This window comes from Carassius gibelio, chromosome A16 (genome assembly GCF_023724105.1).
Source record: "Carassius gibelio isolate Cgi1373 ecotype wild population from Czech Republic chromosome A16, carGib1.2-hapl.c, whole genome shotgun sequence".
Taxonomy (NCBI): Eukaryota; Metazoa; Chordata; class Actinopteri; order Cypriniformes; family Cyprinidae; genus Carassius; species Carassius gibelio.
The window spans coordinates 5,595,421-5,659,403 of NC_068386.1; the positions used below are offsets into that span (position 1 = coordinate 5,595,421).

The 63,983-nt window shown below is 37.1% G+C and overlaps 4 protein-coding genes across 8 annotated transcripts; 2 read left to right on the forward strand and 2 right to left on the reverse strand.

Annotated features, from left to right (window-relative positions):
- The first annotated feature begins 10,291 nt into the window (after positions 1-10,291).
- On the forward strand, positions 10,292-18,743 carry LOC128030413 (T-box transcription factor TBX20-like). Of its 3 annotated transcripts, XR_008187889.1 has the most exons (9): positions 10,292-10,773; positions 11,857-12,091; positions 12,334-12,498; positions 12,923-13,031; positions 13,391-13,549; positions 13,839-13,914; positions 15,742-15,858; positions 16,540-17,710; positions 17,854-18,743. XR_008187889.1 is itself a non-coding variant. In XM_052618026.1 (8 exons), exons 1-8 carry the CDS (start codon positions 10,647-10,649, stop codon positions 16,878-16,880), a joined length of 1,329 nt encoding a protein of 442 aa, XP_052473986.1. In that variant the 5' UTR covers positions 10,292-10,646; the 3' UTR covers positions 16,881-18,743. The 3 variants fall into 3 exon arrangements, 2 of the variants coding, with proteins under 2 accessions (XP_052473986.1, XP_052473987.1); XM_052618026.1 differs by having other exon boundaries at positions 16,540-18,743; XM_052618027.1 differs by having other exon boundaries at positions 10,299-10,773; positions 13,839-13,915; positions 15,746-15,858; positions 16,540-18,743.
- A 2,204-nt stretch (positions 18,744-20,947) lies between these two features.
- Positions 20,948-28,433, reverse strand: LOC128030416 (homocysteine-responsive endoplasmic reticulum-resident ubiquitin-like domain member 2 protein). The gene is made up of 9 exons (XM_052618031.1): positions 28,226-28,433; positions 27,325-27,667; positions 26,357-26,434; positions 24,254-24,340; positions 23,963-24,102; positions 23,739-23,864; positions 22,497-22,820; positions 22,293-22,395; positions 20,948-21,550 (listed from the first exon to the last, which is right to left on the reverse strand). Exons 2-9 carry the CDS (start codon positions 27,469-27,471, stop codon positions 21,374-21,376), a joined length of 1,182 nt encoding a protein of 393 aa, XP_052473991.1. The 5' UTR covers positions 27,472-27,667; positions 28,226-28,433; the 3' UTR covers positions 20,948-21,373.
- Positions 28,434-30,139: 1,706 nt separating this feature from the next.
- pkdc (protein kinase-like domain containing) lies at positions 30,140-31,739 on the reverse strand. Of its 2 annotated transcripts, none has more exons than XM_052618038.1 (2): positions 31,629-31,739; positions 30,140-31,280 (listed from the first exon to the last, which is right to left on the reverse strand). In XM_052618038.1, exon 2 carries the CDS (start codon positions 31,277-31,279, stop codon positions 30,305-30,307), a length of 975 nt encoding a protein of 324 aa, XP_052473998.1. In that variant the 5' UTR covers position 31,280; positions 31,629-31,739; the 3' UTR covers positions 30,140-30,304. The 2 variants fall into 2 exon arrangements, with proteins under 2 accessions (XP_052473998.1, XP_052473999.1); XM_052618039.1 differs by lacking the exon at positions 31,629-31,739 and adding an exon at positions 31,369-31,618.
- A 3,113-nt stretch (positions 31,740-34,852) lies between these two features.
- On the forward strand, positions 34,853-50,309 carry LOC128030396 (SWI/SNF complex subunit SMARCC1-like). Of its 2 annotated transcripts, none has more exons than XM_052617982.1 (28): positions 34,853-35,090; positions 36,039-36,158; positions 36,673-36,758; positions 36,888-36,969; positions 37,107-37,199; positions 37,292-37,361; positions 37,496-37,565; positions 38,221-38,296; positions 38,456-38,581; positions 38,873-38,988; positions 39,379-39,506; positions 39,703-39,762; positions 39,854-39,891; positions 40,079-40,197; positions 40,922-40,993; positions 41,122-41,235; positions 41,348-41,501; positions 41,601-41,711; positions 41,811-41,870; positions 42,546-42,804; positions 43,741-43,902; positions 45,132-45,184; positions 45,447-45,588; positions 46,198-46,355; positions 46,505-46,639; positions 47,499-47,757; positions 48,505-48,648; positions 48,778-50,309. In XM_052617982.1, the coding sequence occupies exons 1-28, from the start codon at positions 34,905-34,907 to the stop codon at positions 48,873-48,875; spliced, it is 3,291 nt and encodes a 1,096-aa protein (XP_052473942.1). In that variant the 5' UTR covers positions 34,853-34,904; the 3' UTR covers positions 48,876-50,309. The 2 variants fall into 2 exon arrangements, with proteins under 2 accessions (XP_052473942.1, XP_052473943.1); XM_052617983.1 differs by having other exon boundaries at positions 34,866-35,090; positions 38,897-38,988.
- Positions 50,310-63,983: the final 13,674 nt, after the last annotated feature.

Genomic DNA, 63,983 nt, shown 5'->3' on the forward strand with positions numbered 1-63,983 from the left:
CACACACACATACACACACACACACACACACGGCAGCCTTTTATGTTGCAGCACCTGGGGGTTCAGTGCCTTGCTCAAGGGAACCTCAGTCAAGGTATTGTAGGCCCAAGACTCGAACCCACAACCTTAGGGTTAGGAGTCAAACTTTTCTAACCACTAGGTCACAACTTCATTTCAAGTAAAGTATGACAACATTTTAAGATAAACTAGTTCACGTTTACTTTATTTATATAGCCATTTATATAGTACTAGGGAACTATCCTTTAACAATACATTGCAGTTCACTGTGTCTAATGGTTCTTTGTTATGTCCCATCCTTATCACGTGAGGTCCTAATCTAATCCTATTCTCTGGACATCATGCTATTCGAAGAAATAAGATATGTGCAAAAGTTATAAAAATACAACTCACATACTCATTACCGTAACTAACCTACCTATTCTACTCTTACTCTACTCACATTTTGCCAGAGAGCAACAGGACAAGCAAAGGAGACATCTAGCAGTTTGTAATGGTGTGAATGTCCCCGTCTGTGTTTACTTCATGCCCTTCATAGAGTGCTAATGCAACCGGAGCATTTGACAGCTAAATGAGCCACACTCGGGACACCAGGGAAGCTGTGACACTCTCAGTCCCGTGTGCCTGACAAACAGCGGTGGTAATGGACGCTTCCCAGGGGGGCGGGGGGCACGTTAAGGATGGGGGTGGAGATTTTGCGATGACCCCCTGCCACAATAGATCAAGGCCATCGACGCAGTAACCAATTTTAGAGAGATTTTCTGCTCCAGCGGAGGCACGTGGAAGCCCTCCTGTACCCCAGCCTCACCTCCCCTCCTTCCCTGTCTTCACATCCCCCTTGCCACCCTCTCTCCCACCACTTGTCCTATCCTCTAACTTTTTGGGTCTGTCCATCCTCACTATAACTCAATCATTGGCTAATCAGCAAGATTTCCTCTCCTGAGAGAGTGCCCAGCGGGGGCGTTTCAGGGAGAAATGGCCTCAACCCTGCACTTCCCCACATCCCTCCAACATTCACTCCAATTGAGTGAATATTTAAACTAAAGAGAACATTTCATCATGCTAACACAGGCTTGACCTCAGATGTCAGTCATGGGTGATGAAGACCAAGGGCATTCACACTTTCACTCTTGGACTCACTCATACACTTGACAGATTACAAATGAACTGAGCTTACGCTAACTGACACTGTATCAAAATATCAAAAATATCAAATATCAAATTCTAAAATCAAAATGCTTTGTCATTACCAAGGAAATGAGGTGACACTACCTGAAATTGTAAAAATTAGAAAAAGAAGAAAAAAGATTTGTGTCATTTTGACAGACTACAAAAGAACTAAGGTTACACTAAATAAAATTGCAGCAAAAAAAAAAAAAACATTAAAAATATTTAATTTTACGTTTTAAAAACAAATTTGATATTTTATCTTTTATTTTGACTGACTACAAAAGAAATAAGGTTACACTAACTGACACTGTACTTGTCTTATTCAGAAGAAAAAGAATTCAAATTCAAAATTTGTAAATAAAAGTAAAATGCTTTGTGTCATTTTATCAGACTACAAAGGAATTGAAGTTACACTAAATTAAATTGTACAAAAATGTAAAAACCAAACAAAATGTCACATTAAAAAAATCATTTTGCCAGACAGAAAAAATTCACACATTTCAGAAACACCTTTAAAAATGAAATTTTGAAGCGAAAATGTGAGAATTCAGAGCAAGAGAAATCTCTGAATTCTGATAACAACTCTTTTTGGTTTTTGTCCTATCAAACAAGTAATTTTCCTTTAATAACGATCCATTCTAATAAATAAAAAACTTCTGTCATTAACTCACCCTCATGCTTTTGCAAATGTGCATTTCTTTTGTGAAAAAGTGTAATGAACCATGTCCTTTCTGTTTCATACAATAAAGTCGGGTGGGTTTGATCTAAAAGAATTAAACATTTTTGAGTAAACTATTCTTCTAAAGGGAGGATCCACCCAAATATGAACATTTTGTCATCATTTACTCACATTAATGTCGTTCCAAATCACCATGACATTTTTTTTCTTTTCTTTCTATGTTTGAGACAGTCAAAGACAAAAGTCACAGACCTTAACATCAAAAGTGAGCACATTTGACGGGGAGAATTCTGCGAGCTCTGAATCCATGCAGGCTGGAGACAGTTCCTAAAGTCAGAAATACTAACAGCAGTTCTTTGCACATGCAGACCTTGGCCTGATCTAGCTGGGTGGAATAATAGCACCATGGTCCTGTTTACATGCACCTCACATATACGCTTCCTTCCTTTCCATCTCCAGAATGAGTTATCATAACATATGTTGAAGAACATTATTGGTCAAACTAATTCAGCTTCTAATCCATTCTGTATTCTACTGAATGTCCCTCATGATGCTGAACTAAGCATGTTTCTTCCATAACCTTATGTTATTTAAATATATACCATTCAATTGATTATTCTCTCCTTTTGTTCCAAAAGCATACAACTGACTAATTTCTGTGGAATGCAAATCTTATTTTGATCTTTGGCTGTATAACATGTAGTGACTATGGACTGTCAAGCTCCAAAAGAACAAAGAAAGCAAAATATAAGTAGTCCATAGGAACCATTTTCTATATTTCAAAACTTATGAAGCTATACAATAGCTTAGTGTAAGAAAAATCTAATTAAAGTTTTCTCTGAAAAATGTCCCCGTCATTTTTCCTTTCATATCACATTTGCATATTTAAACTTGCTGTGTTAAACATGTTTATATGACATTAAAGGTTTTTATTGTTAGCTAAAACTAAAAAACTATTGTTAATTGAAATCAAATCAAATCAAATGATTAGATGAAAAAAGTATTATTATTAAAAACATAAATGTCTGGGCAACTAACTGAAATAAAATTAAGGTGAATCACTAAAAACTGAGCTAAAATAAAACTGAAATATAAATGCAACCTTAGTGATATTTAAATCATAGGGTCTTTATCAGTAGGGTTAGTCTTTATCAGTATCTCTGATGCTGAAACTGTCATCCATGCATTTGTCACCTCACGTCTTGATTACTGCAATGCACTTTTCATCGGCCTATCAGCTAGCTCCATTTCCAAATTACAATACATTCAAAACTCTGCTGCCAGACTACTCACCCACACCAAGCGTTCTGCACATATTTCCCCAATTCTGCATGATCTTCACTGGCTTCCTGTGGCTTACCGTATTAAATTCAAAATTCTCCTTCTCGCTTTTAAGTCTCTGCATGGCCTTGCTCCCCCCTACCTCTGTAACCTGCTTCTCCCTTACACCCCAACTCGCTCTTTACGATCCGCTGATTCCAGCCTTCTCGTTGTCCCTCGGCATCGCCTTGCTTCAATGGGGGGCAGATCATTCAGTGTTGTTGCGCCCAAAATGTGGAACTCTCTCCCCCCATCACTCCGTTTTGTTAACACTATCTCTGAATTCAAATCCATGCTCAAAACACACCTATTTTCTGAATGTTATAGGTCTTAGTGTGTTTTTTATTTTTTACTTTATTTTTTTTTCCTCTCTCTCTGCTGGTTGCTGCCCCATCTACACAATTCTCACTTACTGTACTTGCACTCTCATTTGCCTATTGTTGTTCTGTCTGCTCTCTTTGTCAATTGCCTTTATTGTTGTTTGTTTATTGTAACGTGTCCTTGAGCTCTGGAAAGGCGCTATATAAATAAAACTTATTATTATTATTATAAAATGATACTAATAATAATAAAAATGACTAAATTACAGCCAAATCTCAAATTAACATTGTAACTGAATTTATATGAATATTTATATGATTTATATGAAACAAAAGCTAATTCAAAATATTAATTAAATCTAATAGTACATAAATAATACTAAGTAATATTAACACTGGTGACATGTAAGAACCAGTGGTGTTTGGCATTATTAAGATGATATATCAAAAAAATTCATGTTGCATACTGAAATGAAATGAGAAAAAAAAAGAAATTCCAACCGTTTGAATGAGTAAATGTTCGTTTTTACAAGATTCTTGGTTTGTGCTAGTGAAAATCAGTGCAAGTTAGAAGCAGAGCTCAAAGTAAAGAAAGGACACCAAGTGGACGGCCACAGTTTAGAAAGTCAAGTAAGATTACCACTTCAGTGCTGTCTGGAAATGTGATCACCTCTGGAGAGGCACAAGGAGGATGGGACAGGAGCGGCCGAGTAGAAACACAATTAAAGAGATGTTAGTGGGCTTTGGTCCCTGCAGCTCGCAGTGTTGCATGTACACTGGAGACCTGCGACTCTTGGTGGCTTTTAACACTGCACGCTCACCGCTAAAGCCCCAACAACATCGGTGTGATGCTGCAAAAAGGATTTCAGCATCACAGACATCCTCTCTCCCAACCATTCTCGGTCACACCCTTTCCCCCGTGGGATGGGCCACTCATATTCTTCCTTCACACGAGTGTTAAACCACATTAGAACCGTTTTTAACCACCAGGCTTCTCTATTATTCATGGCTGTGGCAAAGTCAAACATTCCCATTTAAAGATTTTACACTTGTTTGACCAGGAGAATGTCCGATAGTCATGTACGGACAGGAGAGTGGAGGGGAGAGGAAGGACAGACGCAGTCTCCTTGTTCTGCAGTTTGCTATTGCCAATGCGAGAGGGAGGAAAAGAGATAAATAGAGCTGAAAGACAGAGACAGTGAGAGAGATCCAATCACATGTCTGATGGGGACCTTAGAAGTGTGTGGGGGGCACATGCTGTGACCATGAGAGATGGGCTGCCCATGCCAACGCTTTTATCACACATTCACTCTGTCCCTCATCAAACAAACACCCTATGGAAGGACACTGACGTGAGCAGATATAGGACGGTCCTCTCAGGAAAGATTGCTATAATAATATTAACTACAATAATTTAACGTTAGATTTCAGTTTGGTGGATTGCTTCAGACACAAAAAAATAAATAAAAACTACTGAATATTTTAAACAGAACAATAAGAAGCTGTCTAGATAATTTTAATAAATACATCCAGCAAAATTATGGATTAGTAAAATTGTATCATTCAAAAGTGTCTTATGTTCAACAAGGCTGTGTTTATTTTTAACCAAAAATACAGTAAAAACAGTAATATTGCAAAATATTTTTTTGCATTTTCTATTTTAATATATTTTAAAATTCAATTTCAGCATCATTATTCAGGTCTTCTGTGTCACATGATCCTTCAGAAATCAATCTAATATCAAAGTCAAAAAGTCAAAGTCTGCTTTATTGTCATTTCTGCCACATCTACAGCACATACAGAGAATAGAAATTGCTTTACTCTCAGACCCTTGGTGCATACAGATAACACTAACCACTAACGGTAGAATGTAAAATACAAATGAATACAGATTAAAATATAAAATACAAATATACAAATAAGGAAGTGCAAAAGGATGGATAAAGGAGAGCTTCGAGAGCAGTCTTATTTAAACTGTTAGAATAAGTATTTGTGCAGTGCAACGCTGTAATGAGGTATTGAGCAGTTTAAACAGACTGATACGCTTTTTTCCCATTATATCTGAACTGTTTGTTTTTTTTCATCTGCCATCAGTGCCAAGTGCTACTTTATCTATCCTTTTTATGAGGATTTCACGCTCAAGAAACATTTCTTACTATTATCAGTGTTAAAAACAGTTTTGCTGCTTAATATTTTTTTGGAAACCTTTTCATTTTCCAGAATTATTTAAAGAATAGAAAGTTCAAAAGCACTTCTTTGAAATAGAAATAAAAAGTGTACATTTCTTTACTGTAAAGTTTGAAAAGTAATGTGTACTATTTGAATATACTTTGATCTTTTTTTCATTTGAATATATTTTATATATTTTCATTTTAATAATCAGGCAATTAACTTGCCAGTCACCATCCATTGTCTGAGAACCACTGTTTTATGGTAATACAAATATGATCACTACAATGGATGAATGCAACAATTAAACAATTGTTCAAAACTGAGAAAAAGCTGTCTTTCTTTATCCCTAATAAATAATTTAACTCAAAGAATCAACAATAACCACAGCAGAAGGTATGGACGGTGTGTTATTTGAAACCACATCCATCAGTACTAGCGGCAGTACTTGTGACATCACAGTGTTAACTAAACCATGAGCATCACTCTGACAAGTTCTCACTTACTCACTCACACAAGACTAATGACTTTCACTCTTACTTGGGACTGTCTTCCCCTCTGATGGTCCCTGTAAAAATGACTGCCACAAGCGAGAAGAACAGAAGGGTTTGAGGTGATGAGAAGGCAAGAGGTCAGACTCAGACTTCCTGGGTTGATTTAACCCTGCTTGAGCAAAGACACCTCATTCGTTTTTCAGTCCTTAATGAGCCTAATCTGAGATACGTCTAATACCCTCTAGGCATTACACCTCCTCCTTCTCGTCTGAACACTTCTCCTCTACAGTTCGTATTGCCTCCACATAATCCCAAGCTTGCCCCAACAGGCTCCAGTCATGGCCCAGGTCAGGGCAAAAAAAGTCTGAGAAGGGGCCGTTTAGACAGCGGGGTAGAGGAGTGCAGTGAGCCGGTGCTGCATTTGAACTCAACCTCCATGTGCCCCAGGACGGACGTGGCAATTAGCACCAGGGTGCAGCATCAAAAAGAACAGCGCAGCGTGAAGCTGGTCTAATTAGTCATATGAACGGAGGCACTGGCTCAGCCACTGCATGCCTGTCAGCCTGGCCAGCTCGGAAAAGGCTTGCCTTTGCCTGAAAGCCAAGGGGGAATATGGGGGCACTTCTCACGGGTGAAAACTGGAAAAGCTTCTCTGCTTTCTTTGAACCAGTCTGATGCAACAGAATTTTAAGGTCATTACTAACCATGGCAACTTAGTACAGCTGACCGCAACTTAGTACAGCTGACCGAAACCGACCTTTTCCTGTTGAGCCGTCTGAATGGAGGATGATTGTTGTATTTCACGCCTCTGGATTAATCCTGAATATAATTAATCCACTTAACATATAGGCCCAACAGGAATTTTAATACTGACAATATGATTCACACTTCATGGTGATAAAAAAGACATTTAATGTGAATATGCATAAATGGAAACAAAATGTTGACATTTATTTTGTTGCTGCCTATTTCTTTATGGGTGTAAAGCAATACAATATTTTTTAAACACCAACAAAATGAAATCTAAAATAGTCTGACAGCACAAAAAGTCAAGTGGATTTAAAAACTGTCCACAAAAATGATTTCAATAGTCATTTATGTGGTATATATTTAGCGTATATATACATATATGCATTCTTGACTAAATAATATTGAATTATTTAAATAATAATACTTCAGTATTTTAACAATAAACAATATGCATTTCTTCTGATGATCATGACCTGTTAATGTTGAGGTGGAGAAGCTATGATCAATTATTTTCTCTATTTTCACTCAAACAACATCTACACTGAAGAGCACTGATATAGGCCTTAATAAAATATTGAAATCAATTATTTAAGACTTTGTAATAATTTATAATGTTGGGAACATATAACTCACTATACTGATCCTCAAAACCTCACAAGCTTGTGGGCAATATGATTTGGCCTACAGGGCATAAATGCATGGAATTAATGCTACTTTAGATGGATTAGTTCCTTAACAATGAACAATAAAAAAATCATAACAACAGTGTTTACCTATAAATAATTAAGGACAGCACATTAGTTATATCCCAAAGTCTTAATTATGCTCACCAACGTTATATTATCTCCCGTCTGATGTACAGAAATTATTAAAACAGTGGCCAGTTGAATGTCAAACTTTTTTTGAGACGTAATATAGCAAGCAATCCCCGAGATGCCTCCGTCAGTCCTGTGTTTTAAACACAGTTCCTGTTTAGATTCCTATTTTCCAAGTATGAAATCCACGCTTGACCAGTGTTGCCAGATGTCGCAATAAAAAAAAGCTAGTTGGATCATCATCATAAAAAGCTTAAAGTTGCATAAAGCATAAACAATGCTAAATTACATCACTATTAAATCACTATTGTAATTCTATTCTTTAAAAAATCTAACTACCTTTCTAATCTTTTTGTATTCTATTTTCTTTTCATTTATTATGCAATTGTATATGTATGTGTGTGTATGTGTAAAGACCTCTAACTAGCTTGCTCTATTATTTTATTTTTTATTTTTTATTCTATCTGTTTTCTTTTTATTTATTATATTATTTAAAATCCCATGCTACGTGTACTGTGTTAACCTAACTGAGACTTGTTATAGCACTTATATATCATTGCTCTTTTTGTTGTTTTTGATTGCTTCCACTGTCTTCATCTGTAAATCGCTTTGGATAAAAGCGTCTGCTAAATGAATAAATGTAAATGTAAATTGTTAAATTAATACCAATGTTTTAGTCCAATAATCATATCTTCTAAACTAAAAAACAACAACAAAAAATAAATAATAATAAAGAAAATGTTGCACACATAGACTACTGTAGATATTAATCATAAGTTAGCCTAATAAATAAACAGAATAAAGAGGGAACTACAACCATTAATAATGACATTATTGCTCTTAAACAGCAGGTGATATTCGGCAAATGATTTTCTGGTTGGTCACATCTTTGCCAAGCACTAGTAAAACCGTGACTCTATGTAGCCTAAATCCAAAGTTGCTTATAAAAAGCGGACATGGCAACACTGCACCTGACGAGCATGTTTCGGCTTTAGCTTTAAAATTCGCCATGGTCCGGCTGGCACATCGGCCCTGAAAGTGTGAATAATATTCAGTAAGGAGTTACGCTAAGTGGGAAAGCTTTTAGCACATTATCCGCTGGCAATTGCACAGTAATCTAATTTTTTTTTCCAGCCAAGGTCCCTTATAATATATCTGCAGCACTGGATTTGCATTTGAGTGTCGCCTTAATGGGTTTAAACGCTGTAGATCTGGGGCTCTTGCGTCTCTCCAGAGAGAGTGACATTTAGGTGATTCCTCAAGCGGAAAAAACACAAGAGTCAGAGCTTTTAATATATATAGGCCTAAATATTTATATATACTGACTCTCACTCGGCGCGAGCACGCGCAGGAAGTGATGACTATATGACTAAATGTAAATGTAATGTTAATGCCACAGCCGACCAGCTGAACCCAGGCTAGGCTTAACGCGACAGACCAGTGCTTTTTGTGTGAAACGTGTTAGTTAAAATCTGCAGTAATGATTTCACCAAGCTTGATCGACATAAGTAAGTGTTAGACTTGACAAAGGGCCTGTGTCTCAGTTTTGGCATCAAGCGAGAGCGGTGGCCTGAGGTGGCGTCTAGACAGGATTTGTTCTAACAAAAGTTCAAAGAATAACGCAGAAGAAACAAACAACAACAACAACAATAAAAACATAACTGTTACAAATCAGATAAGTAATGTTGCTGAATCTACGAACATAAAAACATTGATAATAGGTTAGTAATAATTGTAATTTATTTAATTATAGAATACAACTATAGGCTTATTTAGATAAGGCCTATTTATGTTATTTAGTATTTTTTCTTTACTTTTGATTGGACTTTTCCGTTCTAATTTATGGTTAGCCTACTAATTAGTCAAATTAATAAATAGGCCTATATCAATTTCCTGATTAGTTTTTTCACTGGTTTGTAAAGACAGGACTGTGTCGTTACAAACAAAATCAAGAAACTGATAGGCCTAAATGTTGTTTTTCTCTTTCCAACATTTATATTTATAGCAGCATAACTGGCGAGTTTACAATTCTTACAATATAATTTTACTTTAACTTAAAACAGGCTAAATAGCTATATTAATGATTTAAAAACGTCTGGATGGACCTGTGTTTTTGTCGGAGATAAATGTTCTGAGTAATGGATTATGTCATAGCTATACTCAAAAATGTGGGAACTTAGGACAAATAAAACAAATACCATTAGTTTAATTATAGCTTGGTGATAAAACATTTGTCATGTTAAGGAAGTATAGGCTGGGCTTCTATAACATTCCCTTACAAGATGTGTACATTTAAGTTTTCATGCATGATGGAAGTTTATACAGGTGTAGACAGATGTGACGTGTTTGAAACTGATGAAGTTTATTTTTCCTTTTGGCGTAATCACTATTGGTGAACTCATGAATATTAATAATGTCGTTGTGATGTTCCTTGAGGTGGCCAGTCACAAAGCTTAAATATTGGTAAGCCACGCCTCTCCCAAAAATCTATTCGTTCTTTCAGCAATTCAGGAAGGTCGACGTCACGAGAATAAATTAATATTCATCAGCCAAGCCGTCATCGTAGTAGGATTTATAAATAAGCTGACCATACAGTGGAGGGTGTTGAATAACCAATGATCTAGAAGCCACACAACGATTGGTCATGGCTGTGCACGACGGAGGGGCTAGTGATATGAAGGGGACTGCAAGTGTCCAACACTTACTTTGAAAACCTTGCATGTGCAAGAGAGCTAGAGGGTGACTGGAGCGAGACACACAATGTCCCAACCGATTTGGAAGTAACACACGGAACAGCCTGTAGCCTGCAATCTTCTTAGTCCTTACTCAATTATCATCTTGCAATTTAAAGTCGTTTCGGGGCTTAATCTGGATATTTGTGCTGTTGAGAATAGTTTTGAGCACTCGCATCATGGAGTACACCACTTCCCCAAAGCCTCAGCTCTCTTCAAGGGCGAATGCCTTCTCCATAGCCGCACTCATGTCAAGTGGGAAACCGAAAGACAAGGAGTCGGAGGAAAATACCATCAAGCCGCTGGGTGAGAGCAGATCAACGAGATTTGATAGCAGCAGTGTTTTCTTGTTTTGCAGCAGTGACGTGAGTTTGCGCGCGAGGCGTATCAGTGTCAAACTCCAGCAGTTTTATGTAAAGGAAAATATAACCTAGTAAAATAGCCGAGTATTTAATTAAACCTTGTTTATTGGCAGTGGGTTATACAATTGCGTGAGCTTGTGCGGTCGTAAAAAGTAAATATTTTAACATTTGAACACGTTAGATAAAATGTTACCCTGAATGCACTTTAAGTCGCTTTGAATAAAAGATAAAAGCGTCTTCTAAATGCATACATTTAATTGTATTAAATTTCATTTAAAAAATGGGGTAATTGTGACTTGACAGTGTAAGGAGTAATTCTATTAAACTTTTTTATAAAAAGTATATAAAGGAAAACATTAAATATAAAAGTCAGATTTTGTATTTGGCCAATTTGTGTTGGTTTTTGAAGATTATTTATTTATTTGTTTGTTTGTTTATTTTTTGCACACTTTCCTGGCAAATCAAAATGAACATTTAATTTTCTAGGAAAACAAACGACAAACCATCTCGTACGGCTAACAGTTTATTTATATTTGCAGTATAAAAATAAAAGAGAAGTCTAATTTGCCTGTCAGTAACTGTAAGATTTAAAAACATTAATATTTGTGGGTTTAATGGCCACTGCATTGGAATATTTTTAGTATTTCTGTGCCGTTTGTAATATTACGTTTCAGGATAAAATGATAACAGTAAAAAAATATACATATCTAATAAATATTTAAGCACATAAAACCATTCATTTTAGGCTATTATTAATATAGGCTACTTTTAAATAATTGCACTTTATCAGTTATGTTTCTACATGCAGTGATATTATTTCTACATTTCATATAGGCTTTTATATTCTATTAGCCTATATTTATAACTAAAGCAAATCATGTAAACGGTATAATGTGTGATTTTTTTTTTTTTTTTAAGAACCAAACCAATATCTGCATGTTAGTCCCTGACTTGAAAACCTTTTGTAACACCAACTGCAATCAATTGGCGCACATATATATTTAATTACTTCTTTTTTTAATTCTAGAACAATTCGTAGAGAAGTCATCGTGCCATCCAAACATCAGGGACCTGTCTTCGTTGGAAGCCCACGGAGACTTCAGCGGCAGCGGCGCTCCGTTATGTACGGAGCCGCTCATCCCCACGAGCCCCGGCGTCCCCAGCGAGGAGATGGCCAAGATCTCCTGCAGCCTCGAGACCAAAGAACTGTGGGACAAGTTCCACGAACTCGGCACGGAAATGATTATCACAAAATCTGGAAGGTAAAAAAACAGCAGAAATTATTTTTATTTATCAGTATTTTCAAACCAGTAGACGAATTTGTTTAGTAGCCTAGGCCTAGGCCATCTTTATAGACGCATTTAACATATTCTTTTAAAGGACATGCCTATGTTGTCAGTATAGCCAACATCTAAAATAGGCTATTTCAGCTAATTTGTCTATTTGAACCAACATCTAAAAATTATGTGTAGTCTCTGAAAGCCACTTGATGTTGTTTCAACAGACGAATGTTTCCGACAATACGTGTGTCATTTTCCGGAGTGGATCCGGACGCCAAATATATCGTACTAATGGACATCGTTCCGGTGGACAATAAGAGATATCGATATGCCTATCATAGATCCTCGTGGCTTGTGGCGGGAAAGGCAGATCCACCTTTACCAGCTAGGTAAGAATCTTGACATTTCCTCTATGCGTTGTTTTGCTATGATTGCTTAAGTTGCCAAATCATCAACAAATCGTGAACAGCCGGTGAAACTAAAAAGAGAATATATCATTACAAAACATAGCCTATTATTTTAGATGGCCCTACATACAAGTTGGTGTGGTAATTCACTTTGATTTTGTACGCTACGTGTAGCCTAATTCAATTAGATTTGAATTTAGCACCTTCTGTTATTTTATGTTTTTACTTAATATATATATATATATATTTAGCCTATAGTCATTTGTTAGATTCAAATCCAAACATAAATATTGTGAAATGTATGCTAATTATAGCTTAAGGATAAAATTAATGAAAATCGAATCACATAAAGCACATTCAAACGGATCTACAGCATATACTAATGTATTCCCTTATAATTTTACAGGTTGTACGTGCATCCAGATTCGCCGTTTACAGGAGAACAGCTGTTGAAACAAATGGTTTCTTTCGAAAAAGTGAAGCTTACAAACAACGAATTGGACCAGCACGGTCACGTAAGAAGAAACGAAATCTGTAACGATTTGTATTTGTAAACGCAAGTGGCTTTACAGAAAATATATTTGCCTGTGAAGATCAATTGTTTCATTTTTGTTTTTAAATAATTTGACGATGATAATTCAAATATGACATTTGGATATAGCCTACAGGAGGCATAATAGGTTTTGTTGTTGTTTTGTTTTACTAAATAGTAATGCCTGCAGTAATGTGTATATATATATATACATGATATAGAATAGTATAATTATATAATAATAATAATAATAATAATATATAATAAATAATTGCTACATTTATATTTTTATAGTTTTCCTGCATCACATAAATTCAAATTTTCTCACACTTTATTTAACAGATCATCCTGAACTCCATGCACAAGTACCAACCCCGAGTTCATATCATCAAGAAGAAAGATCACACCGCGTCACTTCTTAATCTGAAGTCTGAGGAGTTTCGTACATTCGTCTTCACTGAGACAGTTTTCACTGCAGTCACTGCTTACCAGAACCAGCTGGTGAGTACAAATCAACCAGTTTGCGAATCCCCTTGCAAGGCACCTAGAAAAGCCTGTAGTAGCCTATATTTGTGCAAGAAAACTTATGTTTTGAGTATTTATTTCCCCCATTGGCTATTTTTATGAATCGGTTCCTCTGTAAATAGTAGTAGCTACTATTTTGAATTTTTAAAAAGTAATATTTTGGCAACTGTTTAAAATTGATTCAATTTTAGCAGAACAATTTACTGGAAGTGGGAGAGGAACAGAGCTGCTGGATTAATTTAGTTGTGTCCTATTTTCACTTCAGATAACCAAACTGAAGATTGACAGCAACCCTTTTGCTAAAGGCTTCAGAGACTCCTCCAGACTCACGGATATTGAGAGGTATGAGGAATTCTGCTGCTAGTGGCGTGTTGATTTCTGACCCGTGCTCGTGCAGTGTGGGAGGAGTGAAGCGTGTGTGTGGTGGAAACGTTCAGCCAAACTCATTAACAAGTGCACAAGTGGCTTTTCATTAGTCTCATTAGACCTAGACGTGTGTGGGCGGGTTGGTACAATAAAAGCTGGAAAAAAAAACGTTAGCCTAATTTAAGAGTGTGGTTCATGCGGTCAATTAAGAAATACATTGAAGTATAATAACAATAATAATAATATAGCAAAAAGGTAGAAAAAATGTATATTATCATAATATTATATAATATTAAATTACTAGGCTTCATCAAATTTATTTATTTATTTTTTGTTAAGATCAGCTAGAAATAGCTTCTAAGGGTAGGCCTAACATTTTCAGCTTATCGCTTTTTATAGTAGGCCTTTATTTATTTATTTGCTTTTCATATATTTATGAATTTTGCCCACCTTTGAATGTGTTATATGACCTCTGAATGCCCTATATATTTAATTAAGTCAATAGTAACTTACAAGATGACCACAAGAAAACACACTTGAAATTGATCGAATCGCTTGATAAAGTTAGAAATGCTGAAAAAAAAAAAAAAAGATTTTGGAAACGTGCTCTCAAAATACACAACAAAACGAATATAAAATTTAAATCATATCGAAATCGTTGCAGGTTCCCCCTTGGTGTCATATATTTATTTATTTTTATTGCTTTATATTTTTTAATAATGCACTTTTTGCTCGCTGTTAAATGTGTGTTATGAGATCTCTAAACTAAATACCATATATTTTTATTTAGTCAATGTTGACATATATAAATACAAGAAAAATGGTCTCTTTTCTGACCCAAGAATCACGAGCAAAACCACTGATGGCCTGAAAAAAAATCTGATAAAGCTAGAATTGCTGGAAATGACCGGTTTTGGCGACGTGCTCTCAAATTAGCATTCCAGTTAAACATTTGCCAGCGAGTTCCATTTCGAACCCCAACGAAAGAACAAACTAAAGTCAATGACTGCCAAAAATACCACACAAAAATGCATCCTGTTCCATCTCTCTCTCCGTCTCTCTATTTCTTTTTCTCTTTGGAAGGGCTGTGAATTAGATCTGATCAATTGATCTTCAGGGAGCTGCAGAAATCGCATTAGTCTGGAGTCGGGCACTGCACTAAAACACAGCGTAATTCAATTGAGCCCCGTGACTGATTGAAAACAGCCACCCAAGTTGTAGGGCTGTAGGCCCCTCTCCTCGGAGCGCGTCGCAGATAAAAACACACATATTTGTATTGCGCTGCTGACAGATATTGCACTTTCCTAACCTAATTGGGAGGCTAATGTGGACGCATGGCTCTTGTGATGCAGACCATCTCAGCCTGTCTGAGGAGTCTAATCTAACAGGAGCTAATGCATTTACAGCAAGGCTAGCAGACACACTTCTCTCTACGCACTTGTTGTGTGTTAACATATTTGTATGCCCTTGTTGTTTAAGCAAGCATGACCTGTCTGATTCATTGAACTCACAAAGCTGCAGAGAGACACTCTACATGTGTAATTCATACCCACAGTCTGGTTTTGAACCCCACTGGCTTTAAATTTATGGACAAAAAATTGTTAAAACATTCTTTTGTGTTCATTTTTGGAGATTTGGAATCTCTTTAAATGAGAAAATATTTTGTGACGCCTTGAAAAAAAAAATGGTTTAGTTGATTAAAATGCACTAGATGTAGGATATTTAACCAGATCAAAAGATTTTTTTTTTTAGCAGTTGTGGATTTAGAGATATATTTTGGGCTGTTGTCTTTTGGTTTTGCTGTAGGGAAAGTGTTGAGAGTTTGATCCACAAGCATTCTTACGCCCGGTCGCCCATTCGGACTTACACTGGTGATGAGGAAACCTTGGGTGAAGATGGGCTCTCTGCACACAGTAGAGGTAAGAAAACCCTCCTGTAACAGTAAACTGTACGCTAGAAATATTCTGTTCAATTTGCTTAAAAATAGCAACTGTGAATGCTAGAAATTCACAGTAAAGTATTTCAGGATGCCTGTAGTTTTTACAACAAGTGATATAATCTTAATATACCAATTTATGTTTTGTAATTAAATATTTACTGATAAACCACCATGATACTGGTAATAAGTGGTAGTATTAAAAAACTAAAAAAAGTACTATAAAATGTAATCATATGTCATGTGTCACACAGTTTTCCAGTACAGTTTTTCACTAATGGCAATTCATAGTTTTATTTCTATTTACAATAAAAAGTAAATTTCACATAATGTAATGTAAACCACTTATACTCTTAAAAATATCTATAGTTCCATTAAGAGTCTTGGAAAACTTCCGTTACACACAAGGTGCTTTGAAGTAAGAAAATTATTTTAGATTTTTTTTAAATGTTCTTCATTCTAATTCTAAGACTTGTTCACTGAAAAGTTCTATCGGGAACCAAAAATGATTCTTCTGTGGCATCGCTGCAAAAACTTCCTTTTTCATTTACAAGTTTTTATTGTAAAGTCTTTTTGCTGTAAAAATCACAAAAAAAATGTTTAACATTATGGTAAATATGCTAATTGTATGGTACAAATAATTAATTCAGTTCTTCCCCTGTAGGTTCAGCATTCACCGCATCAGACAACCTCTCCCTCAGCTCCTGGGTCACTACAACGTCTGGCTTCTCGGGTTTTCAGCACCCTCAGTCTCTGTCTGCCATCGGAACCAGCACAGCGTCCTTGGCCAGTCCTCTTCCTCACCCCATCCAGGGCTCTCTACCCCCTTACAGTCGACTGGGCATGCCTCTCACCCCATCCGCCCTGGCCAGCTCCATGCAGGGCAGCGGGCCGACCTTCCCCTCCTTCCACATGCCACGCTACCACCACTATTTCCAGCAGGGGCCCTACGCCGCCATCCAGGGACTTCGCCATTCTTCCACAGTCATGACCCCGTTCGTATGATTCCTGTCACCTCAGCCTGATAAGAATTCCCCATTACTGGCATGCAAAGACATACGCCACCCATACACATGCAAACAACATGCTTTCACGAAAGGAAGAACCACATGTAAATAATACATACACAGAATTGACTAACGACCCGGACGTGCTGCTTCTCGCAGTTGTGCTGGAGAAAAGGTGAACGAAATGCCCAACGGACACGGATTCTTGTAAAAGAGAACTTTAAGCATGAGTTTTTAGCATTGATAAGAGACTCAGAGATCCGTCTTCATCTGCTATTCATCTGTGATAATGCTACCTTGAAAGGGATAATACACCAAAAAATTTAAAATTCTTTCATTATTTAATCACCCTTGTGTTTTTCCAAACCTGTATGACTTTCTTTCTGCTAATGAGCATAAAAGGTGTTTCGGTGCCAGATTTCTTCAGAATGTATTATTTTGTGTTTTGGAAGTCAATGGGAGGCAGCATTTTACCAAATATCTTCTTTTGTGTTCTACAAAAGGATATAAAGTCATGCAGGTTTTGAATGACGTGCGGGTGAGTAAATGATGACAGAATTTTCATTTACATTATTGGGTGAACTATCTCTTTAATGATGCGTCTCATTGCCTTTATCGCCACCCAGCGCCAAATGAGTGAGAAAGTAACACTGGACTACTGCTTTTCTCATTCCCCGTGATCTATCAGTTCTTAATGATGCGATACAGTATCTGTGGAGCTGCCAACCACTCAGCCCTCGTGTTCCAACTGTCGACACTAGAGGGCGCTGTGCTATATGAAAACCGCAGGACTGGATGGAAACATGTGGACCCAAAAATGCTGGACAGGTTGATTTTATCTTTCTGCTCTGATAAGTTTCTTTTCTTTAAAAACTGTTTAAGGCATTAAAATGTATTTTATATTTAAAAAGACTGTTCTCCAGGATATTGATATTCTGTAATAATTTACTCACCCTCAATACATTTTTTAGTTTAAAAGACAACAGTGTGATGAGGGTGAACTGCAACCGATATGAACCAGCGGACAATGTGAGGCCATTTCTACAAGTAACAACCAAGAAAACCAGAGGAAAATGGACAGGTTTTGGAACTGGCTAATATTTCTTTCCAGTACCAGAAACTGATCTTAAGCCACTCGAGGCTGCTTGTCATCAGCCAGCTTGCAGGAAGTCTACACCTGTAAATAATGGGCTACCTTTTAAATAATAGTCTCGTCTTCCCCGGGGGAATGAGGGAAATTGGGTGATTTGTGGCTGAAGTGTTCCTATTTGTACAGTCACATCGACGACAATTCATCAGCATCCTGTAACCAGATCACAGAGAAACAGCACTAGCTGTAATAGGCAGATGAAGAGGAACTGGAGTGTGTGTGTTTCTGTGTGTGTGTGTAAGTGTGAGGAAGTTGATGCTGCCGTTTTTATTTATCCTTCAAATTTGAACAGAACAGACAAGCATAAATACACAAACAGAGCCACACAATACAGATATTCAGTCAATCTTTCTGCATTTCAGGGTTCAGGGTGTTTTATTTAGATTGAATGTGTTGTTGTCTAAAGTAAAGCTGGTAAAAAAAAATGCCCACCATTTCAACCTTTGATTTGTTATGAACAGACAGAGTTGCAATATATTAGCAAATGTTTTCTCTTTATTCCTGTTTTTGTTTGTTTGTATGTATGTATGTGCGTATTTCTAAACCAGCTGTATCCTATCTATAAGGAGATGTCTGACCATTTTTGTTTTGATGCCTTTTTTAAGTGCAATATATTTATTTCAGCTATAAAAAGATATGGCTAATGTAATATTTGATGCAATGATAGATGTTATTTGTAAACAAAAAGAAATATATATCACCCCAAAATAATGCTGTGAGTGTGTGATTTTTGCATTGTTGTTTCATGCTGCCCTCACAATCATTGTATTAAATAGCTATAATATATACACACCCTTAAAAATAAAGGCTCTTAATTGGCATTGATGGTTCATATGAAGAACCTTTAATATCCACGGAGTCTTCAAATTCCACAAAAGTGTTCCTCACACTAAGAAATCTTGACCAAAATGTTCTTCGGGGAACCAAAACTGGTTCTTCTATTGCATTAATGTGAACACCCCCTTTTTTTGAACCTTTATTTTAAAGAGTGTAGCATATTGAAATTAATATACATTTTAAGCTTATTTACAGTATGAAATTTGCTCTGAACTGATATCCAGTCAATTAAAAGTTTTAATTTATTTTTTTAAGAACACAGTTTGTACCAACCAAAACTCAATTTTCTGTCACTTCAGAATCTTTATTGTTATATGTATATATATATATATATATATATATATATATATATACATATAACAGTGCATTGATTGATTAGTTCACATAAATGGATTTGCTAGCTAAATCCCCAACAATTATCCGCCTGTTTCTGAGTAACCTTACACAGAGGTGACACCAATTATTATTTATTATTCTGCATGCATTATCTGTAAGGCATGATGCTGCAGGGCAGGAAATGTCTGAAGTATCTGTAGCATAATTCTAAATATAAAGATGGCCTCTCTATCACACAGCCATCTCTTTCATGGACAAACCAACAAATCGATAGCAGGTCGTTAGTCACCGTTTCACCAGGAAGAAAAGGCACTTCTACCCTCTGATAAAAATCAGTTACATCCTTTGAAAATAAATAAGCAAATAAATAACATCCAGTGAGAGGGTGATTGGATTAAAACGATAGGAGAAGGGCGATCTGAGGCCATGAGCTATGGAGAAATAAATTGAAAGGAACAGGTCACCAGGAAGTCCATTTTAAGGAATAAGAGTGTCATTTACACAGCAAGGACTGCCAGCTAAGTCTAATGTAATTTTGTTCAGCTTTTTTTCTTTCCCGCTATGATTTTCTAATTTATCCCAAAGACAAAAGGAGCACAATTATGGGCAGGAATGGAAAACTGTCTGCTGCCTTTGCCAGTGAATTAAGGTTAAGCCACATCCCTGTCAATAGAGTCCATGTTCTTTATTTCCTCTGTTAAACAACGGTTGACCATATAGATGCACTTACTTTTGAAAAATATTTACATAATTAGATGCTAGATTCAATTTTGGAGTCAAACAAAACACTTTTTTTTCTTGAATGCTTGGAGAGACTTTTTTCACTCTCTTATTTCTTATTAAGGTTAGAATAGGCTGGAGTCATGATGAAATCATGGTCTGACAGACACAGATCTGTTCTCCTGATAAGAGTTGTCCTACCTTGGAAAGACAGACTTTAACCTGATTTGTCCAGTTACTTAGTGGAGTCCGGGTGAAATGAGCCCAATAAATGTCTCTGTCATGCATAATTAATTGTGTTGTTACAATGAACTGTACAAAATCCATCTTCATTTGATCAGAGGTTTTCTGAAGGCACTGAAGTGCATGATGGTCTGCTTTTTTGTGTCCATCTCACCAGTGTCTGTATATGACTGGATGGAGGGCTGAAGATAGAATACAGATGACAACTTTTATTTCAGAATGTAGAAGGGACTTTGTGGTTTTAAGGTGGCATATACATATGTGTGCAAGCTCTTCCCAATGCCATCAAGTATGTCTCATGAAGAATTCTTCCTCAAGAAACAATAGTTACACAAAATGGTTTAATTATAAAACAGATAGCCTTTATTTCTTGAATATCTATCTATAATCATCTGTCCACTGAAAATATTGGCGGAAGTACTTGGTGCATCACCACTTTATCTATTTTAAATGTTGTCATATAAAAACAATATAACATAAAAGATCATAGTATTTAGATATTATAGCATATAGAATGCATCACATTCTGAATAACCAAATTTTTTTTTTCGTTTTCATTAATGTTTCAAGACTAAACAGTGCATACATGTATATTTTTCCTGAGTAACTCCTATATATATATAGGTGTAAATCTTAAGAAAAGTTATATTTAAGAGAGTAAGAAAAGTTATTAACAGAAGCATCTTTTAAATCTGTACATGTAATTTTTTTTAATCAGTGGCGCCCACTAGTGGTGCATCAGTTGACCAGCTGAAGAAAATCAAAACCACGAACTGTGATAAGAAAACAAAACCTGATTTTATTCAAAAACACACCTTATTTTAATGAGATGCATATATTCATATCTGTAAATATTTACTATTTATTTACACACAAGAAAGAGAAAAATAGTTATGCACTAAAGTAACTGCATGATTCACTAAGTCTTATGCTCTTATGTTTATCAACCAGTCTTGAGAAATAAAGTATTTCATAACAACATGGACAGCACATCTATGAAACCTCACCCTGACTTGTTAACAAAGACGGGAAGAAAAGCATTGGCATAGGGAGACAACTGAATACCATTGAAGCAGCATTACAGACTTTCCAGGACATGACAGACCATGTTTTTACTTGTTTTTGTATTTTATTATTATTATTTTTTATGTCTACTGTCAATTTCTTCTCCCCACTGTCCACAGACAATGTGGAGAGATCTAAGTTCAGTTGGCAGCGAGTGGAGGACCCTCAGGGATGAGGGAGGTGAAGAAAGTGCTGATGAACGACCAAGAGGCTGAGAGGAAGCCCGGCTGATGAGGGTCTGCGTTCATGGGTTCTTCAGGACCTTCCTCCCCGCTGTCCCCCTCATCTTCCTCCATTCCCTCATCCATCATGCGCTCCTATGGAGGAAAAAAATAAAAATGATGGGTAGGTTTAATAAAAATACATATAAAACCATTACTTCAGTTCATGAGAAAGATGTATATCATTTTCAAGAAATTTTTTTAGGACGATGTGTGACCATTCTAAGATTACTGGTATCAGGCAATAATTGTGAAGTATGTCAGTACTCCCCTGACAGTCTTAACAATATATAATTTTTATATATTTTACAATATATATTTTGCAATATACACTATTGTTCAAAAGTTTGGGTTAAGAGTTTTTTAATGATAGTAAAGTCATTTAGAATGAATAAATAAGTGAATAAATAAATATATATCTGTGTATAATATGAAATGTTATTTAGATTTTTTTTTTTTTTTTGAGTAATGGCTGCTGAAAATTCAACTTTGCATCACAGGAATACAATACGTTTAAAAAAAATATACAGTATATATACAGTATATATATATATATATATATATATATATATATATATATATATATATGATGGGTAGGTTTATATATATATATAAAATTTCAATATGCTCCATCTTTAAAAAGTTTAGACAAACCAATTCCATTATCATCTAAATTTTTCACATTTGAAAATAGACAAGTCATTAAAAATAGAAAAAAATTATAATATACATAAATATTTGAGACATCCAACGTCTACAAACTTTTCTGTTCTGTCAGTATTTCTTGATTTCTAGATATCTGCAACAATATTGGCAAAAGTCAACTACTATAACTAACCATCTCTTGCATATCCAGATTTTGCTCAGCCTCATCCTGAGGGCCTTCTCCAGCTCCTGGATTCTGTAGTTCTGCTCTAAAGGGAAACCAGCCCGCCTGGTGCCTGGAGGACACAAACAGAGACAGTGAGTGCAAATAGAATGTTCAGCTTCCTACAAGTCAACTTCTGCTTATCAAGAAGCTTCTATTTCGAACATGACCTACAGATAAACCAGCAGCATGGCACCGATCACCACAACGAAGCGGCCAAAGGAGGAATAGAAATAGACGATGCTGAGCAGAATGGCAGCACGTGACACTGTGTACATCCAGTCCAGCCAGTCTCGGTTGAGCTCATCGTCGTTCAACATGGCTCCTCCCTGAGCATTCATCTGGATGTTGGGGTTGGCAGGGTGGTCCTCAGGAACAGGGTTGGGCCCCATAGGGGCTGCAGGTTCATTAGGCCGAGCCGGCTGAGTGGCGGGGCCAGCACTGGGAGCGGGAAATGGGGCCGCGCTGGACGCCCGGGAGGCTGCCATGGCTGCATGACTGAAAGATTGTGAATGATAAAATGATGAACAAAATACAGTGCACATCAATGAACTATGTGATTTAAATGAATTGGAAAGTAAAAATGGTTTGTTTTGATTTAATGTTGTCTTTATAGAAAAAAAAAACCTGTATAGAAAAAAAGATATGCATTTGCTCTACTAGTAAAACTTTTTTTTAATGCTTTTTGAAAGAAATCTCTTATGCTCACCAAGGCTGCTTTTATTTGATCAGAACTGTAAAACTGTGAACAGTATATTAAAATAAAAAGTAGTTTTTTTTTATTGTAATAATATTTCAATGTAATTCACAAATGTGATGGCAACACTGAATTTTCAGCAGCCATTACTCTAGTCTTCAGTGTCACCTGATCCTACCGAAATTATTCTAATATGTTGGTTTGGTGCTTTTTATCAATTAGTATTGGTGATAAAATATTAATAATGTTTTGATTATATTTTTTTAAGGTGGAAAATAGTTTTTGCTTATTTTATCAACAAAATATTTTTGTTGAAACGGCATACACTATATGATGACATATACAATAATAAATGTCTTTAACATTTGATCAATTTAATGCTTGCTATAATTGCTAAATAAAAGTATTAATTACTGCTGAAAGTTCAGTTTTGCCATCACATAAATTAATTTCAAAAACATTTCAAAATAGAAAAAATGTTCACAATATTACTGTTTCTACTGCATATAGGATCAAATAAATGCAGCCTTAGTAAGCCTAAAAAATATATAAAATAAAAGTCTTCTTTTTATTAATAATTATTAAAAATGTTTGACCTGTCGTGTATGATTACAATGATTTGCACAACTATTTTCTGAAATCTCAGCATGAGAGGGCTCAGATAGATTATCCAGGGTCCTAACCTCATATTTAATAACAACTGGGCTGTAGTAACTTACTATTGCATGTAATAATGGCGTGCATACATCTGCTGCCACCAAAACATTTGCATCGGCATGTACATAGGATGGGCGGGGAAGCCAGCAGCAGGACCACCTTGCATGGGAAGAGGCATTCCTTCAGGCCTAATGAAATATCCAAAATGAAACTTAAAGGCCTCAAAGCTCAACTGAACATATTTTGCTTTGAGTGGGTTATTTGAGAGTGCCATTTGTGTCTTTACCTCTGCATTACACCAGTAGGGGCAGGATTGACGCCATGTGTTTGTGTTGGGTTCCCTCGGTACCGTAGACCATCAGAGTTGGCTGAAATTTCCTGACTAGGGGTCGAGGATGAGGAGGATGGACCAGCACTGTCTGATGTCTATGAAGAAAAAAAGAGAAAGAACAATAGACAATGTTAAAACTTTAAAAATATCTTCTTTAGTGTTCAATAGAAGAAACTAAAAGGATACCGACATGATAATATATTATGTATCATAATAATCTATTTCTTTTTTAATCTATGTACTCACTAAAGAACTGGAATTATTGCCAGAAGTGGGGGATGATGGGGGGCTTTGTGACGCACACACCAGGTGGACCATGTGGTATTCATCTTGCTGTTTGGGTTAAAGAAATTCAGTGATTAGACTCAGTACAAAAAAACCTGATCTCTGGTCAAATACTTGAGAAAAAAAAAAGAAAGTGTTGTTTATTGTATTCTTTTAAAGTGGACACTATACAAGTTTTGCATCCAGTCTGTCTCATTTGTAGAGTTGAATCCAGTCCGAGTCATTTGTATGGCTACAGTCAGCATGTTACATTACCTACCAGAGACAGTAGTACTGGACTATATGATTACAGACCTGTGGCTTTAATATATGTGGCCATGAAGTCATTTGAAAGACTGATGCTGGCCCACCTGAAGGACATCACTGGACCCTTACTAGACCCCCTGCAGTTTGCTTACTGAGCCAACAGTTCTGTGGATGATGCAGTTAACATTCATTATTTCCTTCAACATCTGGACAGATCAGGGGCTTATGTGAAGAACCTATTTGTAGACTTCAGCTCGGCCTTCAACACTATCATACCAAACCTCCTCCAGTCCAAATTAACTCAGCTCTCTGTGACCACCTCCCTTTTCAGTAGATCACCAGCTTTCTGACAGACAGGCAGCAGGTAGTAAGGCTAGGAAAATTCCCATCCAGCACCTGCACCATCAGTACTGGTGCCCCTCAGGGGTGTGTTCTCTCCCCACTGCTCTTTCTCCTGTTCACAGCTGCACTGCAAAGGACCCCTCTGTTAAGCTCCTGAAGTTTGCAGACAACACCATACTTAACAGCCTCATCCAGCACGGAAGCGAGTCTGCTTACAGACAGGAGGTTAAAGAGCTGGCTGTCTGGTGCAGCTACAACAACCTGGAGCTGAACACGCTCAAAACAGTGGAGGTAATAGTGGACTTCAGGAGGAACCCCCTGTGTGACCAAAGTGTGAATCCTTAACAGGGATACAAACTAAATGATTCCTAACACCATGTCTACACTGGATGCAAGCAGCGCCACAAAATACTATAGAACTACTGATCTATAATATAGATTAGTTATACAGATAAGTCAATATAACTCATTATAATCAGTGATGCGGTCTACACTGAATGTGGCGCGGCGGGACACCACAAATCCCTGAAAGAAAACTGCTGCATTGTTCTATTTATGATGTGCTGACAAAAATTTCACAGCATTTTCAACAGTTGCATTGACACGTCCAGTGTAGAAGTCTTTAGCTGATACGGTGCGGCGCCACATGTCAACTGTCGCGTCCGATGTAGACGCGGTGTAATGACTGGAGAGATAACAGATAGGACAATGGTAAATGATTTGTAGATCCTCAGTACCACTGACAAACATATAATCTTGTAAAATATGTGGCAAGTACCGTTGCTTCATAGTGTAGACATAGTATGTGCGATCACGAAAGTGAGAGTTAATGTCATTCTGTTTGTGTTTTGGCAGCTTCTGTTACCAAAAATTTTTTTAACCAAAATCCCCATGTGTAAACATACCTGGCAATAAAGCTCTTTCTGATTTTGATTGTTGTTGTTGGTTGATGTACAAATGAATTTAACGAATGTCTTTGGTTACTATGTCATCTCTCAGTGCTTTAAAAACATCATGTCACAGTTTAGCTTTAAAGGAAGTGGAAGTAGCAACAGCTATTTTCTTCTGCATTGTGAAATACATCCCAGTGAAACAAATTATAACAATGAGCCTTGAATTTTTTAATTACTCAAAAAAATTTTTTTTAAAATGAAACATATGCATGGATGAACAGTTCACAATAAGACGCATTTAGTTATAAAATAAAAGAATGTAAAAAGATAAAATAAAAACCCATGATCATTGATCATTTGGGTCTGGATGGCCTGATACCAGTACCTAATAACAAAAAATAAAAGATTATGATGATGAGATACACGTTTTAGAATCTATAAAGTAAAGCAGTATTTTAAACATCTCAATCAGAAACACTCAAAACTGTTTGAAGCGGCATCAAACTTCTCTTTAAAACATTTGACTTGTTTTTGTATACTGCATCAGATTTGATAATAATAAAAAAAAATACAAGAGGAGTACCTTTCTTAGCACGTCCCTCAAATGCAAGTGATCCTGAAGAAGCCGTCCAGAATAGACAAGTCTCTGATCCTTGGATAACTGAAAGAAGGAACATAACATGGACTTTTTATAACTAAGCTTGTCTAAATGCAAGAAAGGTAGGGTTTGATTAAAAATGTGTTCACTGAAATCACATAAAATAAGTGTCAGCATGTAAAAAAAAATTTTTATAATGAACTTGAATCTGAACTGCACAGCTGTGCATGGGGCTCTCGGGCAAAATACCAGCAATGCCAATCTTTCCTGTAGAGCCGGCGGCATCTAGCTGCCATTTCCTGAAACCAACAAGCAATTTCATAGGATTCTTCTAAAAACATTTATAATCATCATAAAAATAGGTTTCAAAAGACCGAACCTTAGCTAAAATGGTAATTCTGTGATTTAAAAATAGAATTCTCTTTAACCTAATGATAATGATAAAAAAAATTTTACTGAAGAAAGCAATATAATGGATGGAGTATTTGTATTACAGCCAGAATTAATGGTTTGAAGTTAAAATCATTTTAATGATTTGCTTATTACAAACATGCAGCTCTTAACTTTTCACAAGACATGGACTGGAGTTTTGTGGATTATTGTTTTTTTTTTTATCAGCTGTTTGACAGCACCCATTCACTGCAGAGGATCCATTGATGAGCAAGTGATATAACGCAAAAATTCTCCAAATCTGTTCCAATGGAGAGGAAACGTATTTACATCTTGGATGGCCTGATGGGGAGTAAATTTTCAGCAATTCTCATTTTTGAAAGAACTATTCCTTTAAAATACTGCACTAATGATTAGTGAGACACTAAGACTTGGTCATAATACTAAACAAAAAGACAATGCTCCTAATATGATTGTTCACATAAATATAGTTGTTGGATAATTGGCAACAGACTGACTGAATTTATAATAGAATAACAATCTTGACAATAATATAAGCTTACCGGCTTGCTAGGATACACTTTGGATATGTGTGTTTTCAACTTTTCTACGGTCCAGTTCAAAAAACAACTGATGGTCTGGTCATCATACTTCTGGTTGGGTGCCTTGATGACAAGAGTAACGGGACTGTCAACTCTACCCTGGTCCATGGTTCATAATAAAGCAGCGCTTGAACTCTGAAACAGGAAAATCTCACTGCACCGGTTGTCCTGTTCAAGGACAGGGATATTTTGGTTCCTCAGACTTGATTCATGGTTGATAAACGGTTTAAGTATCCTTCATGTTGCTCTCCACAGTCAAATTTCAGCGCAAGGAATGAGCAACAGGTGGATGCATTCAATCAGCCTATAAAGAAAAACAGAGGTAGAGGAAATATGTTACTTGTAAATGAAAAAGTGACACTTGACACTGTATAAAATACCAGTTTTGTATGCCAACAGGCCTGTTAAATCACCACTGGCAATGGTAGATAGAAATTAAATGATTAATTTCTCAGCATTTCACTCTTAACACCCAACACAAGCATGGCAGCTTTGTAAAGGGCCACATTTTCATTTTGTGTGTCAGATTTTTGTGTGACGATGGCAGAAGTTTTTTAACAAAAGTAAATTATTATAACACATAACAATACAATACAAATGTATTATTTATGAAATAATACGAGAATAAATGCAATGCATCATATTCGTGACAGTTATCAGACATAGAGATACGAGACTAGTAACCGTTACTAGGTAACATTAACTAAACAAAACGCTACAACACATATTGTGGCCTCGTATTAACTGTTTGTCTGCTTGATCAGAAAACGAATATTAATTGCTAAAAAAAAGGTTTCTCTGTTAAATTATTAAATACACAGAAAACAAACAAGCATCAGACGACAATGACCAGCTAGCTTACCCGAGCTAGCCGGTGAGCTACAGGGTCAACATTAATCCCACAGACAGCAAGAATGCCCAATATGAGTTGACATTAAAATAAATAGAGTATTTTGCAAGCATCAGGAGAGAAAAACAAAAATATAGGCAGCCGTGAAAAAAAAAATCTTCCCCAAAGATTGTTTTCGTGCAAAATGGAGTCACTCCGGGCGTGACTCCGGAAATGTCGTCAGCACGGCAGAACAGAAAAGACAGTTCCGAACATTTGGGCTTCATGACTTTCCATGAGCCTTAAAAGAAAACAACACGGTTCTAAAAGCTATTCCAACAGATGCAATGCAGCCGGTCGAGTTCCATATTTTATATGGACAATATGATACAAAGGAGTCGGTTTTGTTACTGGATGGCATTGGCATTTATGATGCAAAATGCAATAATAAACATATTTGCATGATATTTTTTTAGAAGTGAGGCCGTATTTTTCCTCGAGGCAGATCCCATTGGGTTGCCTTAACTGACAATAGGCTATAGACTGGAGAAGAGTAGGGCTGTTACCACATAAATATTTTCTTCCTAACAAGACCAAAGAGGTCTACTTTAAAATACTGCACATAATAAACCGTTAATTTGACTGTCCGAATATGTTAAAATTCCAAATATTTTCACATTTTGTGGTCATGAAGATGAAACATTCATATTTATTTTACCTGTGAATTATAAATAATATACCAATTCACAGGTAAAATAATAGAAAAGGTTTATGGGAGGATCACTTCCTTCTCTGTCACACTTTTTGATTGAAGTACTCACTGCTAACATTTTATCTAGCAATAACAAAATTGTAATGTTTTTCTGAAGATAGGCTACATTAAAATTAATTTCTTGTGACTCTGAATAAGTTAAGCCTGCTTTCTTTGTTTTTATTTTATTTCCATCTCGTTGTCATTAAATAGACTTTTTATTTCATGTGTGTGTGTGTGTGTGTACGATTACTCCCTTCTTTTATTTCATTTTTTTAATGCTTTGTGTTTTTCTAAAAGGGATTGCATATTTTCATGTTTCTGGAAAAACAAAAAACAGTTCAGTACATTTGGAGATGTTTCCACATACATAGAGGAAGCACGTATTCACTGACCTGAGATCAGCTTTGCGATTTCTTTTTCTTTTCCAATGCAGCTATGGGGTATTGTAGGCCGTTCCTAGCTCAGCATGAAGGCAAGGCCTCTTCTCAAAGGACAAACACCGGTTCATGTACAGATTAGGCTTTTCCAATTATTTTGTTAGTGTACCACACAACTCTTCAAACTTAAACTTATTTTTACTTTTGTCACTATGTTACATTAAATGCAGCTAAACCATGTAACTGAATAAATGTATTTAGTGGATTATAAAGATAAAACAGATAGACAAACTTTTTTTTTTTTTTAGATATAAACAGATTATTTCCCCATAACTTTATATGCACCTTGTTCAAAAGAGTTTTTCAATCAGTCAAAACAAGTAATTCAAACAACCTCACATCGGGGAGCAATTTTGATATAGAGCACTTACGGTAAAAAACAAATACAGTTAAAAAAAATCATAATTTGTTTAAACAAATAATAAAATGTTTAAAGAAACAATGAAAGTTTCTAATGAAGACTTTATAATTTAAAGTTTATATGAGAAAAGAGTGTATGGGTATGTATGCTTTAGCATTAAACATTAAATGTTGTTTAAAGAAAAATATGTATCCATTAGACAATTCTAAAACAATCTAGACAAACTGAAACATTAAACATTAAATAGAGGTGTTCACATTACATACAGAATAAATCCAGTTCTCTAAACAAGCTTAATGATACCTTTATAATTTTATCTAATTATACAATTTTATTATGAAAGATGAATGTGTGGGTATGCTTTAACATTAAAAATGAATACGGAATACAAAAAATAAATAGAAATACATTTTAATCTTACAATTAAGTGCTCATATTACAAACAGAATAAATCCAGTTCTGAAATAATCAGCATTTTGTGGTACAGCCTCAAGAATAATTTGCAGTCCAGAGTCTTTTGTTATTATAAAAGTCAAGTCACATCTTTCTTCCTCTGTGTTTCAGTTCAATTGAGATTGCTTCAATTTGTTTAAAACCTCCTGAGTAAGTCTTTTGCTATACTTATTAATCTTGTGATGACCAGGCATCCATCCAAGGAGGAAGCGATGAAAGTCTGTCCAAGCGAAAGCGAACATGCTTCGCCATTCTTTCTCCAGCTCTGGAAAGTTGGCCTTCCCGTCCAAAGATTTCCGTAGCTCTGAAAAATAGTGATCCAGAAGGCCAGGCACTCTCTTTTCACACTCTTTCTCATCCATACAGCTGCCCAAAAAGTAGATAACATCCTTCATCCCACACCCTCCACCAACATACTGAAAATCAACAGCTGCGACCTGTAAACCATCCTTGGAGAAGCAGAAATTAGCTAGTTTTGCATCACCATGTAGAATTGTCTTAAAGCGGCAGTTGTTGAGGATGCTGTCTATCTCTGCAGCAGCTGCTTTGAGTTTTTGATCTGACATGGCTTCTAGCTCTTCAGGCCTCGTTTCTAAATGCCAATACGTGCCTATAGGCCAAAGCCCTTCTGGGGCAACATTGAGGAAAAGTGCATGAAAGTTGGCAATCCAGCTGAGGCAGGCCTTTATTTCAGCATCATTAACATAGGTTTTTCTCACCGGGAATCCTACAACATCAAGGTCCTCTAAAACAATCAACTGCTCATCACCAAATGACTGGACAGCAAGACAAGCAGGAACTCTGCATTGTTCGTTGGTAGTGTAGTTCTGGTACCAGTGACTTTCAACTTGATAGGATCGCACCTTGCGCTGGTGAGATATGTTTGTGTTCCAGCCCCCTGGATGTTTCTGGTTTTGGGGAAACACCACATGTTTGACGACCACAGAGGGACGGTCACATCCCTCCAAGTGGACTCGTACTATTTCACCATAACCGCTCCACAAAGTCTGAATCTTCGCACCAATCTGCAGAGACTTTGCTCCGCATGCTTTCAAAACCAAGTCTGTGTGTTCCTGTTTCATTCTGGAGAATAAAATTAGCAGAAAATTTGGTTTGAATTAAAAAGCATCATCACTTAGCATCAAGTTACCACTAAAGAAGTACGTAGTACCGGTAACGGAATAAAAGCCAGATATAAACGGATTCACTTTAGATTTTGGGCTGAGATTGGCAACTGAGATAATTTAGGAAAAATCTGCATAAAACGATATCTTGGTTGCAGTTCGACCATTGAATGAATAAACCAAAAGGTCGAAGTAAAACAAAAATTAATGCAAATCCTTAAATGTGTTGTCGTATCTCAAAGAGAAAAGGAGGAATCGCATGATTAGCTAGCTACTAACTTAAAGATATTACTGTGAATACATTTACCTTATGAATCCTGAAGCGAAACGTGTTAAAGAAAGGACGATGAGATTAAGGATTCACCTTCCGGCATACAGAACAATGCATTCTGGGAAATGTAGTCTTTGGATGAATAAAACGAACCTCTGTAAACAATTGTATTCTCATTATTATTTCTCAGAAAATCTAATTGAATACCACGAGGAAATTTACTTTTTTCTCCAGAGTGTATTGTGGGTAGTTATTAAAGGGAGAAGAAAAATTATGTTTATTAAGTCTTTTGAGTGACTGATGAGTGTTCCACATAGTTTTATGACCTATAATGACCTGGAATGCTGGGAATCCTTTAAAATATGAGTAAGAGAACATAATCGTTTAGAGAAATTCAGAGTTTTAATGAAGCTAAATAAGTTAACATAATAATATAATGGCTTCTTAGAGTCAATATGATTAACTCTAGATCAACAGAATTCTGGCTGCTGGCCCTTTGTCATATCTTAACAAACAAACACTTTTTTTCTCTAATCTCTATGGAGAGTGGAGACCACAGTTCCTGAAGCTCGCTGCATTAACAGGTAGATGGATTACAATCCACATTACAGTCAGTGGATGATTCGCTGAATTAGTAATTTGGTAGAAGTGCTAACTGCTAACTACTAACTGCTAAAGGCAGATCATCACATTGTTCTTTAAGAGAACCTTTTAAAATGTAGTTTTCTTACAGTGGATGGCTGTTGCCATTGTTCAGCAGAGAGTTACCAATGTGTACCTCGGCTCCATCAAGCCTTTCAGGACAGCAGTCTTTTCGGTTGGTGATAGTTATGGAGGTCACTATGTACTTATCTAGTAAATCTAACCTCCACCATGGGTCATCTTGCATCCTGGTATTAGTACAGGACTCATGTTCAAAATTTGAGTCACGATTTCCATCAGTAGCATTAATGGCATAGCCATGTGCTGACCAAGGATTCTCGACCAGATCTGATTGTGTAGCCTTGCCATATAAAGCAAGATTTCTGGCTGACATTGATGAAACATTATAATCAAAAGTTATTTATGGGCTTTGTACATGTATTTGTCTATATGCATTATTTTCTGTATAGATACATATTAAGTGTATATTACTGAAAACTATTGAATTTTTCCATCATTATTGGCAGGGACAAAACAGTTCAAGACAAAGTCCTTATAGGATAATATGCAGCAAACTTTAATATGTTTACGGTTTAAATATAAAAATGCAAGTCTATGTGTATACAAGACAAAGCAATTAATGAAATATACCAAAATATGTGTCTATATATTGTGAAGCATGTCTGTATTTTCAAAACAAACCGTCTGTTAAAACTTTACCTTTAGCTGTAGTCATGTCTGTAAAATAAGGCATTATAAAAATGCAATGTTGGAAAAATACATGCATGTCCATTGTTGAGTTACTACAACTGAGAAGTAAAGAAATTTTGATCATAAATGAAGTCATGAAATAATTTATAATCCCATCTTATAATGGAATCATTATAAGAGTTTTAAGATTTAACAGAATGTAATTGAAATAACTCAAATGTCAAATAAGTCAAATGTCTAGCAATGAGAAAATACACATAAAATCGTTTTTTGACAAGTAAACTACCTGTATAACATTAACAGTAATGAACTAGTGACACTGATTTTGAGATTTCCAAAAAAAAAAAAAAAAAGGTTTAATTGACTCACCTGTATTTTAGAAGCTCCACAATTAAGTTCCCCTTCAAGAAAAAGATAAAGTTCACTCTATGGGCAAAGAGTGCTCAGCATCACACAACATCAGGAGGCCAGTTGTATTTAAATGAAATTTAAAGATGTCAATGTTTTATCTATAAATCACCTGATATAAATGTGCTTAATCATAACTGTTTTTTGAGGTATGTTTAATATTTTATACATTTATGCAACAACACTAAAGAAACAGACTGATTCTTCACCCATTTATATATTTAAGATATAAATATGCAGTGCAAATGGATAAAGGACAATATGAACAGATAATTGATAAGAATTAACAGGATGAAATTGCACAGAGGGCATTTGAAGAATTCTGATAATGATCAAAATAATGTTGTGGTGAAGTAAATACTACATAAAAAAGAAATGTAATTTCTACATTAATTAAGTTGAGGCAAGAATGAAAAAATATAAAGTAAATTCCATGTTAGTTATTTACTGATTGTTACCATCATTGTGTGTGGTGTAAGTATCCAGTTCTCTGTGTTCATTTGGCTTGTAATTTTATTGAGTGGGCATATTATCTTAAAAGGTTAACAGGATGTCCACATGCTTACTTAATAGCATGGTGGTTCTCCAATGTTACCTTGTTAAAGTACATTTTATAAACTTACAGATTTTATTTAATTCAATGCTTACCTTTTACTTCAAATATATGAGTGCAAAATTTGCAAAAGAAAGAAAAATTAAGTAAATCTTACATATTGTTTTTTTTTCAGTGCAGTAAATGATTTCACTTGAGTAATTATAAAAGTTCACAAATTGAAGAAAAGTTTGTGTTTTTCAAGGCACTTTGTGATTTTTCTTTTTGCATACAAACAAAAAACTAAATTTGACAAAATTTGATTTCTAGATGATTTGATATTTTATATTAGTGATTTAATCATCTTAAAATATAAAGTAATCAAGGTGGAAATGAATGACTAATAAACCAATTAAAGCTTCTCTGCTGCCATCTACTGGTTACATGGGTGATTTGATGTCTTTTTTTTTTTTGTGTGTGTGTTTGTTTACCACAAAGTACGTTTTGGTCATCCCATTAAAAATGCAGTTGAAATTGGATATTTTTTTGAGCTTTAAAGGGCTGTAAACAGTTGTGTCAAATACTTGAAAAGTAATTGAAAAGTGATTGAACTTCTCTCAAAAGTTTGTACATACACTGAAATGAATAATGTTTAATTTGGTTAAATGGAATAGCAAAGTCTGATGGAATAGCAAACAAGCTTGAATAGACATGTTTAGTGATTATAAGTTGTTGTTTTTTTATCACATCTGGTAATTAATAACATCCAGTTAACAGTGTTTGGGGTGTAGTTTCTTCATAGCTGTAGACATTTTTAAAGGTATTTAAGTTAATTAACATATTTTGGGTTGCTGTAGTAATTTTCAGTAAATATACAAAAATAGTAATTGTACAGTGTGAGACAAATTAAATCTCGCGAGAGTTCCTCAACCAACAACTCTTGCGCCGACCGTTGCGCAGGCGCAGTGTTGTTTTAAAACATTTTCCACGGGCTAGCTTCTATCGCTAATAAAGAAACAATGGCGACAGCGGCGACTGCAGCGGGCGGAACGGGCTCCGGAGGACCATCGGCCGGGCAGGCGGGCGCCGGTTCCTCGATCGGACGTAAAAAAGACGGAGGGCCTTCTTCCAAATTTTGGGAGAGCTCTGAAACGGTGTCGCAGTTGGAGACAGTTCGGCTGTGGATTGGGAAACATTATAAGAAGGTCTGCGGCTCGTGAGGCGCCCGTTGAATGGGGGCGCGCGCGCGCATCACACAATAGCTACAAGAAGCGGCACGCTTGCTTGCTTATTGTTTATTTGCTGTTATGATCGATTATTCGAAAGGGTCGAATCAGAGCAGTGGTGCAGATGTTGTTTAGCTCCCAGTCTGGCATTTTAGCCAGCGAGTTTTGCTTTTGTGTTGTTTTAAGCAGGAGTGTTGTGGGCTAAGTTAGCTGGCTCGCTAACGATAGTGACTGAAATGTGTGATCTGCCGTCATGATGGTTGTGTATCAAAATCGGCCAATTTATTGTCTTTATTTTCAACATTTTGACAGGCATGTGCTGATTTTAATGAAGTCCACTGTTTTATATATCGGAGGACACTTGGTGGTTCTCGCCACAAAGCTTCGGTTGTTAATGTTGAAGTTTGTTTACTGTTCTGGTGGTACCATGATTCAGTAAATGGTATAATGTTAGTCACATACATGTTGTACTGAACAATTATAACTGTCACCCATCATGGTATTTATATGGTACTCTAAGGTATGTCGTAGTATTTATAATTGTACTGTGTCCATTTAAACCATGGGACTTTTGTTAGTCTGATATCTAACGTTACTCCACAAAGTTAAAACACATGCGTGTATGTTATTTAAATCAAGTGTGATGGTTTTTCTTTGGTATTAGATATTTGTTGACACTGAATAATTTCACCCTTGCTCTGGTTTTGTCCAGTATTAGTCACCTGTAATGAACTTTTGTGGATGAAGTTCAATTGTTATGCACCTTCAGTATTATTTCCACAAATGATATTTTAATGATTGCTAGAAGGAGAACTTGATGGTATTTTTGTTTTTGTATGATAACTGAAAACCGCAACATAATGATGCAATACTTTGGTTTCTGATTGATTTCCTGGTATTCATTGTTGCTCTTAATTTTTTCTGCAGTATGTCCAAACCGACTCTCCTACAAGCAAAACGTTGGCTGCGCTGGTGGTGCAGTTGCTGCAGTTTCAGGAGGATGCATTTGGACGTAGAGTTAGCAATCCTGCTCTTACCAAACTACCTGTAAGTCTCGGTTTACAGTGTTTACACTTCTTGTTCTACACATTCCAAATCTAATAAGACTCATCTTCAAAACACAACTGAAGATCGTCTCCCCATGAACGTCCATTCACCCAAAGTTCATAAAATAGAAGTAAATGTAATCCATAGGAACCGAGTAGTTAAATCCTACAGTAGTTGAAGTCTCTAATGAAGACAACATTTATAAGATGAACAGTTTTGAATCAGGCTTTTATTCACATATAAGCACTGATCAATGCACATAAATAAAGCACATCGAATATAGTAAACAGAAGCTCATACATACTTATTTTTCACACAAGAACCAATGAGGTTTGTTATAGTGCAATGAGCTGCTGTTGATCATATTATGATGGGCCCTATTGCTTGATTTGTGGCACTAGCACATTTCAAGTACAGTGCCATGTTCTTGTGTTACAGTTCTGCATAAATGTGTTAATTTTTACATAATTGTAAACCAAGTGGGAAATTTCATTAAGTCATTCTATCGTTCTAGGCAAAGAGCTTTCTGGATTTCAAACCTGGAGGAGCCCTTTGCCACATTCTGGGTTCTGCATACAAGTTCAAAAGTGAGCAAGGCTGGTGAGTACAATCTCAGGAGAGGTGAAAAAGAGAGTTGGGATAATAACTGTAATGACAACACCCTCAAAGCAGTAATGTTTAAGAGATAATGCTAATATGATTAATATTGATTTGTCTGAATTTCTTCAGGAGGAGGTTTGATCTGCAGAATCCATCCAGAATGGATCGAAACGTGGAGATGTTCATGAATATTGAGAAGACTCTTGTTCAGGTAACAATCCTTGTGCTGGGATAATAGGTTTCATTTTAAATGTACTTTGTTGATTTTTGCCACTCTTGGTTCTCCCAGTCCTGAATATGTAGAATGTTCTCTGTATGCAATAATGTAGATCTCATTCTTCCCTCCAGAACAACTCTTTGACCCGACCAATTGTGTACCTTGTGTCTGACATGGAGCAAAAGCAAGCCAATAAGCTCAAAGACATCATTAAGCGACATCAGGTAAAAAAAAACGATGATCGATCAGGTTGCTTCTAAAATTCCATCTTGTGTATTTTTGCACTTATTTGTTTCTGTTTCACTCAAACTACTAGGGAACCATGACTGAAGATAAGTCAAAGGCCACTCATATTATTTACCCCTCCACAGCCCAGGCGGAAGAAGGTTGGTGTTTGACTTTTATAACAAAAGACTTCTAGATGAACAACTTCTATCGTCCTTCTTAAGTAATTAAATTTAATAGGACATTATATTTGTTTTCTTAAACTTACCTTTTGAATTCTGCTTTTGCCTTCCAGAGGAATGGCTACGTCCCGTCATGCGCAAAGACAAGCAAGTTTTGGTTCACTGGGGCAATTATCCTGACAGGTAGGTAGTGTATATATATATACACACACATTGTATGTTGGTGTGAAAAAATAAATAAATAGAAGAATTCTAAATTTGTTTAATATCTATTGGATACATAAATATATTTGCATATGTAAATGCGCTTTCCTTTACTTTTAAATATCTTGTATTTTACTTTCATTTTTTAATTGAAGGCAGTTCTGGTATATATTACACTGAACTTTAGTTAACAAACCTAACAAAAATACACCATGTTATAGGCCTAATATAAAATAAATAACTTGCACAAAAATTAAATATAAAAAAGCCAAAAGGGGCGGAACCACAAAAAAAAAAAGCACCCAAATCATTTCAAAATTCAAAATATTGCCAAACATGCCCTTTTGCATTTTGTTCCGATATACCATCTTCCACGATCGTCTTGTCTCTCTCCCCTCACTCCGGCAGTCACCTCGACTCGATCTCCAGACGTGAAATCTGTGATGCGACTGTCGTTCGGCACACTGCATTGTGCAACCGCATTCAGTTTTTAATTGTGGTGTCTTTCCTCTTACTGAACTCAATTATTTGTATTACTTCAAAAACAAGAAGTAATCAACACTGAATATCGCCTCAAGCCTAATGTTGTCTATCTATCAGTTCTTATGATATTTATGCCTGTTTAACTCTTCAGTTATGACACATGGATATCAACAAGTGATGTGGATGGGGATGTTGAGGATCCACCAAGTTCTGAGAAACCATGGAGGGTAAGGGGATCTATAAATATTGTGATGTTGCCTAATTCAAATAGTTTTAAAATAAACCCGTTTCAAAAGGCTCACTTTATGAAGCATGATCGTATTGTAAGCGATGCAGCCAGATTACATTTTTGCAGCTTTTCTTAGTAAGCTCTGTAAACCTCTCAGGTGCATGCAAAATGGGTCATCGACACGGATGCTTTCAACGAGTGGATGAATGAGGAAGATTACGAAGTGGATGAGAACAAGAAGCCTGTGAGTTTCCGCCAGCGCATCTTCCCAGGGGAGGAAGTGGTAAGAGACCCAAAGACATGAGCACTAAAGAAACGGATATGGTGCATGTTCTGATTTTCATTGTGTTGCTAAGCCAGACTCTTTGAGGTCTTGGCAGGGTTTGTCCTGTCACGGTGTATGTGTCTGTCAGTCATCCTCTAAAGCTCTTCCTTGCTGCCTCACCCTCACGTACCTCACCCACCCACCCAAATATCCCCTCAGCACCCCCCTCCCCCTTGTGTGTAAAACCGTTCCATTCTCTCATTCTCTCGCTCTTTCTCTCATCCTTCACCCCTCCATGGTTCTGATCAGTCTTCCCGTACACCCGATCGTAAGGACCGCAAGTCCCTGGTTGCCGGCAAGAAGAGGAGACGCTCTCCATCCCCACCCAGCACCCCTGCAGAGTCCCGCAAAAAGGGCAAGAAAGGGTAACTATCTTGTTGGAGTCTGTTAAATATATGCACTACAGTTCAAATATTTGGATTCTGTAAGATTAAAAATATATATATGTTATTATATAATATGTTTTTTGGTAGAAGTTTTTATTTTCTAAAAATTCAGAAAAAACAGGAATATTATGACACCGTACTACAATTTGAAATAGTTGATTTCTTTTTCAGTATGTTTTAATGTAATTTATTTTTTGTGATGGCTACACTGATTTTTCAGCAGCCTTCAGTGTCATGTGATCCTTCAGAAATCATTCTAAAATGTTGATTTGCTGCTTTTATTATACAACATACATTTCTTGTATAAAATGTAATTAGTCACAATAATTTAAATTGTAGCGGTCTCATTCATTCTCTTACCTCAAACAGGAATCCTGGGTCGCAGGGCAGGCGCCGTGGACATCAGAATGATGACGAGCAGGATGAAGACCTCACAAAGGACCTGGAAGATCCCTCGTCTGTGCCAGGAATGGAGGAAGTTATGTTGCCAAAAAATGGTCAGTCTTCGTGATTAATAGTCCCTTATTTGAACAGGTGGTGTTTTCTGAATGATTCGAAGGAATTCTGGAATTAATTTTCGATACCCAACCATACTTCACACTGAAAGCTTTTAAATGTTATTGTATTGAAATGTCTCTCTGATACATCATCATCAGCTGCTTTGGTTAATGTCCTCTGCCTTATCGCTTGCAGTCAATCAGAAAAAGGACAGTGAGAACACACCAGTGAAAGGCGGAACGATTGCTGATTTGGGTGAGTGTTTTACTTCATATTTGTTTTGGGTGTGAATATATCTTCTCTGAGGAAATTTAAATGATCACATCATTTTTTTTTGCCCTCTTAGATGACCAGGAAGATGATTCACTAGCATCTGGAGGCAAGGTAGTGTTGTAAACCAGTGTTTCTGGACAGTTTCTCTCCACTATTATAACAGATGCACAGCATTATGTTGATAACAATCCTTGTGTTTTAGCCATAAATTAAGTAGTCTATCAATATATGACTTTAATGCCAAGCCATTTAAACTGAATCAAATGGTTCTGAAAGTGTTACAAATCCTAATTGACAGGAGGAGGATGAACAGGGCAAGACAGAGGTCAATCGTCTGATCGACTCTGAGGACAACGTGACTGAACAAACCCATCACATCATCATACCCAGCTACGCTGCCTGGTTTGACTACAACAGGTATCAAATCCCCTCCACCACGTGCTTTAGCAATGTCCCGAGAGCTTGTTTGGATGGAAATAATGTTCTAGACCTGTGGTTCTCAACCTTTTTGTCCATCACAAGTTTTGAAGACTTTCACTCATATATGCTGTGATATTTCCTCTGGTGTGTTCTGCAGTAGTTATGATAAAGGTCATTCTTTGCAATCTCCTTTTTTTTGTGTGTGCGCGTTTGTATTATTATAAAAAAGCTAGGGATTGTCAATATTAAATTAAATTCAATTATTTTAAGAACATTTCTTTAATGAAACATTAGTTTCATTAATTTTGCAATGAAGTAGCTCTGTATTTTTAATGTAAAAAGATTGTTTTCATTTTAATTTGAATTTTTTGAATTATAAAGTAATTTATCTTAAGTCATCCTGTGGCGTTCTTGGAAGTTTGCTGAGGCCCACTAGTGGACCCCTGGCCCCTTGATTGATAACCACTGTATTAAACAAACATAATGTTGTTTAGAGAATCATTTATGGTTAAGCTGTAATGTAATTTTTTTAAGTATCATTTTTTGCAGCTTAACCAGTTACAGCTGCTAAATATATTGAAACTTTGCAACGATTTGTACCTTGACCTATACAAATAATCTTAAATTTATCCAAAAATATAATGTATATTATTTGCCTATGTTTTTTCTCAGTTCAATCCTAGAAAAAATCAGTTGTGAATTTCTTTTCTTTTTTACCCAGTATACATGAAATTGAGAGGCGTGCCCTGCCAGAGTTCTTCAATGGCAAAAACAAATCTAAGACTCCAGAGATGTAAGTTTGCACATTAAAATATCTTCATTTTAAATCATTATGCTCCCATGTTTATTTTTGTGGTTCTCTTACGATTCATGTTTGTTTTTCTGTTCCAACTTCCGTACTGTTTACTACCTATTCCTTAGCTATCTGGCTTATCGCAACTTCATGATCGACACATACCGGCTGAATCCTCAAGAGTACCTGACCTCCACCTCCTGCAGGAGGAACCTCACTGGAGATGTGTGTGCTGTCATGAGGTCAGAACATTCATTAGAATATTATGCAAAGAGCCTTGCGTGAAGTTAAATAGGATTATTTCTTTTAGTTGTTATTGTATTTTTACCTTCAGTGTTGTTGTTTTTTTCCCAGAGTGCATGCCTTTTTGGAGCAGTGGGGGCTGGTGAACTACCAGGTTGACTCTGAGAGTAGACCCCTCCCCATGGGCCCTCCACCAACGCCACATTTCAACGTTCTGGCTGATACTCCCTCTGGGTTGGTGCCGTTGCACCACCGTCCTCCACAGGTGAGACTGGGGTGACTTCCCTTTAAATTCTCAGAAAGCACAAGCTTTATTAAAAAGTTGCAATAAAGTCTTTTTTTCTTCTTTTTTTTTTTATTCCAGGTTCCCCCTGCTCAGCAGATGCTGAACTTCCCAGAAAAGGGCAAAGACAAGCCAACAGACCTGCAGAACTTTGGTCTCCGTACAGATATTTACTCAAAGAAGAATCCCAAGGCAAGTCGCCTAATACTAGACCTAATGCTTGGAATTTGTCACTGCTTTTTCTTTTATTTTTCGTAGTTTCTTGATGTGATCATTTCATTTGCCTTACAGGGTAAAGGGGCTGCTGGTGGCAGAGAGTGGACCGAGCAGGAAACGTTGCTTCTGTTGGAGGTCAGCTATGAATCATTAAAGGGGTCATCAGATGCTACATGCACTTTTACAAGTTGTTTGAACTGAAATGCGTGTTGGCAGTGTGTGTACACAACCACCCCATTATAAAAATCCAACTAGTGTTTTTTTTTTCTGTATCTAAAATCTTTACCCCTTTTCTCAAATCGAGCCCATCTCAGATGCCTGTCTTTGTGATGTCATGCAGACTGGCCCCTCCCACGAAAGTTTGATTGACAGTAGTTTCAGCACAGGCTTGACTGGCGTCTTACCTTAGACCCGCCCTGAGTGAGCTGTCATCCGTCCGCCATTGTTTCACCGCCAGAGCAGATGTAGACCACAATATCTCCTAAGCGATTTAAGGTGTTTTGTTGTTGGATGTAATAATGAACATAGCAGTCGTCATTTACTCCCGACATCTGAGCCGCTGAAGATGCAGTGGATTACATTTTGTTTCTTAAGGGAATGTGCCCCCGATCTACCTAAATGTGTCTACCATTGAGACTTAAATACAGACTTTTCATTAAGACGATAAAGAATCATATCAGCTTGTGGAAAATAAGCATCTGATGACCCCTTTAAAATTAAACAGTGGGCCTCATACGCTCTTCTACACCATAAGATTCTCCTTTCACACTGTTTTGTTTTTAATAGTATTATTTAAACTACTAATTCCAGGCTCTGGAGATGTATAAGGATGACTGGAATAAGGTTTCGGAGCACGTGGGCAGCCGTACACAAGATGAGTGCATCTTGCACTTCCTGCGGCTGCCCATAGAGGATCAATACCTGGAGAGCTCTGAAGCCTCGCTAGGCCCTCTGGCTTACCAGCCGGTCCCCTTCAGCCAATCAGGGAATCCTGTCATGAGCACTGTTGCGTTCCTTGCCTCTGTGGTCGACCCGCGTGTGGCGGCAGCTGCTGCCAAAGCAGCTTTGGGTATGTTGTCAAGTTTTGGTGTATCTTTCATTTTATTATGAGCGAGTGTGACCATTTGTTACTTTAATGTGCTAGGTTTCCGGTGTCGTTAATTGCAAATACTTTTTTTTTTATTATTAAAGAAATTACCCCCAAAATATTAAGGCATCATTGATTTAAATGAGAAAATAATGACTACACATGACAAAAAAGTAGCTTTAGATGCTTCTGAAGAGGAATTTAGGTTTCCCAAACTGTTCAGAGGTGGCATGAATTAATTGCATACATGATGCTATGAATTAATGGATTCTTAATTGGATATATTGTTATTAGAATTTTTTTTTTAAATGAAATGATACTATAAATATGAAGCCAGGAGTAGGTGGCAGCAAGTCTTAATGAGTGACTCATTCAGTCATTCGTACAACTGATTTGTTCAAACGACTAAGCAAGTAACTGGCTTTGTAAATGGCTCATTGAATCAATTCAATTTGTTAAAAACTGCTCATTCATTCTAACAAAACACTGCTGTGTATTACTTGGAGAAAGGCACAACGGTTCTCTTGGGCTTTTTTTGGAATTCTTTCTGTTGCGATAAAATATTATTGCTACAAATATTAATTTGTTTACTGAACCATTGTATAGAATCAATTTCACATTTGCAATAGTGCAGATACATGGGGAACCCCCTCCCATAATTTTTGCACCAAATTAACCTGAGGAATTGACAGCACCTTGTTATTATATAACTTTAATTTATAATAATCATAAACACCCTGGTTTATAGCACAAAACCAGTTATTCTGCAGTGTCTATTGATTTGGCAGGCTCACACATTTAGTGAAAATAGCTTCTGCATTGCAAAACAAGGTGGTTATGAAACTTTAATAGCTCACAGTGAACAAAATTGTGTGCCATTGTGTATTTTAAGATGATGTTACTTTCCATTGATTATAGAGGAGTTCTCGCGTGTGCGTGAGGAGGTTCCTACGGAGCTGGTGGAGGCTCATGTGAAGAAGGTGCAGGAGGCTGCACGCAGCACAGGAAAAGTAGACCCTGCGTTCGGCCTGGAGAACAGTGGCATAGCTGGCACAGCTCCTGAGGAACCAGAGAAAACAGGTAATTTTGCATAAGGTGAAATTAGCTCTGATGGGGTGGGATTTCCATCTCGCTAATTGTTCCTCTGTAGTTCTAGCTACCTCCACTAGATGGAATCAGATCAGTACTTATGGACAAATGGACAAACCCAATGACCCCCATCCGCTGTGCATGGGCTTGTTGTTATTTAATAACAGTCAAATTAAAAAGAACATGATACAAATTTCACCTATACCCCTCTCTAAAATGTATGTATGTATGTAGTGTAATAATACATTAATTGTGTGAGACAACATAGCACTGGAGGTAGCATGTATGAATGCATACAATGGTAGCTGATGGCATTATGCAGCGCTGGCAGATGGGGCACAGTCGTGGGAGGGGTTGAAACTGGGTCAGTGGAGTGAACTAGTGTGACATGGTGTGCCAGTGCAGGATTTGCCACACATACCTTATTAAAGGCAACAACGTCATGCGTGCCACAACTCTTTGTTCTGCTCTGATGCTCTGATGACTGTTCATAAGGTCATTCACTCAGTTGGTAACGTCAGACTCTTTCTGTTTTGAATTTGCCAAGCATTTGTTTGATCGTGTTCACACTAATGCTTCATAATTTCCACTATGGCTACATTTCATACAAATTTTTCCCTCACATGTGCTGCACTGCTGAAAATTTGGGTTCAGTAAGATTTTTTTTTAAATAACTGAATACATTTATTTGGAAAAGGCTGCATTAAATTCGTGACAAAGTGACTGTTAAGACTTGGATGTTGGTAAATTCTATTTTAAATAAGTGCCTGAGAAGTGGTTTTCAAATGATGGGCTAACAACGGTTTTCAACATGGATAGTAAGAAATGTTTCTTAAGCACCAAATCATCATATAAGAATGATTTCTGAAGAATCATGTGACACTGTAAAATTCATTGTTTTTTCACGGGAATCTATTACATTTTAGAATATATTAAATCAGAAAATGGTTACTTTAAATTGAAATATAACATTTTAATATTCTTTTAGGTAATGTAATATGCAAGTTATACTTTACTGTATTTGGTAAAGAGGGACTTCTTAACAACCTCGTAAAAATCAATTTAATCAGAAAATGCATTTCTTTTGCCTTTTTGTCCAATACACTCCACCATCTGGCGCTTGGTGTTTTAATTCGGGCCCGAGCTCGCACCGCAGTGCGAGGAACTTCTTGGAGTTGCTTTGTTTCTTATTACGAATGTTTGTTTTCCTTTACTCACAGAACCTACAGAGACTGAGAAGATGGACACTGACTCGGACTCCCAGCCTGATAAGGTCAGATATGGCCCTGCTACCAGTAACCAGATGTTTTCCTACTGTCATGTTTATGGTCTGGTTGGAATCGAATCAGAAGTGATTATTTCCCAGCACTGTTGGAATTTCTTGCAATGCACCTTTTTACAGTCTGTGTCTCCATATTGAGTCTAGTTCTTCGAAGCATATCTTCTATATGCAGTCATCTGTACCAGCGCTTCATTTGCTTTTCACTTGTTTCATGTTGTGTAACTCGTGTCATTTCCCATCTCATCTGTTGCAGGCGGAGTCAAAGGATGAAGCAGAGAAGCCCAGCGAGTCTGCGGAAAAGCCAACAGAGACAGAGAAAGAAAAGAATGAGACTACAGAGAAATCTGAGCCACAGGATGAGGAAGAGAGTGAGGGAGGAGAATCCAAGACAGCAGGTACAGACTCTGACAACCACAGCGGCAACAAGTGGTCATGCACTTGCCTGAAATCTGCTTTATCCTTGTTAAATTGAGACATGCTTGCTTTTTAACTCTGTTGTGCAAAACCGTTATGGGTTTGTTTCTTCTGCTGAACAGAACATAAGATATTTTGACGAATGTCAGTAGGTATGGGGGAAAAATACTGTGAATGTCATGAGAGACCAACAACTGTTTGGTTACCCACATGGTTCAAAATGTCATCTTTTGCTTATATATACAGTACTGCCACAGTTCCTCTGGATTGAGTCTGTCTCAGTTTGTTCTGTTTCTTCATGTCATTCCAGACAGACTGATGATGATGATGAGATCAGATCTCTGTGTGGAGCACTGGCTGCTGTCAGACTCCTTGTGCAAACAGAAATCTTAATGTATTATTACAATTAATGACAAAAAAATTGTTTGGAAATGTAAACTGATATTTACTACTGACACACTACAGCAAAATATCGAAATTACTGACTTAAACCATTTTTTGTTGGTGAAAATACTAGTGGCCTAAGACTTTTGCACAATACTATATATATAAAGTTGTTGTTGTTGTTATATTTGTTTACCTTGTTCCAGAGAAAGACAAAGAGGAGGACATGGAAACCACAGAGGAAGGGAAGGAGGGCGAGGAAGAGAAGGAAGAAGGGAAGAAAAAGCTTGAGTTGGATATCGGAGAGGGTAACATCTCCACTGCCGCCGCTGCTGCTCTGGCCTCTGCTGCCACGAAGGCAAAGGTAATGCGTCCCAGATCTGGCTCTCGCTGCAGCAGGGACTGGGTTTAATGTTTACCATTCTTTAACTTCCTCTGCTGGCACCAACAGAAACTGTGCTTTGTGCAGCTGTCTCCAATCAAAGTCTTTTTTATCTTTTTTATGTGTCTCAGCACCTGGCTGCAGTGGAAGAGAGGAAGATCAAATCTCTTGTGGCTCTGCTGGTAGAGACTCAGATGAAGAAGCTGGAGCTCAAACTCAGACACTTTGAGGAGCTGGAGACCATCATGGACCGTGAGAAGGAAGCTGTAAGTATTGCGGATTGCCTCTGGTGAATCTGACTGTCAAGAACATTTCACCCTGAAATCACAAAAAAAAAAGAGAAGAAAATAATGTATAATAGCAACTACTGATCTACTTTAGAGTTTGTCAGTGGAAATGCTAACTCCTCATTTCTGTTGGTGTTTATGGAGTTCACTCATCCTCTGAACTGTGCTGTGCCTTGTTCTTTTGTATCATGTAGTGTTATGTCCACATCTGAGGCGCTGTCCACAAGAGGCTTGGAAGGCACTGCAGAATGCTTTAGCAAATGTAGCTGAAGATAGTAGCCCAATTTAGGTGCTGTAAATAGTGCTTGAAGGATGTCTTTATATAGCCCAGTCCAGGAGTACTTTATTTCCTTCTAGTGTTCATAAATTCACTAAATACATCTTTGATTTTTGTTAAGCATTTTGGGGACTTCTGCACAGGCAAGCAACACCCACTGTTTCTTTAAAAAAAGGTTTGTTACTGCGATAGTGTTTTCTGCTCACGGAAACATTTTTGTGCTGTTTAAGTGCCATGAATCGGGTTCATGCTATATTTGTGATGCATACTTTTCGTGAGCCAAAGATGGCATGTGTAGCCATTGTTGGCAGTCATAACCAGTCCACACTGGTTCCCGTTGGCCATATATATTTTTTTATTATTATTAAATAAAGAAATAAATGATTTTGTATTAATTTTTACATTTATTACAACATTCAAATGGTTTGAAGGTACTTCTAATGATTTGATAAGCAAATTGAAATTGTGTTCTGTGTGAGTAAAGCCCTAGTAATCAATTTAAACCATGCCTTATTTCCCATCAGACTATGAGTTGTTTAACCGGAGTTTTTCTCTTTATAGCTGGAGCTCCAGAGGCAGCAGCTTTTGACAGAGCGACAGGCATTCCACATGGAGCAGCTGAAGTATGCTGAGATGAAGGCTCGTCAGCAGATGGAGCAGCAGGCAGCTGCGCAGCAGAATGCAGGAGGACATCACGGACCACCTCCACATGGACCCCCTCCAGGCATGCACCCTGGACACCCAGCACATCCCGGGCACCCTGGCCCTGGATATCCCCCCATGCACCATGCCATGGGTCCCCACCATGCCCCTCAGACAGGTCAGCATGCACCCTGATCTTTTGGTTGTGTGTTTGAGGTCTTCTGTTGGGTTGCTCTTTTTTTTTATTGAACAAAACATTAATTCCATGGCTGCATTCTCAGAGCGCACAAACAAAAAGCCACCTGGAGAACCGCTTGAATTCTCTTTCAGAGCTTAACATGGCTCTTTTTAATATACAGCATGTCCCCCAGTAGTCTACATTGTACGACTGTCATGTTACATGATTTGATTTAAACATTAAGTTTGGGCTTGTAATGAGGACCACAGTTGCTTAAAGCTGAAATTTGATTAATCGCACATATCCCTAATGAAGAGACTCAAGAAAAGGTTGTAAATCTTTATTTGCCATTCCACAAATGAAGACCTTTTTCAGTTCACGCATCTAAACACTTAAATCAATATACATTTACTTGAGATGTGAAATGAATACATTTAACAAGTTAAGTGAGTTTATGCTTAAAACAAGAACAAATATCTGTCAGTGGGATCAGAATAATAAACGTGTTTTCCTTTTTAAAAAGCTAGATTTTCCCTATTTTGCAGACTTTTTTTTACCCTTATTTTAATCATACTCCATTTTTCTCCTCTCCCTTTTAATTTATTTCCTTATTTGGTCTTAAGGTTCTTAATTCTTAAATTTACCTTCACAGAACCTGCAGAAACCCTGTTAATACTTTTCCAGAAGTGAATATTCTGTAGCACATCAATGCGTCTCTTTTCAAGTGTCTTTTGTTGCTTTATTCAGGACCAATGGTTGGACCAGGCCAGCCCATGCCAAGTCAGCCTATGCCAGGACGAATAATGCCTGGACCTCCCCTAGTTGGACCCCCACAGGGTGGCATGCCGCCCATGATGGGTCCTCGACACCCTGGACAACCCAACGGCATGTGTGAGTATCCGTTCTGTCACTAGATCCCGTACTCTTGTTCTTCTGCAATGCACATTTGCCCTGGGCTCTATATATATATTTTTTTCCCCTGCATTTTTTTTTAAAAACAACATCATTGTCTTCTTATAGACCAAGTTCCTCCTCCAACCGCACAGCCTGATGGGATGCCCCCTGGCCCAGTGGGACCTCCTGTATCTGCGCCCCCTCCTCGTGCTGCTGAAAACTAAACTATCCCCCCCCCGTCCCTGCACACACGTACACATCCACACGCAGATACACACGACTTAAATCCAGATGAATCTGGGATCCCCACAGACCTGCTGTCTTCGCCCTCATAGTTTCGCCTTGCTGATGGTTGGGTCATCTCTAAATCCTCTCGTTTGAGCTGAGCACTCACCTCCTCACCCGTAAACGTTCACACGCTCAGGGCACAGAGTCGAGAGTCCTGCCTTTCCTGGGTCTCTTGGCTAGTAATAGCACTGGCTTCTGTTTTGTTTGTTTTCGAGAGCGTTCTGCAGACTCCTGCATTTGAAGAGAAACATCGCTGCAGGCGCCTGGCTCTTCCCTGTAATGTGACTGATGGGAATCATATGTGTATATTGTGCTAATCCACGTAAACTAATCTTTCTAATATTGAAATCAAATCACACTGTAGCTACGAGCCGGTCCGTCTGTGGTGCGCAGAGAACCTTTCCACTGCCTTTCGTGTTTGTGGTGCAGTATTCATTTCAGCAGGGTTCCCGGTGGCTTCCTTCCTTGAGCACATCTAGCTGATAATCTACCTCGCCGGTGCAATTGTATTTAATCTGTGCATGGTGTGTGAAGCAGATTTGCTTTATGGTACTCTGCTTGATCAGCCACGCTGTGACCCAGAGATCAATGAGAGATCGTAACTCACACCTCCACAAGTGCTCCGCTGTCCTAAACGCGTCCTGAGTACTGTACCCCCGAACGAGAGCGCACCAAACTGCTGTTTTTAGAGATGTACCCACAAATGCATTAAACTTTGTTTGCCTCAGATACTGTGCAGATGTACGAACACACACAAACACACATTAAAAACCTCTGTTTTGTTCTCTTGGAGAATGCAAATGGAGGTGTATATGGTATCACACTGAAGTGATGGAGGAACTTTGCTTATCTTAGGTGTAGCTGGCCTTTTGTGCTCCTCCCTTAGGTGCTGACAGAGTAGCTGCCCCGCCTCGCTCTACCTCTCTCACTTTACTACCTCTCTTCTTTCCTTCTCTCTTCCTGTTATGGCTGTTCTCTCTATCTTTTCTTTACGTGTGCCCATGTGACTGCTGCATTACTGCTGTGTGGAGGCTGTCGTCCTCCTCCTCCTCAGGTGAACCAAGCCCTCACTTCAACACGGCCCACTCCACTACACACACACACACACACACACATGCGTAATTCCTCTTCCAAAACTTTCCAGGCTGTATATCACCGAAAAATGGGGTGAAACCCTGCCCTCCCCAATCTGCATATATATCTTTTATTGCTTTTTATTTTATGGTAATGTATTTTTAAGAAAATAAAGTTTGTGTAGACTCAGTTATCGCTGTTCTTGGAAGTTTGTAGCTTTCTCTTTTCATTTTCAACCGGCACATTGATACTGAGACCTGAACACTGTTTAAATAAAGTGGGTTTTGTTTTTGTAAGACTGCTTTCCGTTTCCTCGGTTTTATATTTTGGTGTATTCCTAGGTTTCTGTGAGTTTGACTTCTAAGAGTGTATGTATCTGAGAAATCAGAAGAAACTAAAAACTTCATTTAAATTCATATATTCGTAGTAAATTTGATAACTTTTCCACAGTGAGGCCTTCATGGATTTTTTTAATATCCTAATACTATGCATGTAATAATAATAATAACACTAATAGTAAATAGGGTTTCTATCTCCCAATTTCTTTTTTTTTTTTTTTTTATAAGCAATTGCTCATTATTTGCTCCAAATGCTCTTTGGCAAATATAAATCCTGCTCCGTGAGGGTGAAAAAATGTGCAGGGATTAAAACCACGACCTCACGTAATGTAATCTCTAACCGGGATAATCCAGGATGTGTAGAGCTGGAGCGTGTTAGACTGTGCCCGATAAGATATTGATATTATTTTTCCCCCAGTGTTGTTTTTTTTCCTAAAGATTGGCACTTTATAATAATTACCCACTAGAGGCTATGTATTAGTATTTTCATCTCACAGGGAAGGGAAGTTCCTGATACCTTTACTTCTTAATTACTTAAAAGTGATAGTTCATTAACTAGCCTGTTGGATACTTGGCAAGTTAGTACAGTAATATTGAACGTTTTGTCACATGCTTCTGTCTAATATTTACAGCAGCTTCTAAAATCTTTATTTGTGGAAAATCTCAATGTGGTGGTTATTTCTAATATTTTAAGACATTAATACAGAACTGCAAATATAAATTGAATTTGCAATATTAAGTTTGGAACAACTAGTTTTATTTGAATGGAGAGTAGTTTGCCATTAATTAGTAAACCCATTTCAAATGAGAATTGGGATGTTTTGTTTTATTTTTTATTTCAAGGAAGGCTGATAAATCTCATGTGACTTCATTTAGTTTCAAAATCAGATGATGGTGATTTAAACTCTGTTCTCATATGTAGATTAGATTTTGTCACCTTGGTGTTTGAGCACCCCACTGCCTCCATGTGAAACATTTACTGCTGTTATTTATGTTTGGTGTAATGATACCAGATGAGGCCCAGGTCATAAAATTGAGCTTGAGGCGTACCTAAACGCCCAGTGATTCTGAGAGATATTGAACACCTTCTTTACTCCGATGCAGCTTTTGTAAAAGCACAAGGCACAGATTTCCCGAATTGTTGTCTTCACTTTTCTTTGTCGTTTGTGTCTTAGTGAATGAGAATAAAGGGTGGGAAATGGTGTTTTCAAAGAATGTTAAAGCTTATTAATGGTGTTAGTTCAGATTATTATTAGACTAATACTTGTGCCTGCTGGCATAATAACAGAGAAATGGTCATTCTGCTTGATGTCAGAGAATTACAAGCAGTCTTGACATTGCACATTTTTTCACATTACATACCTTTGTATATATAGGTAGATTTATTACTATTAATTACTTCAATTATCGCCTTGTTAACAGCTAAGACCTACACAAAGTCAATAAAAGAATGGCGATTGCTAAAACTGAACACACACCAATAAAGAGTGAGAAGCAGATCATCTGCTACAACATCTTTAAGCGACTGGCGAATGTTCTGATGGACAACATTCAACTGGAAACAATTCAGAAGTTGTAGAAATCTATTCAAGTATTGGAAGATGTATTAAAGGCAAATGGTGGTAAAAGTAGGCTATTGGTTATTTTGTCCGAACCCCTCTGCTGTCTACATCTGATAACCCATATTGGTTATTGTATATGTACGATAGGTACTCGTTTAGATGGTTCATAATTCTAACACTTCCAATAACACTTGTTTCCTTGAGCTTCAGCAGTTCTGCCATCGCCAGCGAGACAATGCGGTCACTCCTCAGGCGAACTTGTCACATCATTTCTCACTCATCATCTCCCTATTTTCAACCCATTTTCCTCCCCAGGTTTTTAGCAGGTTTCCTCTTCCGCTATGACTTCATTTTTCCGCCCTGGTTCATTTCCTTTCTTTCTCTCCATCTCTGTCTCTCACCTCATTCTTGCTTGTGTGTTCATCCATCAGTCGTCATCCTTCACCGCCGTAACCATGGTGGCAGATCCATAGATGTGTGAATCGAAAAAAAGAGTGCTCTGTTCAGTGCCACAGGCTGTATGGCTGCATGGAAGGAACGAGGACAGCTTGGCAAAGCCCATATGCGCCTAGTCTAATATTAGTTATAGTTATATGTTGTATACCTTGAATGCACTTGATATATGCCAAGTGCATTACCAGATTTGGATCAAACCTGCCTGGTTTACAGTTACAGCTAGTACAGAAGGCTAAATGTTCAGTTTGTTCTTGAATGTTTTCTGTGGAACTGCGAAACCCCAGTTGTAAAGACTTTGAATTAAAACAACAAACACTGACAGCCTGTGTGTGATGTGCAGATGGCTCGAGCTCTTGGGCTACCAGAAACAGTAGGCGCCTGTGCGTTCTCGATTGGATATAAAGGATACTTCCCTTGTAGTCCAAGCAGCGTTGGTTCAGTTCGATATGTGCTTGATGGAGGCATTTAAGCATTTCATGTTTGTGCAGCCGCACTATAGCTCAAAGGACGTTTCCATGGTAACAGTTCTCATGGTTCTGCATGAAGAGTAGTTGGAGAGGAGGGGCTGTTTTGTGCTGTAAAGATTGAATGTTAAGCAAGAGCTCCTGTGGATTTAATGGAGGAGACAACATTACCGGGAGAATTGCTGAGATGATAGCCTCCCTTTCCAGTTTCACAGAGCCACGACTGTGTTTGTAGAGCAAAATGAATTACCCCCTAATCAGCATTCGTTGTGTTGAGTTCTATGTGTGTGATCTTAAATATGCAGCTTAAGGGTCATAGAGTTCATTCGAGTCTGTAGTCTGAATGGTTTCGAGCGGGTTTATTTGCTGAATCAGAGAATCGAGCATAGATCTGTAGCCTTTCAGTTTGAAAGGAGCAAAACTGGGATTGTGCCACCAGCCTGTCAACAAACTCTCAATTAGACCTTCTCTGTGTTTGCGCCATGGGCATTTGGCATCCCGCTTTTGCAAATGTAATGTCTTGCTGCAAAGATAGACCAAGAACTTTGAATCCTGATAATGGTTTCACACCATCATCATGACAGCTCATATAAATGTTTTAGTAAAGTCAATGGCATGAGGTGTACATAAAATTAGAACTGAATTTTCAACACCACATCTCAGGAATCTGCTGACTTTTTCCTTTTTTTTTTTTTTTTTAGCTGATTTTGATCAAAATAGTTGGAAATGAATGTATTTAGATGCATTAAAACAGAACTGAGAGTAGTACACTTTTATTGCAAGCTGAAAGTATTATCAGAATAAAATAACTGACTGAAGGTGAGGATTTGTAGAACGTGAACTATGAACGTTCCAGTTCTGCAAAAAAAAAAAAAAAAAGCATTAAAGCATTCTGGAATCACTTCTGTATTATGTGCATGTGACCAGGTAGTGAGATTTGTTTACTTTTATTTTCAAGGGGTCCATTCAATTGTAATGTCTTATAGTTCAATCTTTGCAGATTTGAACCAGCATCCAGCATCCACCAGCCATCATTATGTTTAGTAGTAGTTTAACAGAGAACTCAGAGAACCAATGATAGCTTGCATGATGCTGTACTAAATAATTATGTGTTTATGTTTAGCTGCCTTTTATTTGTCTTATACTAAACATCAGATCAGCCTTTAGCCTCTCTGCTTCCCCCGCAGCTCTGGAGCACCTATGGTGTTTCTTAATACAACACAAGTTGACGTTCATTAAAAAAAATGACAATTACAGATGTATTTTATGTCATAGAATAAAATGTGAAGATATGTGAACCACAGACCCTTTTCAGGCATTTAACCAAAAACCCATTAAAAAAAAAAAAAACTATATATATATATATATATATATGACTTTGAGACGATGTAACTAGAAGTTCAAAAATGCCATCCCATATCATTGTTTTTAGGACTATTCCTGGAACACTCTATTACCACCTTTTTTGGCAATAGATAAATCTAAGGTTAATTTAGTTTCAAACAGCCAAACACATCAAGCTCCTCCCAGAAAAATAAATAAAATAAATGCACTTTTTCATTTCTGATGGGTGAGAGCAGGAATATGACTCGCTCTGAACTAAAGAAGATTCTGGGACTTTGTAATGTTTTCCTGGAGAGGTTCCTTCGCCCTGAAGTTGTGTGCTGGACCCGTGAGAAGCACAGGTGTGTCCTCCAGCCTGCCTGCAGAAAGGAAATTAGATCCAATACCACGCTTCCCAGTGGGAGATTGAGCCCATGCCAGAGTGTTTATGTGTGGAGGTAAGTGTGATGTCTTTTGTTTTAGTGAGGCCTGTTAATTCACCATGTTTCTTATGTCCTCATCTGGAGCACTAAAGTTCAGACTTACTTCATAATAAAATACACTGTATTCCTATCCAGATACACATCGTTTTCTGACGGCGTCTCTAAGAGTAATCCGCATAAATTTTGTAGGAACCCAGAGCCAGGAACCAGCTGCTGCCATGTCTGAAGGCCACTGAACCAGTACTCTTTCAATATTTATTACAATTACTCTGTGTTCCTTTGACGTGGGTTTCTTGTGGATGTGACAGGCTTGTTGACTGGTGAGCTCCGGTGCTGGTGTTGGAGAAACTCATTAAAAATGGAAGCTGTGAAAGTAGGCTAGCGGTTTACTGATGTGGAAGCAATGGGTAAGGAGAACGGAAAGCCATTCCAAGTTCTACATTGACTATCCCATGTCAATGTTTTCCCTTGTTCCGTTCTCTGCATGAGGAGGTTATGTCTGCAATTTCTTGTAAATTGCAAAGATTATGTGCTTTTAGTCAACAGGAGAACAGGAATAATTGTTGCATTATTTGTTACTGCTCTAAGTTGTGTGAATATTGAAGCCAGTTTCTGAAGCTGAGGAATTAAGTTTAGTTCTGGGTCTGCCAAAAGTCAAATTTTATTCCATCTAAAGAAGTCTGCCTTTTAGTTCATAACCATTTCTGGCTTCTTAAATTAAATTTCTGGGTTCAATACAGAATCTACGAAATCCTGTCAGTTACCACTAAAAACTATAAAATATGCACTTTCTTTGCAATGCCAGCATCTTGGATTTGATTAACAGGGAATACATGATGAAACTGATTAAAATGTATTCCATCAATGCAATACAAGTCTCTTTGCCGAATACATCAATGTAAAATGTAAATGTAAGGGCAGGTTTACAGAAAACTTGTTTTTGTGTTTAAAAAGGTGAGACGCTTGGCAGTGGAATGTGAAAATATGCAAGGTCTTGAGATCACGTGTGAGACACTAATGCAACAGTAATAAACAACAGCATTTTTGTGTGTATTTACCTAGAAAAAACATTGGCAAACGCACAGACTGGGGAGTACATACAAGTTGCGTTCTATGCAAGAAACATTTTCTAGCAGATTCTGCATGATTAAGACACAGCAGGAAGGCAGTAGATTAAAACGAAAGTACATTTAAAGCTGTCCCTGACTGAGGGGTCTCATGGATTTGTCCCAGTAAAAAGAAAAATGTGGTCCTGGACCACAAAACCAGTCGCTGGGGTATATTTCTTAGCAATAGCCAAAAAAAAAAAAAAACCAACAAAAAACATTGTATTGGTAAAAAAAAAATATAGATTTTTCTTTTATGGCAAAACTCATTAGGATATTTATTAAAGATCATGTTCCATGAAGATATTTTGTTAATTTCCTACCGTTAATATATCAAAACTGAATTTTTTATTTTAGTAATATTGCATTGCTAAGAATTTATTTGCACAACTTCAATGGCGATTTTCTCAGTGTTTTGACTTTTTTTGCTCCCTCAGATTCCAGATTTTCAAATAGTTGTATTTCAGCCAGATATTGTTCGATCCTATCAAACCATACATCAATGGAAAGCTTATTTATTCAGCTTTCATATGATGTATAAATCTTTCGGCTGGTTTTGTGGTCCGGGGTCATGTATGATTCAGCTGGAGTTTAAGGCTTGTGCACTTTTCTATAGACCAGTCATCTCTTTCATCTGACTGATGCCATTTTATTATATATCTAATTAGCTCATTATTGCAACAGTGAAACATGCTTAAAGCTCTAAGCTGCCATTTTGATTTACATTTGCTTCCTAAGTGCAATTAGTGAAAGTTTTTTATTGACTACTTTTTTACTAACTGGAAAGAGAGCTAGACTCTATTTTCAGAACAGACAGAAGCATTAATGAACACATGTGAAGTGAACTTATGTGACACTCCTCATTTTCTGACTATTATACCCTGCATATCACAAGGCTGAGTGCACTTTAGCCATACATGTCATTGTGCTTTGATTGTCTCATTACCTTCGTTCCTTTTGTTTCCAGTTATCTGAGTCCTTCATTAGAATCATGAGTGTGTTACACAACAATGAGCTTCATTGTGCTCTCACTCATTTTGTGACTTGGTAACAGTTAATATAGGCATCTATTTAGCTGCGTGGGCCACTGCTGGCAACCGGACTGCACCATGCAGGGCGAGAAGATTTGTTTTGTGGTATTTGTATTTGGAGAGAAAACTATGTATTTTTTGGTTTAATGTAAATATTCTGTTGGCGTTTTGCAATTAACCACGTTTTGCTTTTCCCGTATTCCTCAACATTTTGCCAACTAATAACAGAACACAGCACTGCTTAATACTAGCTCTGTTGCAGAAATTCTGTCAGTCCAAGTGTCGATCCAGTAAATGGTCAGTGTACCATGTGCCACGATTAGCTTGCAGTGTGTACCTTGTTCTATTTCTATGCAAGTGTCTTTATTTGTCTGTGGTAGGAGCATCATAACCGTCTCTTTCTCTCGCTGTCCTCTTCTATTTGATTTCCATTCAGGTTGTCTCCTGCCAGCATTTTTGGTTTGATGCCACAGCAAAAGCACACTTGGCCTGCCTGTATCAGCCCATTCCTGTTGCCGTCGAGTCTGACATCTGGATCTGACAGATCTCTGATAGCTTATGATTCATATGAACCATATGTTGTCATTGCTGGTCTGTCATCTTTTGTTCTCTATAAACAGTTCCCAAATGGATTTTTACTTTATCTCCTTGACTGAAGTGTTATACCTTCACAAAATGTCCAATTTGTGTCATTCATATTTAATTTATGCATTTAGCTGACGCTTTTGTGTAAACGCTTTGTACACAATTGAGCCCAGCTTTGAAGTCTGCATGTCATTTTGAGGTTGATGAAATTGAATACATTTGTTCAGTGTAGTCAACATCTGATAGATCTACATTGGTTGCCATAGTAATGACTAAAGTGTCAGCATGATGGCAAGAGGCTCTTTTCCACAACAACCGAGAGCTGTCAGTATGGAACTAAAGGATGGAAATATGGAAAGATTTAACTCTCTTAATTTCTATTACATTGCACTGTGATTCTGAACTACTTCAAATCTCAGTTGCATTATAACATTTTAAAAGTCCATGCATGCACTGCATTTAAAACAATTAACTTTTTCTCTATTGAATACATGGCAAATGTATTCAAGATATAAGGAACAAAAGAGTTACAATTATTGCATTTGGAAGTGGCTACACACTAATGCAAATTAAGCATTCAGATTTGAATGCATTTCCCAAAATCTGATTTTAATTACATTTTAAAATGATATCCAAGTAGGGTTTACCTGTGGTTTAAATTATTCCTGTGGCTTAAATTTAATTGGGAAAAAAAAAGAAAGAAAAACACATACACGTCTGTTTGGTGTTTGTGCGTGCATCTGCGTATAAACGTTAAAAATATATAGAATTTATTTATGTAGAATTCATAAATGTAAAATATCGATCAGAATTTTGTCAATGTGATAAAAAAAAATTAATACTTTTTTCAGGACACTTTAAATGAATCAAATATAACAATATTTTGCAACTGTTTATTTCACAAAATCCAATAAATGCAACCTTGATTACCGTAAGAGACTGCTTTCAAAAACAATTAAAAATCCCCAAAATTGTTCCACAGAATTTTAACTCCTGCCCTTGCTAGTGCTATGAAGGAACACCTTATGTCAATACAGTTACCATTTTTCTTCTCAACATTTCGATACATAAATATAACGAAGCAATAGCATTGATCATCATGCTAATCCACGCTGCTGTGATTAATGCGCAACAATAAATACAAGGAACCAGGAGGAATCATGTTTCTGTAATCTGTTAATATGGCATTAATATGTCACCACTCGCACAGGTCAACATGAGTGTGCAAGTGAAAAAACACAGCATGTCCGCTGTATAGCAATGGAGTAGAGCGGAGAGACAGAGCATTGAGGCAACACAGACGGGGGGATGAGCTGCAGCTAATGCTGAGGAGGGGGGCTGCACAAACAGTTTAGTTCTGCTCTGGTTGGCAGCACATAAGTCTGTATGATGTAAACTCCAGCCTGTCCAGAGCCAGGAATAGCAGCAGTGTGCTAATGGCACTTGAATAAAGGCAAATGAAATCGCCGAAGTAGGTGTGTGAGAAAAATGAGGAGGGGCTTAACTCTGGCCACATGGGCAGAGGAACAGGATTATAATATATTTGCATAACAGAAAGTGCTTTTTTGCCAAGCATGTTTGCACATACACGGAATTTGTTCTGGTGACAGAAGCTTCCAGTACACAGAGACAACAACAACTCACAGATAATAAGAAATAAAGATATGTTAATAAAAGGGGATTTAAGTGAATTTGAACATGGAATGGTTTGTTGTTGGAGTATTTCAAAAACTGCTGATCTACTGGGATTTTCACACACAACCTTCTAGGGTTTACAGAGAATGGTCCGAAAAAGAGAAAATATACAGTGAGCGGCAGTTGTGTGGATGAAAATGCCTTGTTGATGTCAGAGGTCATAGGAGATTTGGCAGACTGGTTACAGATGATAGAAGGCAACAGTAACTCAAATAACCACTCGTTACAACCAAGGTATGCAGAATACCATCTCTGAAAGCTCAACACGTCAAACACTGAAGCAGACGGGCTACAGCAGCAGAAGACCACATTGGGTGCCACTCCTGTCAGCTAAGAACAGGAAATGGGGGCTACAATTTGCACAGGCTCACCAAAATTGGACAATAGAAGATTGGAAAACTGTTGCCTGGTCTGATGAGTCTCGATTTCTGCTGCGACATTCACGGTCAGAACTTGGCATAAAGAACATGAAATCATGGATCCATCCTGCCTTGTCTCTATGGTCCAGGCTGGTGGTTGTGGTGTAATGATGTGGGGGATATTATCTTGGCACACTTTGGGCCCCTTATTACCAGCTGAGCATTGTTTAAACGCCACAGCCTACCTGAGTATTGTTGCTGACCATGTCCATCCCTTTATGACTACAGTGTACCCATCTTCTGATAGCTACTTCCAGCAGGATAATGCACCATGTCACAAAGATCAAATCATCTCAGAATGGTTTCTTGAACATGACAATGAGTTCACTTTACTCAAATGGCCTCCACAGTCACCAGATCTCAATCCAATAGAGCAGCTTTGGGATGTGAATGGAACATTCCCATAATGGATGTGCAGCCGACAAATCTGCAGCAACTGATGCTATCATGTCAATATGGACCAAAATCTTTTTGAATCTATGCCACAAAAAATGATGGCAGTTCTGAAGGCAGAATGGGGTCCAATCCGTTTGTGGTATAAAGATGGAAAATAATAGAATATACTAGGAATGGAATAAGATGTGGGGTAGTATTAAGTAAATAAAAGTGATATTGCACAACTTTTTATTGAACAGTAAGGGAGAACATTCAACTGTTCATGAGTTAAATTTGCTTGGTAGAAGAAACATTTCTTGTGCCTGCTGTCCTGGCGCAGACCAGTTCAAACTGTCCTCTGTAGTCTTCTGATATCTGATTTTGTAGCTGAGCCAAACCAGACAGTTATTGAAGTGCATAAGACTCAATGAGGGTTGAGTTGAACTGTGTGAGCAGCTCCTGTGGCAGGTTAAACTTCTTCAGCTGACAAAGGAAGTACAGTATAGTCTCTGTTGGGTCTTTTTGAGAGTGGAGTCTATGTGGAACTCCCACTTTAGGTCCAGAGAGATGGTGGTGCACAGGAACCTGAATGACTCCACTGCAGACACAGACTTCATGATGGTGAGTGAGGGGAGTGCCCGGGGTTTCTTCTGAAGTCCACTATCATCTCCACTGTTTAGAGTGTTCAGCTCCAGGTTGTTAAAACTTCTCCAGACAGCCAGCTGCTCAATCTCGCTTCTGTAGAGAGGGAGAAGAGCAGTGGGGAGAGCACACATCCCTGGGGGGCACCAGTGCTGATGGTGCTGCTGTTTGACTTGAATTTCCCCAGTCTCACTAACTGTTGCCTGTCTGTCAGAAAGCTTGTGATCCATTGACAGATAGGGCTAGGAGCAGAGAGCTAGGTTAGTTCTCTCTGGATGAGTGCTGGGATGATTGTTTTGAAAGCCAAACTGAAGTCCATAAACAGGAACCCAGTTTGTCACTTTAACCTACAGACTAAAAACACAACCCAAGGCAGCAGTATAAAAGCAGCCCAATTACATGGGAAAACCACAGACTTGGCAATACTGTTTGCAAAATGCGCTCTTGAAGGGTTGCCGTGTCAACTTATTATAAGTGATTCTCATTAAAGCATACATCTTTGGACTTGTTGATTGAGCATGGTTCATAAAGCAATCCTGTTTATAGAGTTATTAATATAGGCAGGTGCAGGACACAATATTTTGGTATGTGCCTTATTTCCATGGTGGCACATTTGGATTTAAGTTTATTATTGGCCTGCTTGTCCTTTTTTTTTTTTTTTTTTTTTTTTTTTTTTTTTTGTGCACGATCTGGGAATCCGAATGAATCAAGATGTACCTCTTCCCTTTGATTTCTTGCACCACAACTCTGATACTCATTTAAATATGTCATCAACAACTAGTTTCGGGTATTAACTATTTTTTTTAAAGTGAACTTTATTTTGGATCTCTCAGTTCTGGGCACATTATTGTACTTGGGGGAACTGTTTGTTATTTTTATGATTAAATATGTTCCATGTCTTGTTCCAATTGAAGGTACATCTATCATAATAGCACTATCAAGCTAAAGAGATGAAAGGATTAATTATGATAGATATTTAACCTTAATATTTTTCATTGTCTGCCCAAGTCATTATTGTGTTATTATTATTTTATTATTGCATTACGGGTTAAGCATAGTAAAAAAAAAGAAAAAAAAGCATAGTGTTTCTTTTTTGTTTTTGTTTTTTGAGGACATCTGTTTGTTTGTGTAGTGGTTACAGCTTTCAACAAGTCCAAGGACAAAGTGAACTACCTGATATTTTTGTGTCTAGATGTGTGGTTGTGTGTTTTCTCAGTGGGGTGTTTTAGCTTTGAAAGAAGAAAAGGGATTGAAGGTGTAGTGCCAGCGGTGCTCATCAAGGGGCCTTGTTCTTCACTGCTTTTTCACTTCGCCCAGTCAATAAAGTATCATCAATTACAAATAGGCTGTTTGAGGCTTTCAGACCATCCTAAACTAAACATCTTCACCTATACATTAAAACCGAACACAATCCTACTATCTTTTTTTTTAAAAAAGAAAGAAAAAAGCAGCATTTTTTAGAACTGAATAAGGTTTAACAAACAAATCTCATCTGTGTTCAGCTTGATCAGTGCACTGCCCTTAACCTTTCACACAGATGTATAATCAGTATCATTCATATTTAATAGCCAATTCCTCTGTGACTATTTTTATACATAACCTTATTAATAATAGTGATTCCTCATGAGTCCAATAAAAGAAACCTATTCAACATTCATTCATAACCTGATCATCTGTGTATATTCAGCAGGAAAACAGATGCTGTTTTATGATTTTTTTCTCAGATGAAATCTGTCCTTCTGTCTCTCTAATTTATAACTCAATAGCAAAACTCCAGCAACCGTCCAAACTAACCTAGCAGCCACCCAGAGTACCATAGCAACACCCTCCAGAATACCTTAGCAATATTTCTAAGCCATATGAACTCATTTAAGCTTCCATTCTAATAATTCTTATTTATTAATGTGACATGTTACTTTATTTCCATCAAAATGTCAAGCTTTAAGCTTTAAAACTAATTTACACTCCAAACTATTTCAAACGGTCAAACTTTTGAAACTTTTAAAAACGTTTCAAACTTTATTCAAACTTAAAGCTTGTCTCAATTAACTTTTTTTTTCTAGTTCATTTTTAATAGGCAATTCCTTTGTGACTATATTTTAAATCCTATACATAATAATGGTAGTTTTCCTATGAGTCCAATAAAAGAAACTTTTTTATGTGTTTATATCATCTAATTTTTTTTTTTCTGGGATGAAATTAACATTTTAACCCTTTAACTGTCACCCATATACAGTATGGGACGCCTACATTTACTTCACTATATTATAATTAAATCTAATCTAATCTTGACCAACTATATATCGTTGGAAAGGTCTAAGACTCCCAAATATATATTTTACCAATGTTTGTTGTTATAAATTATGTAGGAAAAGTTATAGATTAATTTATGACAAGAGTGCACCCTCTTGCAAGAGTTTTGACCTTTGTTTTAAAAAAAAAAGACTTCTTTGTTGCCTTTTTCTCTGTCACATTTTACAATTCATCAGAAATGATATGTTGACTGAAAACTTAAAATCTCAAAATTCATCCTTTAAAACCCATTTTAAAATCAGACATTGCCATGTAAACGGTACATCAATATCATGTTACAAAATGTTTTCATTCATGAATTATAAAAATTTAAGTTTGGATCGTGCACTATAAATTCTATGTTCAAAAACGTGAGTAACAGTCTGATCAAAAGAGAAAGGAAATACTTTTATAATGTTACAGAAGATTTCTCTTTTAAATAAATGCTTTTCTTTTGAACTTTAGAATTATCATTGAATCCTTAAAAATGTATCCATGTTTCTACAAAAACATTCAGTTAAAATTAATTAACATTAAAATATTAATGTCTGAAGGATCGTGGGATGCCAACACAGGAATAAATTATATTTGAAAATATATTAAAATAGAAAATAAAGAAAATATGTTAATAATAGACATGATAATATAAAGTAGTCAATGAGAATTGGTCCCTATAACTTAAGTGTTACTGAGACTTCTTTCCGAAACAATTTAAACTCCTACTTAGCTGTGTATTTTTACTGTTATATATCATTTTTGTATTCTTATAATAAATATAAAATGTATTACATTTAAAACCTAAACATTATATAATCTGTGTGCATGTGTGAATGTGTGTTTATATCATCTAAAATGTATCTATTTATTTATTTTACTTCAGAAGTGCAGTGCTATTTACAACAGAGAAAAAAGTATGCATGTTGCTTATTAAAGTTTAAAAGTGAGTCAATATCTACGACAGGTGTATGGAAAAGAGTGACCAGGGCATCAGAATTTCTGCTTTTTTCTTCCACTGGAGAAAGTCATATCTGGAATGACATGAGAGTGAGTAAGTGTTGAAATGGTGATGAAGAAGAATTGTGTCCCTTTAAACACAGTCCCTTTGAAGCTGAACCTTTTGGCCAAAACCCAAATCTTGCACTCAGAGAGCAGTGTGGGAACCAGTAGGGGGAGAAGGAGGTGTAAGGACAGGGTTAATGAGTCCATAGTGGGAGAATGTCAGTTATTATACTTTTTATG

Excerpts from the sequence above, each read along its gene's own strand:
- LOC128030413 (XM_052618026.1), top strand. The coding sequence starts at position 10,647 with ATGGAGTACACCACTTCCCCAAAGCCTCAGCTCTCTTCAAGGGCGAAT. Across the intron at positions 12,092-12,333 it reads ATTATCACAAAATCTGGAAG|ACGAATGTTTCCGACAATAC; the intron begins GTAAAAAAACAG and ends TTGTTTCAACAG. Across the intron at positions 13,032-13,390 it reads AATTGGACCAGCACGGTCAC|ATCATCCTGAACTCCATGCA; the intron begins GTAAGAAGAAAC and ends TTTATTTAACAG.
- LOC128030416 (XM_052618031.1), bottom strand. The coding sequence starts at position 27,471 with ATGGACCAGGGTAGAGTTGACAGTCCCGTTACTCTTGTCATCAAGGCA. Across the intron at positions 23,865-23,962 it reads CCTACTGGTGTAATGCAGAG|GCCTGAAGGAATGCCTCTTC; the intron begins GTAAAGACACAA and ends ATATTTCATTAG. Across the intron at positions 22,396-22,496 it reads GCCATGCTGCTGGTTTATCT|GCACCAGGCGGGCTGGTTTC; the intron begins GTAGGTCATGTT and ends TGTGTCCTCCAG.
- pkdc (XM_052618038.1), bottom strand. The coding sequence starts at position 31,279 with ATGAAACAGGAACACACAGACTTGGTTTTGAAAGCATGCGGAGCAAAG.
- LOC128030396 (XM_052617982.1), top strand. The coding sequence starts at position 34,905 with ATGGCGACAGCGGCGACTGCAGCGGGCGGAACGGGCTCCGGAGGACCA. Across the intron at positions 38,582-38,872 it reads TCTTCCCAGGGGAGGAAGTG|TCTTCCCGTACACCCGATCG; the intron begins GTAAGAGACCCA and ends GGTTCTGATCAG. Across the intron at positions 40,198-40,921 it reads GCCTGGTTTGACTACAACAG|TATACATGAAATTGAGAGGC; the intron begins GTATCAAATCCC and ends TTTTTTACCCAG.